This window comes from Oncorhynchus clarkii, chromosome 5, assembly GCF_045791955.1.
Source record: "Oncorhynchus clarkii lewisi isolate Uvic-CL-2024 chromosome 5, UVic_Ocla_1.0, whole genome shotgun sequence".
Lineage (NCBI taxonomy): Eukaryota > Metazoa > Chordata > Actinopteri > Salmoniformes > Salmonidae > Oncorhynchus > Oncorhynchus clarkii.
The window spans coordinates 27225375-27284941 of record NC_092151.1 but is presented as its reverse complement, the minus strand read 5'-3'; the positions used below and the strand labels follow the sequence as shown (position 1 = coordinate 27284941).

The 59567-nt window shown below is 42.7% G+C and overlaps 2 protein-coding genes across 5 annotated transcripts; one reads left to right on the top strand and one right to left on the bottom strand.

The window, feature by feature from the left end:
• Positions 1 to 13012: 13012 nt before the first annotated feature.
• LOC139408587 (mediator of RNA polymerase II transcription subunit 15-like) lies at positions 13013 to 36913 on the top strand. 4 transcript variants are annotated; one of them, XM_071152653.1, is made up of 19 exons: positions 13079 to 13110; positions 13877 to 13987; positions 14912 to 14999; positions 15141 to 15192; positions 15303 to 15329; positions 15441 to 15596; positions 27159 to 27481; positions 27670 to 27945; positions 28173 to 28283; positions 30695 to 30805; positions 32389 to 32513; positions 32642 to 32772; positions 34605 to 34739; positions 34826 to 34889; positions 34989 to 35055; positions 35270 to 35430; positions 35660 to 35826; positions 36103 to 36201; positions 36449 to 36902. In XM_071152653.1, exons 3-19 carry the CDS (start codon positions 14922 to 14924, stop codon positions 36583 to 36585), a joined length of 2220 nt encoding a protein of 739 aa, XP_071008754.1. In that variant the 5' UTR covers positions 13079 to 13110; positions 13877 to 13987; positions 14912 to 14921; the 3' UTR covers positions 36586 to 36902. The 4 variants fall into 4 exon arrangements, with proteins under 4 accessions (XP_071008752.1, XP_071008751.1, XP_071008753.1 ...); XM_071152651.1 differs by lacking the exon at positions 13877 to 13987 and having other exon boundaries at positions 13013 to 13110; positions 32645 to 32772; XM_071152650.1 differs by lacking the exon at positions 13877 to 13987 and having other exon boundaries at positions 13021 to 13110; positions 36449 to 36913.
• Positions 36914 to 36971: 58 nt separating this feature from the next.
• LOC139408584 (coiled-coil domain containing 74B) lies at positions 36972 to 43581 on the bottom strand. Its single transcript, XM_071152649.1, has 7 exons — positions 42155 to 43581; positions 41334 to 41381; positions 40996 to 41125; positions 40694 to 40910; positions 39194 to 39294; positions 39034 to 39084; positions 36972 to 38946 (listed from the first exon to the last, which is right to left on the bottom strand). The coding sequence occupies exons 1-7, from the start codon at positions 42438 to 42440 to the stop codon at positions 38811 to 38813; spliced, it is 969 nt and encodes a 322-aa protein (XP_071008750.1). The 5' UTR covers positions 42441 to 43581; the 3' UTR covers positions 36972 to 38810.
• Between the last annotated feature and the right edge of the window lie 15986 nt (positions 43582 to 59567).

The following is a 59567-nucleotide window of genomic DNA, read 5'->3' as shown; positions in this document are numbered from 1 at the left end:
GCATATTTCCCTATTTCAATTCCTGTTGATTCTCAACTTCCCCTCCATTCAAGCTTCTCTGAAGTGTCATCTGGCACAGAACCGTGACAGATCAACTTGGGCCTCCCCACATTCTAGAAAGGGACAGGCTGCATTTGAATTCAGGAAACATTGCCACCCAAGACCCCTCTTGCAAACCATAAAGCAAATGAGTTCATGCATGGTATTAGGACTAATATTAGCATGAGATGTTGTTTTGTAGACTTTATGAGGCAACCACATAGAACAGAGCAAAAAGTATAACATTGGGCCACATTGAGATTGTATCTTCCTCTCTTGGTTTGGAAATAGAAGAGTTGTCATGGTCCATACCTCTTGAGACTGCAGCTGGTTTGGTCTCATCACTGCAACACAGTCTGAATTTTAATAGATTTGCACCCACTGGTTCTTGCTAATGCCTGCCAATTCCCACATTCCCGCAAAGGCTCACTGGTGCAACAAATTGGATGAAAACAATCAGGAGTTTTTATGTGAATGTATAATATCTGCTGATTTCACCAGAGGTGGCTGGTCTGAGGAGCTATAGGACAGGCTCATTTTAATGGATGGAATGGAATAGATGGAATGGAATCAAACACATGGAAACAACGTTTCCAGCCATTATAATGAGCCCGTCCTCCTATATTTTCTCCTATAGCTCCTCTCACCAGCCTTCTCAGGATTACAGGTATAGGCCTAGGATGCTTTATACAAATTGCACATTGCATTTGTTCTCTTCACTGACCAAGATGGAAAATCCATAAAGATGCATTTACAGAATTTCTGCAAACCTACTGATTTATTTTTTAGTGTTTTTATGTATAATTTCTGCATTTCGGTTCTTTGAAAAATGCCTTCTAAGTTATTTGTTTCATTTTAATTTTCAATTAAGGAAGAATGTTCAGTGAATCTGTTTTTTATGATTGTGTTTTGCTTTCGTGTCTTGTCTTGTATAATAAAATGTATTTTAATGTGTATGGATGTGTAATTTAATGTGTATATTGCATTTTGATGTGTAATGTTATGCTAAACAGGGCTCATCTGGAAAAGAGACATTGGTCTCAGCATTGACTCCCTATCAAAAAATATTAAATTCCAGGAATGACCAACGATTCTGTAAAAACAATAAAACACACACACAAAAACAACTGCTACGGCAGTCATAAGTGTTGGTAAGGACAGACAAAAATGGATATACTGTAGGCCTATGCATATCAGAATCAGACCTGTTTCTTTGTCCCTTTGAAATACACTTCCCCTTTACGAATAACAAATCACCCATGCAATATACCGTGTAATTTATGTTAAAAATGGTAATGCCCAAATGTATGCATTTAGGCTATTTGGGAGATGCAATCTTTGTGTTTGTGTGACTCTGCTGAAATGCAAGACACCTGGTTTCCTCGATTTCAACACGCTCTAGTGGGTAATGGAAACCACCATGATCCTTAAGTTATTTATTTAGAACTTTCATTATTTCCACAGTGAGGTCACATGATGCTGAAATAGATTCTGAATAGACTGAGATCCCTGGAGGAGAGACTTGGATGAACATGGGTGAATATTAACACGAGTGAACATTTAAATCCTATATCACATTAACCCTATATATAGATTCCTCTCGCTTCTTATTTCTCGTGTTTTATTTATACATACACTGATTGTACAAAACATTAGGAACACCTGCTCTTTCCATGACAGACTGACCAGGTGAATCCAGGTGAAAGCTATGATCACTTATTTATGTAACCTGTTAAATCCACTTCAATCGGTGTAGGTGAAGGGGAGGAGACAGGTTAAAGATGGATATTTAATTATTGAGAAATGGATTGTGTATGTGTGACACTCAGAGGGTGAATGGGCAAGACAAAAGATTTAAGTGCCTTTGAACAAGGTATGGTAGTAGGTGGCAGTCACACTTGTTTGAGTGTGTCAAAAACTGCAATGCTGCTGGGTTTTTCACGCTCAACAGTTTACAGTGTGACTCAAGAATGGTCCACTACCCAAAGCATATCCAGCCAACTTGACACAACTGTTGGGAAACAGTGGCGTCCACGTGGTCCAGCATCCCTGTGGAATGCTTTCGACACCTTGTAGAGTCCATGCCTTGACAACTTGAGGCTATACTGAGGGCAAAAGGGGGTGCAACTTAATATTAGGAAGGTGTTCCTAATTTTCTATACAATCTGTGTGTGTGTGTGTGTGTGTGTGTGTGTGTGTGTGTGTGTGTGTGTGTGTGTGTGTGTGTGTGTGTGTGTGTGTGTGTGTGTGTGTGTGTGTGTGTGTATATATATATATACAGTTGAAGTGGGAAGTTTATATGCACCTTAGCCAAATACTATTAAACTCAGTTTTTCACAATTCCTGACATTTAATCCTAGTAAAAATGCCCAGTCTTAGGTCAAGTAGGATAACTACTTTATTTTAAGAATGTGAAACATTTCCAGTTTGTCAGAAGTTTACATACACTCGATTAGTATCGATAAAAGTGTTAAACAAACCAAAATATATATTATATTTGACATGCTTCAAAGTAGCCACCCTTTACCTTAATAACAGCTTTTCACACTCTTTGCATTCTCTCAACCAGCTTCACCTGGAATGCTTTTACAACAGTCTTGAAGGAGTTCCCCCATATGCTGAGCACTTGTTGGATGTTTTTCCTTCCCTCTGCAGTCCAACTCATCCCAAACCATCTCAATCTCTGCACTCCATCACTATCCATCTTGTTCAAATAGCCCTTACACAGACGTTGAGTGTGTTTGTTGGGTCATTGCCCTGTTGAAAAACAAATGATAGTCCCACTAAGTGCAAACCGGATGGGATGGCGTATTACTGCAGAATGCTGTGGTAGCCATGCTGGTTAAGTGTGCCTTGAATTCTTAATAAATCACAGACAGTGTCACCAGTAAAGCATCCCCACATCATCACACTTCCTCCTCCATGCTTCATGGTGTGAACTACGCATGCGGAGATCATCCGTTCACCTACTCTGCATCTCACAAAGACACAGCACTCATCAGACCAAAGCACAGATCTCCCCCTTTCTAAAGGCCATTGCTCGTGTTTCTTACCCCAACCAAGTTTCTTCTTTTTATTGGTGTCCTTTAGCAGTGGTTCTTTGCAGCAATTCGACAATGAAGGCCTGATTCACTAAGTATTCTCTGAATAGTTGATGTTGAGATGTGTCTGTTACTTGAACTATGTGAAGCATTTATTTGGGCTGCAATCTGAGGTGCAGTTAACTCTAATGAACTTATCCTCTACAGCAGAGGTAACTCTAGGTCTTCCATTCCTGTGGCGGTCCTCATGAGAGCCAGTTTCATCATGATGGTTTTTGTGATTGCACTTGAAGAAACTTTCAAAGTTCTTGACATTTTCCGGATTGACTGTAATTTCTCTTTGCTTATTTGAGCTATTCTTGTCACAATATGGACTTGGTCTTTTACCAAATAAGGCTATCTTCTGTATGCCACCCCTACCATGTCACAACACAACAGATTGGCTCAAACGCATTAAGAAGGAAAGAAATTCCACAAATGAACTTTTAACAAGGCGCACCTGGTAATTGAAATGCATTCCAGGTGACTACTACATGAAGCTGGTTGAGAGAATGCCAAGAGTGTGCAAAGCTGTCGTCAAGGAAAAGGGTGGCTACTTTGAAGAATCTCAAATATAAAATATATTTAAATTTGTTAAACACTTTTTTGGTTACTACATGATTCCATATGTGCTATTTCATAGGTTTGATGTCTTCACTTTTGTTTTATAATGTTGAAAATTGTAAAAATTAAGAAAACCCTTGAATGAGTTTTGACTGGTATATATATAGTGATACGTTGATGTGGATTTCTGGACTGTTCAGTAGAGCTTGCGAGTTAAGCATTTCACTGACAATAAATCTTGAACATAAACTATAGCTACTATTATAGATATTTCAGCATATAGTCTCATTCCAGTTGCATGGTGATGCTTTGAAGCTGGTACTGATAACCCATAAAAAACACATGGCACAGGGTGTATGTTTGTAAAACAATGCACATCTAATTCCTTGTCTCACAGTTACATCCTTAGAATAGAAGGCTTTGTAGACCCATGAAATTCATAGGCCAAGGCCAAAATGTAATCATTGAAGGGATTTGCCTGCCTACTGATTTAGATTGCCTTGATTTGAACCATTTCTATTTTGAGTACAAAAGTGCATCACTTCCCGTCAAGGATTTGCTGATCACTACTACAATCAACTTAATCAGAAATGTATTTGACAATTACAGTTACATTGTTGCATTTATTGAATGGATGGAAAACTTTAACTGTAAATAAGTATGTTATTCTGCGGTGGCGTTTAATGGTGGTTGGCATCCAATATGTTGCAGTAGCCCCTAACTGGACTATAGGAAATACAAAAAAACTTCCAAAGAACCGTACACTCAATAAAAACCCACTACCCCATTCCACTACTTTGACCCTATCTGCTTCTGCACCATGCCAATGGCCTGGGAGGACAGGACACCACCAGTCAACACACCCTGTAACTCTTCTGAAGTCTGACACCACAACATCTATTGTCTGTGATTTACGTTAAATTGCTATGAACGCTAAGAAGCCAACATTACTGATGCATATACCACTTGTTGGCGTATCCCTCTGTGCTGGCACAGATCTACTAATGCCTCAGCATACAACACCTTCTGCAATACTCTGACTCTGGCCACCTCAAACTGCTTCTCTCACACCGAACACTTCTGTTCTCCAGCACCATGTCCACTACTACAATTAGCACATACCAATTATTTCCCCAATACTACACATTCCTTTGTATCATGATTTTCTGCACACTTCTCACACATAGGAACTAACCTCCTACACACTGCTGCCACATGCCCATAAGCTTGATACCTGTAACAACGTAATGGGTTTGGCACAAAAACTCCTATTGGATAACTGAAATATCTAAACATCACTTTGTCAGTCAAAGAATCAACATCAAAACTCAAAACAACAGACAACAACTCCTCTGTCTCACCACACGCGCCATCGTGCCTACGTTGCACCAACTGAGCATCACAAACACTGGGAATCCTCCCATTCAGCTGGTCCGCCTTCACATTTACTGCTACCCCAATAATCACTCCTTTCAATGGTGCCCTGTTCCTAAGAGCAAAGCATTAAACCGATCTTGCCCTGAGTTGCATGACATGGAGCACCTGCTCCCTCTGGTTGGAAGAAACACACAAATATCACAAACCCGCTACGTGTTACTTTCACCGACTCAACTCCTTTTCCATCAAGCCTGAAACCACAAATGGATCCGCCAAAAGGTAAGGATCCACTTTCTCCAAAAATCTCACTCCTACTAGACCAGATTCTACTTTATCATTGATGCCAGGTTTGGGCTCCGACCTATTCACCACACCTTCCACTTCACTTATCTTGCCATCACTCACTTCCATTTCACCTCCAACACTCAACTTGGCATACTGCTCACTCTGTACTTGACACCAATCTTCTTCACCCCATCTCCCATTCTTCCGCAATCTTCATCAAATTCAACCTCTGCTTTCCTCATTCTCTTCGACGCCTTCTTCCTCTTTTTCCTCTTCCATTCCTCACAGCTAAAAACAGAATACTGTCTCCTGCAGCTTTGGTAGCGGTAGTAAATCCCCACACTCATAACAGATGTTCCTGTTGTTCCCGCTTTCCACTCTACTGTGCCCACAAAATCCATGCTCCTGGATCCGCCCCTGCTATGTAGTTAGCTAACGTTAGTTAATGGTAGTTAGCAAGATGCTAGCTACAACACAGACCCCAGTGACATTCCTGCTTGGCCTCACTTGGAATAAAATGCACTTTATCTGCCAGGAATGTAACGAATATCATTGGCATGTGTTGCTAGGAAAATACAGCAGGCAAAATCTATCTGAATCGCTTCTTTTTTTTAGTGAGTAGGAGATGAGAAAGGCTGGGACTGCCCACATGAAGTCCAGCAATGATATGGAGAATCATGTTTATGTCAAAGCCAAATCTTGTGTAAGTGAACATTTGAAATTACACACACACCTAGTAATCTCACACATCTCATCATGGATCATCAGACTACTCTGTAACATTGTATGAGTAACTGGAATTATTGGTAAATAATGATGACCATCTCTCATCTAATAAGTATGTTATTGTTTACTTCTGAAAAATAAGAATACTTGTTCCTGGTAGCAAGGTTGATATTCGTCCGAACCCCACATACCTTTTCTATCTGCTGTGTAGTTCTGGTTCACGTTCAGATCTTTCGAGACAGCTATTCTGTCAAGTCGAGTTACGCAATGGACTGTGTTTCGTTTTGCAGATAAAAAGGCGCAAGGAGGAGATCCTGGACCCTGTTTCAGAAAGCGGGTTTAGAGTTAGTTGACTCAGAGTTTAAGGAAACTTTTGGTTTTCGGTTCCACAAAGCCAGTTCAGCTTAACTCTGAGTCAGTTACTATGGCAAGAGCAAACCTGCTCACTGGCAGGTTTTCTTCAACTAACCCTGAGTTTATCCTCCTCTTTAGCTGAAGCCTGCAGACTGAAGGAGGTGTCATCTACTGAAGAAGGTTTCATCTACTCAGACATTGTGTGTCCTTTTCTTGAAGAGCCAGTTGATATTGAAGTACAAATACTCAGTCGGGAAGAGGGTGATTAGACCCCCTTGGATGTTTTATCATTCCCTGATGATTATCTGTTTGAGCGTTTCCGTTTTTCTGCCCAATTGATCATTCATCTGAACAATTTTCTCAGGCCTCATATTGTTCATGTGACACATCGTGAACATGCTCTCAGTTCAGAACAAATTCTTTGTGTTGCACTTAGTTTTTTTTGCCATGGGGGGTTTCTATATAACCACGGTGACGCTGAGCATATTTCCAAGGCAACCGTCTGTCGGGCTGTCAGAAATGTGACTCTTACACTGAAACGTTTACTGTACACTTTTGTGGTGTTCAAGTCACAGACCCACAAGAATTGCAGGTATCAGTCTAAGCAATAATTAATTAATTTAGTATGAAGCTTTGAAACTTGATGCACTAATCAGTTAATTTGATATATTTTAGGATTTCCAGGTGTGATTGGCTGCATAGATGGCATTCATATTCCTATCACAGCTCCTTCAGTAAAAGTCTTTCCACAGCATTAATGTGCAGGTAGGCTTAAATAGTAGCCTTTGGCATTCCAAATGAAAGTTACATCAGAATACAGCTACTGCAGCTAATTACTGTTCTGCACTGAAGATCATATGTGATGCAGCCCACATCAGCCACGTGGAAGAGGCATGTGGCAGGGTCTACAGTCAATCACGGACTACAGGAAGAAACCCAGCCCAGTCACGGACCAGGATGTCTTGCTCCCAGGCAGACTAAATAACTTTTTTGCCCGCTTTGAGGACAATACAGTGCCACTGACACGGCCTGCAACGAAAACATGCGGTCTCTCCTTCACTGCAGCCGAGGTGAGTAAGACATTTAAACGTGTTAACCCTCGCAAGGCTGCAGGCCCAGATGGCATCCCCAGCCGCGCCCTCAGAGCATGCGCAGACCAGCTGGCCGGTGTGTTTACGGACATATTCAATCAATCCCTATACCAGTCTGCTGTTCCCACATGCTTCAAGAGGGCCACCATTGTTCCTGTTCCCAAGAAAGCTAAGGTAACTGAGCTAAATGACTACCGCCCCGTAGCACTCACATCCGTCATCATGAAGTGCTTTGAGAGACTAGTCAAGGACCATATCACCTCCACCCTACCTGACACCCTAGACCCACTCCAATTTGCTTACCGCCCAAATAGGTCCACAGACGATGCAATCTCAACCACACTGCACACTGCCCTAACCCATCTGGACAAGAGGAATACCTATGTGAGAATGCTGTTCATCGACTACAGCTCGGCATTCAACACCATAGTACCCTCCAAGCTCGTCATCAAGCTCGAGACCCTGGGTCTCGACCCCGCCCTGTGCAACTGGGTACTGGACTTCCTGACGGGCCGCCCCCAGGTGGTGAGGGTAGGCAACAACATCTCCTCCCCGCTGATCCTCAACACTGGGGCCCCACAAGGTTGCGTTCTGAGCCCTCTCCTGTACTCCCTGTTCACCCACGACTGCGTGGCCACGCACGCCTCCAACTCAATCATCAAGTTTGCGGACGACACAACAGTGGTAGGCTTGATTACCAACAACGATGAGACGGCCTACAGGGAGGAGGTGAGGGCCCTCGGAGTGTGGTGTCAGGAAAACAACCTCACACTCAACGTCAACAAAACTAAGGAGATGATTGTGGACTTCAGGAAACAGCAGAGGGAACACCCCCCTATCCACATCGATGGAACAGTAGTGGAGAGGGTAGCAAGTTTTAAGTTCCTCGGCATACACATCACAGACAAACTGAATTGGTCCACTCACACAGACAGCATCGTGAAGAAGGCGCAGCAGCGCCTCTTCAACCTCAGGAGGCTGAAGAAATTCGGCTTGTCACCAAAAGCACTCACAAACTTCTACAGATGCACAATCGAGAGCATCCTGGCGGGCTGTATCACCGCCTGGTATGGCAACTGCACCGCCCTCAACCGTAAGGCTCTCCAGAGGGTAGTGAGGTCTGCACAACGCATCACCGGGGGCAAACTACCTGCCCTCCAGGACACCTACACCACCCGATGTCACAGGAAGGCCATAAAGATCATCAAGGACATCAACCACCCGAGCCACTGCCTGTTCACCCCGCTATCATCCAGAAGGCGAGGTCAGTACAGGTGCATCAAAGCTGGGACCGAGAGACTGAAAAACAGCTTCTATCTCAAGGCCATCAGACTGTTAAACAGCCACCACTAACACTGAGTGGCTGCTGCCAACACACTGACACTGACTCAACTCCAGCCACTTTAATAATGGGAATTGATGGGAAATGATGTAAATATATCACTAGCCACTTTAAACAATGCTACCTTATATAAATGTTACTTACCCTACATTATTCATCTCATACGCATACGTATATACTGTGCTCTATATCATCGACGGTATCCTTATGTAATACATGTATCACTAGCCACTTTATACTATACTATGCCACTTTGTTTACATACTCATCTCATTTGTACATACTGTACCCGATACCATCTACTGTATCTTGCCTATGCTGCTCTGTACCATCACTCATTCATATATCCTTATGTACATATTCTTTATCCCCTTACACTGTGTACAAGACAGTAGTTTGGAATTGTTAGTTAGATTACTTGTTATTACTGCATTGTCGGAACTAGAAGCACAAGCATTTCGCTACACTCGCATTAACATCTGCTAACCATGTGTATGTGACAAATAAAATTTGATTTGATTTGATTTGATTTGGAAGCAAAGTGGCCTGGGTCTGTGCATGACTTGCACATTTGTGTATACACTGAGCGCTAGATTTGCCTGTGGTGAGTTATATATATATAGCTATATCCAATTGTTTCCTCCTAATGCAACTGAGAATGTCGACTGTATCCTCTTATCATAGGAGAGTTCGATGGTTACCTGCTTGGTGACAGAGGGTACCCCTGCCAGCCCTATTTGCTGACCCCTTACCCTTACCCTGATCCTTAGCCCGGCTCGCAGCAACGTTATAACTTGGCTCACTGCAGGACACGAGCAAGGGTAGAGATGACCATTGGGATGCTCAAGGCCCGGTTCCAGCGCCTTCGTAGGCTCAGGGTCACCCCAGAAAGGGTATGTGTCATTATTGTGGCATGTGTGATTCTCCACAACATTGCCACAATTAGAGGAGATCAATGTCCTACTCAACCAGTGAACGATCCTGATAATGATCCTAACCACCCCGCTGACGCATGAGATGGAAGAGCAGTCAGAGACACAATATGCTACCATCATTTCTGATTGATCCATCACCTCCCCAGTGTCAAATAAAGACAATATGTCTTTCTTTTTATGAAGTCTTTATTTCCTGCAAGTACAAATGCAATACAGTAGTTCATATTTTTATGTTGTTCAAACAAGTAAAATCATCCACCTGTGGGCACCACACCCACCTTTAACTGATGTTCTAGCAGTTGTATTTCTATTTTTATCTTTTGCATCTGCAGCCTTATGTGGTCAATTTCTAAATGACATTTTTCAATTTGTTTCTGTAAGTACACCTTGTACAGCTGTTTCACAGGGAGCTATAGGAACACAAAAAAATGAACTTTGAATTTCACAGTGCCAGGTCTACTTAGTTTCATTGTAAGTCATGGGTCAATGCTGGTAAGTTGTGCTGTGGAGGTGGAGGGACCCTCTTCCTCATTGTAATTTCCAGCATTGCTCTGTTAGAAAAAAAGAAGGTGCAAGTTTTATTATGGTACAACACTATCATCAACTGTTAGATGTTATTTTTAAGGTGTAAACCTCAATAGGCCTCTCTGTATCTTCCCTCTCTTAATTTGGGTGTTCTACTCTAACCCATTATAAAATCTGTGGAGTATCAAGAGTACTTACAACTGCATGGATGTCTGTTATGGCAGAAGGCTCCACCAGACAGATGACACCATCAGTAACTGGTAGAAGATGAAGATAGACAGTTAAATTATAACTTTACCCAGAAAAGTTCCCCACCTAATATGAATTTTGTTTTTACAAGTGTGCTGGCCACATAAAAAAAACACACACATATATATATATATATATAAAACTCTGAGTCACCTTAAAATAGATTAGGATGTCTGAAGGACAATTAAGAATCTGAAAAAGTAACAGCAGACAATTATAAAGAATTGTACTGCTACAAGAAAATCAGTACAGCATGTAGTACAGCATGATAACCAACCTCATTCATTCAATGCAGTGCAGTAAATGGATGGCTTAGAGTTACAAATGCTTATGCAATACTATGCAGTCATACGTATTTTACAGTACATTACTGTAATGCTAAAATAGTCATTAGATAGTTGCATACCTGTTCTCATTTCTGAAGGTTCGAATTATGGACGCCACTGTAAATCGACTCAAGTTGGGCTGGACTCTCAGTCCAGCCTCTCACATGGTCAAACCGTGGTTGATCACATGATCAACAAGTGTTGCCCTAATCTCATCAGAGATGGCTCTCCTTCCTTCTCTTCTTTGCCCTCGTCCTCGTCCTCGTCCTCGTCCTCTTCTTCCTCTTTCTCTCTCTCTCTCCCCTCTCCTCTTGCTCTCTGTCCATTGTTGGCATCCATTGTTCAAAACAGGTAATCTGACCTTTTCCTATTTATAGGCCTATACTACAGTGAAGCAGTGATTGGTTAGTGATCAGTTAAGCTATTAGTGTTTGCACATGTGAGGAGTGTGTATGTGACCCTGTGAATAAGTGTAGCATTTTGATTGGTTGTGTTTGGAAAAGGAAAGCAAGTCACTTCCTGTTAGATTTTTGTGTTTTAGGTAGAGAATTGTGTGTAGTTTTTTGAAAAAAGTGTTTTATGCAATTGACAACTAAGTCAAATGCTGAGAAATAGCTTATGGGTTTGGATATTTGGTGTGTAGTTTTGCACTTTGAGTGAGAGGTTTCAAAAATCGTGTGATATGAAAATATTTTGTGTGTAAGCAGTTGGAAAAAACTGTAATTAATTTCCCAAACGCCACTTTACCACTCTATATTGCTATAGAATGTTCACAAATGTCTTACTATACGTCATTTACAAACATTCTATGAATTTATGAAAATGTGAACAGGGCACTGCTCAAAGGGGTGTTCAGTGGGTTAGCGTTGAGTGTAGAGGTGGCTCAAAGGAAAAATAACATTCCTGGTGTTTGTGACGCCCGCCGTTTGGTGATCCATAGACTCAGTGGCAATGGCGAGACTGAGAATAAACTGTCTGTTTTGTAGATTTTTGACACAGAGTTTCTATCTGATGAGGTCAGGTTAGGTTGTAGTTGCTATTCTGCTATGAAACCTCTACGGTGCTTTGGGTGTCAAGGATTCAGACATGTTGCAGCAATGTGTAGAAGGCAGACCCCAAGATGTGAGAGATGTGCAGGAGGACATAGAGGTAGTGTACAGTTGGGATAGAGAAAGCACTGTGTGTCAACTGTGGGTGCACCCATGCAGCTGGGGATCCGAAGTGCCCTGTGAGAAAGAGAGACAGGTTGAGACCGCCAGAGTTCGAGTGTGGCAGTAAGTTTCCTATGCTGAGGCATCGAAGAGAGTCGGCAGGGTAGCCTAGTGGTTAGAGTGTTGGACTAGTAACCGGAAGTTTGCAAGTTCAAACCCCTGAGCTGACAAGGTACAACTCTGTTGTTCTGCCCCTGAACAGGCAGTTAACCCACTGTTCCTAGGCTGTCATTAAAAATAAAAATTTGTTCTTAACTGACTTGCCTAGTTAAATACATTTTTTTTAAAAGAGTAGAAGATAGCCCAAGTGTGAGTGATTAGACTGGGAGCCCCCCCAGTGAGTAGGCCTGAAGAGTAAGGTTTAGTAAGGTTGGATTTCTTGTGTTTATAGCGATGGTGATCAACTGCACTGTACTGATGGAGTGGGAATCACAGGAGATAGCTGTGGTAGTTGCAGCAGCATAGTTTCCCCCTAATGGCCTTCCCTATGCCCTATATGAACTTGTTCTTTCCCTTTGTTATTATTCTGAAGAAGGCCATTGACGGCTGAAACGTCAATCTTTTATTAAACGTGTCTAATAAAACTATGTATTATTATGGTGAGCAAGGTTGCGCCATTTCCTCTCCAAGGTTGCAGCAGCAGATAAATATTTTGGGTGTGAGAGGTTTTAGTGCATAAGATCTACAGGAAGTTGAGAGAAGGGGTTCCACCATCCCAGGTCGACAGCCTGGCACGACCATTTAGGTCCAAGTATTGGGATGAGGTGGTGGGTTTTTGGGATAGTGTATAGGTGCAGGGTTAGATGGTAGAGAAATTTAAGATTTCCCGATTCCCCAGTGACCAAAATGTGCAATCCGCACTCCGACCTGCGAACGGCAGCAATACGCAACACAGCGTCTAGTCTCCCGGAAATTTACACGAAGAAGAAGACTCTGCAATGGAGGTCCCAGGACCAGATAGCGACTGGAGAAGCCCTGCATTCCGACAGAAAGTTGTTGCACAAATGTGAGACAATTATGTTTTATTAATATTGTTTGTAAACGTTGTGATATTTTAGTTACTCCGCTATTATCACTACAGTGGCTAGCTAGCTCACCACAACTTCAGTCAGCGCTAACGAGTTAGCAGCTAGCCGGGGCAGCCGCTAGTTGGCTTTATGGATCAGCCCATTGGCGGCTCCTCTGGTTACTAACCAGCTAGCTATGAAACATGCTTGTTATGAGGCCGTAAACCAAGCTTAATCAGGGTTGATGTAGTTAGCTACAAGTGTCCGTATTTGCCATAAAGACCTAGCTAATTAGAGTGTTTTTCCCGAGAAGTTTTGAGACGTTTAGCTATTTGGGCTTTCAGCTAATGGTTAGTTAAACTAGCTAGTTACTATAGTCTTCGCTGTCTTTGCTTCGCTTGCTATGTAACTTCTTCGGAGAGGTTTATCGGCGGTTGGCATCCAATTTATGTTGCATTACCCCCACCAACTAGATTGGGATATAAATCCATTATAATTTGATGCACAAAATGGGGGGGGGGGAATGAAAACCTACACTCATTAAAACCCACCACCCTATTACACGATTTAACCCTATCTGGACCTACCCCAGGACAATGGCCTGCGAGGACAGGACCTCAACACACCCTGTAACTCTCCTGAAGTCAAATCTCGTATTCACACATACTTCTCTGCTGTACAGTTGGTAACCATAGCTATGAACGCTAAGAATCCAAGCTTACTGAAGCATTTCACTCATTGACCTATCCCTCTGTGTTGGCACAGATCTACTATTAATTAGCAGGGATTGTCTCAGTATCCCTCACACTGGATCCATCTTCCTCTACATCTTTCACTGCCTCAGCATACGACACCCTCTGCACTACTCTAACCCTGGTAACCTCAACCCGCCTCTCTTGCACGGGACACTTCTGATCTCCGGCACCATGTCCACTCTTACAATTAGCACATACCAATTATTTTCCCAATACTACACATTCCTTTGTATCATGATTTTCTGCACACTTCTCACACCTAGGAACTAACCTCCTACACACTGCTGCCACTTGCCCATAAGTTTGACACCTGTAACAGTATAGTTGCGTGACGCGTAGTGCCTGCTCTCTCTGGTTGGAAGAAACGCACACAAATGTCTCAAGCCCACTCTGTGTTACCATCACTGACTCAAATCATTTCCCACCCAACCTGAAACCACAAATGGATCCACCAAAAGGACAAATCTCACTCCTACTGGACCAGATCATTCGTTTTCATGTCCATCGATGCAGACCTCGGGCTCCGACCACTACACCACACCTTCTACTTCACTTAACTCGCCATCACTCACTTCCATTTCACCTCCAGCCCTCGACTTGGCACCAGTCTTCTTCACCCCCTATCTCCTTTTCTATATCCATCTTCATCAAATTCAACCTCTGCTTTCCTCATTCTCTTGAACACCTTCCTCTTTTTCCTCTTCCATTCCTCACAGCTAAAAACAGAAGACTGTCTCCTGCAGCTTAGGTAGCGGCAGTAAATCCCCACACTCATAACATAAGTTCCTGTTGTTCCCACTTGTCTCTGTAGCCTTTTAACACTCAACTGCCATGCTCCTGGATCCTCCCCTACTATTTAGCCAGCTAACGTTAGTTAATGTTAGTTAGCAAGATGCTAGCTACAACACAGACCCCAGTGACATTCCTGCTTGGCCTCACTTGGAATAAAATGCACTTTATCTGCCAGGAATGTAACGAATATCATTGACATGTGTGCTAGCAAAATACAGCAGGCAATCTATCTGAATCGCTTCTTCTCTTTCAGTGAAGAGGCGATGAGGAAGGCTGGGACTGCACACACGAAGTCCAGCAATGATATGGAGAACCATGTCTATGTCAAAGCCAAATCTAGAGTGAGTGAACGGTTTAATTTACACACACCTAGTAACCTCATCATGGATCATCAAACTCTAACATTGTATATGAGTAACTGGAATTATTGGTAAATAATGGCCATCTCTCATCTAAGTGTGTTATTGTTTACTTCTGAACAGGAAGAATACTTGTCCCTGGTAGCAAGGTTGATCATTCATTTCAGAGACATTCGTACGTACCCCACATACTTTTTCTATCTACTATGTATGTCTAGCTCACATTCATATTTTTCGAGACGGCTAATCTGTCAAGTCAAGTAATGGACTTTTTTTGTTTTGCAGATAAAAAGGCGCAAGGAGGTGGTCCTGGTGTGTTATTATTTTGCAAAACATGTTCTCCGTTACTAAAATACATTCAGAATAATATCTACATATGCCACTGCACATGTGTAAATGTACACATTGCTTCCCCTCTTCCAGATCCCATGAATGCCCTGACAAATCTCCCAGGTGTTCCAGGGGTTCCAGGGGGCATCGGTATGGGGCCTCGGCCACCTGGTGCGCCCATGGGTGGAATGGGGCAGATGCAAATGAGTCAGCATGCCATGGCAGGAGTGGCTGGAAATCCTCAATCGAGTGAGTATCTCTGAAGCTATTTAATTTTCTCACTTTATTTCATGTTTATACCATGGTGTTGTTGAATACTCGTTTCTGATTGGCTTGAAGGGCATTCTAGAGCCTGCATTATCACTAACGTACGGTAGAATTCACATGTTCGAGCTGCTTTTGAAAGCAAAAGTTTAATTTAAAACATTGGTATTATTGAATTAGATTTTCATAATAGCAGGCTAGGACTGATGGTTTGGTTAGCTAAACTAGCAAGTCTGTTTGGTTGGCAAGGCAACTACTGTAGCTATCTAGTAAACTTGCTAGCTACTTCAGTGGATGTTGAACACATTTCTACCTGCAAATTAACATTTCTTTCCGCAAATGTGTTAAAGTGGAACTGACAGCATTTTAACTATATACTTTGCAGATATGAGACAAACAATCATAGTCAATAAAATTCCCAGTTTATGCTTCAAAACCAACTTTGAGGTTTTAAAAATAGGTTATATTTGACAAAAAATTCCATGACATACAGTAAGGCATTGTTGGCAGAATAGATGGATGCAGTTCAATACATGATTAATATAATTCACCAATACTTGGTAGTCCAAAAAATATTGCTATCAGGTTGTAAATCAGATGGCCTGGTACATTGTTTGCTGCCTCCACACAATCGGGGCTCACCGTTTGTTTCAATGACTCAATATTTTGAACAGAAATTGACAAATGTAACTACAATCACACTAGCAAGGGCAATGATCACAAGTCAGTCATAAGGTGGATAATAGGTTAGCTCACATGTGTAACAAACAAAGCCTGTGGGCCGACTAGGGCACACAAGCTAGTATAAAGGAGTCAACAGTTAAGTCATCTACTTTATGAAACTACAGGCTGATGTGCTTGCATCACTAAATTCAAATTCAACTGCGCTGCTTTCGTGTGTCCCATTTAGAGCCTACAGCGCAGGGAAACTGTACAGACAGACACATGACACAGTCCTAGCTAGGCTGCTAAAATGTTGCAGTCTGGTTTCGGTTTTTAAAGCTGGACAATGAATGACAAAACTAAACCTGCAACAAAATACCATGCAAAGGAGAAATATGCAGGCCTATTACAGCAACATATTAAGCAGTCGCCTAGTCTGGCTACACAACTACAATACATTTTAAGTGCACCATACAGCAATGCTGCCTTCAACCGCACCGGGGATTCATGCAGTACAAAAACATTGAAATCCATGTTAAGTTTAAATGTTGCAACAACCTATAGATGGGTTGTTATTTGGAGTAATTAAATATCTTTTGATTAGGGTCACAACATTATGAACACCTGCAGGCATAGCAGCAAAGCTGGACAAATATTATTTATCTTTTGTTTAAATAAGTCAAAATGCTATATACGGCATCCTATGTACATAACTGAACATTATAAAGGGCCATATTTTGGCCATTTGGGTCGAAGTTGCACGTAAAAAAATACAAAGAAGCTATGTCTAGCCCGCAAAGCGAACAGGCCGTTCGCTGATGGAGTTTGACACCCCTGGGCTACCATATTTATTTTTGTAGCTAGCTAAAAATCACAAAGCCTAACATTAGCTAGTTTCTAGGAGGATGTCATGTCATTGGAGGAGTGGGTGAGTGACTGACTCATTGTTTTGGGGTAGGTACAGCTAGAGATGCAGGTGGCATTTGGTTAGCTAGCAAGAAATGTGAATCGCTTTGCTAGCTATTTAAGCTGAACTTAGAACGACTTATCCACAGTGTCACGAACCGGCTCAAAGCACGTAACAAACAAGGAGACAACGTGGAGATAAGGAACAACAAAATATATGTATTTAAGTAAAGTAACCTAAATATAATTAACAATGGTGTGTGTAATCAGTAATCAGTAGTGTGAGTGGTTGCGTGCATAAATGTGATAATGAGGGGTGTTGAAAGGTGTAAACACCAAAAACAGCCACAAAAATACCACAGCCAAAATCTGTGTCTGCATGGCGAGAGTCTCAATGGATTGGGAAGAGGTGCATTTTTCCTGGGACACACCCGAGCCCAGGTGTCCCATTTCGTTGACGACCCTCCTGGCTCCGCCCACCGACATCCTATTAAGGAAAACAAAAGCAAAGAGAATTCGGCAGACAGTGGGAGGGTTATCCCCCCCACCCAATAAAACCGGGGTCCAACAGAGACCCCGGAACACCATACCAGTCACACAGCAAAGTAATCCAGCCTTTGCGTCCTTTTGCCCCAGCCAACCTCGTCCTCCCCAGACCTCAGCAACCTTTGGACAGGAAGTAACCTTTAAGAGGAAATAAACTGAGACCAAAAGGGAACAGACAGGAGCGACAGAACAGGACAATACCAGACACAAAATAAAACACTGTCAAGGGAGCGACCACAGTAGAGAAGTTCCAATAAAAACTACAATAATAACCACTTATTCCCGAGAAACGCATCAATTCCTTTTTAGTAGTTGGTGGTGGAAAAGCATCAATAGCTACCACTTTAGCCCAAACAGGACGCACTTCACCCTGCCCAACCACCTTGCCAAGGTATGTAACGGTCGCCTGAGCAAACTCACATTTAGCCAGATTGATCGTGAGGAGACCCGGAGCTTGAACAAGGCTTGAATAAGGGACAGATGTTCCTCCCAAGTATCTGCATATATCACTACATCGTCCAGATAAAGAGCGCACCCGGCCAGACCGGAGACAACCCTGTTCATAAGTCGCTGAAAAGTGGCAGGTGCATTACGCAGGCCGACACTCATAACTGAATACGAGTACAGACCAGAGGTTGTAATAAAGGCAGAGATTTCACGTGCCCTACTCGTCAGTGGCACCTGCCAATAGCCATTTAAGAGGTCAAATTTGCTCACAAACTTGGCTGCGCCGACTTGATTAAAGCAGTCCTCCATCTGAGGAAGAGGAAATTAATCTGGCTTAGTGACACTTTACCTTCCGGTAGTCCGTACAAAATCTGTTTGTCCCATCCGGTATACTGACCAAGATACAGGGAGAAGCCCAACTGGAGAAAGGCTCTGCCTTCTTACTCTCCAGCATGTACCTGACCTTAGCATCCAGACAACACAGTTTCTCTAAAGAAACTCTATAGAACCGCTGACGAATGGGGTCAGCATCTCCAATGTCAATATCATGTTCTATTAAGTTTGTATGGGTAGGTGTATCAGAAAACAAACATGGAAATCTCAGAATCAGACCAACCATCTCTTTCTGCCCATCAACAGGTAGATGAGCGAGAAGGCTGTCTAAAATATCCAGTGTCTCTGAATTTTTCAATCTACAAACGTCAGGACCAGGAACATCTTCCTCCTCATGCACGAACCTAGGGAAATAACGGTATCGGCCAAAATAACAGGTTTACTGTCCTGTTGACTCCCACTGTTCAGTCTGAGGAATGTGCATAATAGTTTTAACAAATTTACATGGCACAGTTGGTGTGCTTTTCTCCATTCTGGAGTGGCAACTAGATAGTTTTGCTCAGTGTACTGGCGCACCACCGTATATGGACCTTGAAACTTGGCTTGAAAAGAAGAACCAACAATTGGCAGCAGAGCAAGAACCTGGTCACCTGGACTAAAGTGACGAGGCTCAGTTCGCCGATCAAATATGCCCTTTATCCTCTCCTGTGAAGATGACAGCTTCTCTTTAGCCATTTCACTAGTGGCGTACAGGCGTCACCGGAAATCACACACATACAATAAACAGGGACTGAGGGGACTTCCAGTCATCCTGGAGAACAGATAGAAGTCCACGCACCTTATGTCCAAACACAAGGTAATTTGGACTGAAACCCGTGCTTTCCTGTGAAACCTACCTAGCGGCTAACAGTAACCAAGGCAACCCCTCCCAATCCTTATCCATCTCCGTACAATAAGCTCTCAACAAAGACTTAAGTGTTTGATGGAAACGTTCCAGTGCTCCTTGACTTTGCGCGTGATAGGCGTTAGACAAATTGTGTTTAATATGGAGCTGTTGGAGAACCTGACCAAACAGATTGGAGGTGAAATTCAAAGCTTTTAACACAGACTTAGTCGTGATACACCGGAGAGGATAGGCAGCAGGAAACCTAGTGGTCTGACATTACAGTGAACAGGTAACTACTACCCTTTTTAGAACGAGGCAGAGGACCAAACGTCAATAATCAGATACTCAAAAGGTTGGCTGAGTACAGGAATAGGAAACAGTGTTACCGGCTTGATTAGGTTTACCAGTTAATTGACAGGTGTGACAAGTTTTGATGAACTCCTAAACATCCCTCTTTAACCTAGGCCAAAAGAAATGTCTTAATATGCGATTGTAGGTTCTCCTCACACCCAAAAATAAAATAAATACCATTGGAGAAAATAGCCATGGGCGACATCTCCCAACTGTTCCACAGGCACAATTTGGTCACGCAACTCTTCTAATGTGGGGTCAATCCCATTGCGCATTCATTAGATCGGATAACGTCGATACCCTCAATAGGCAACAAAGAACAAACCCCCACAACAAGCTCACCTTTAACCAGTCCACAATCCAACATCAGTTCATGCAATGGAACTGACAGTGTTCAAACCTATTCCCCTAATTAGAACACTATTCCCCGAATCAGTTTCAGCAGAGAAGGGTAACACAGATTCCAACACAAACAATTCAGAGGCACCTGTGTCTCAGGATCTTCACTGGCACTAGGTTCTTACTTCCTGACAGACAAACCCCTCCGTAATGAAATGTAAATAGTCTGGGTCAATATGGACTTTCACATGCCCCTGGGCATGAGACGAGGTGTCAGGAATGAACTGATGTGGAACAGGCGCAGCTAATGCCGTAGGCTTAGATTTAACGTAATCACATGTACTGAATTTACCCCTAGCCCTGAGAACCGGACATTCATTTTTCCAATGACCTGAACCTTGACAGTAGTGACACTCTTGACCAAAGTCAGCTTTACCACGGGAGTCAGGCTCCTAGTTGAATGAAACTCTGCCCGTGAACCAAAGTATCTCGGTGAGTGAGGCCCAAATCGCTCCGAACGCTCCCACTCTCTCCAAATACGTGGCTCTGCAAAGACACTTGTGAGTCAAAACATACTCGTTCGGCAAAACCGCAGCTTCAGCAACAGTCTTTACTTTTCGTTCATTAATGTACGTGGCTATACGATCAGTGATTGTGTCCTTTAATTGCTCTAACATAATCAGATCACACAGCCCTTGGAAAGTCATAACTGCAGAGGTGGAACATCAGCGATAATACTCGTGCAAACTCAACATGAGTCTGTATCATCCCTTTTTAAAGTTCTAAATCGTTGGCTGTAAGCCTCAGGAACTAATTCGTAAATTAACCTTATCATAACTGACACTGTCGGCAACACTAAGAGCTGGATATTGCATCCTGCGCTTTACCAGTCAGTACACACTGCAACATTAAAGTGCGGTCAGAATCAGGCCAACTCCTAGCGTCAGCAACACGCTCAAACAACGAAAAGAATGTCTCAGGGTCCTTTTCATTAAATTGAGACAACAACCATAAGTTCCCAACAATATCAAATGTGTCCGGGGCACGACCAAAAGAGGAATGACCCCTAGGTAAATCTGGGTCACCTTCCCAGAGCAAACTCTCCCCTGAGAGCTTTCCTTCCCTAACCAACTCTAACCGCTCTTGTTGCAGCTTGAATTTAGCACGCTCCAAATCCGGTTTAAACACCAATTCCTTTTCATACTTTACACAATCATGCTCTAGCTTTTCACGATCATGCTCTAACTGTAACCGAAGCAGTTCAAAAAGAAGACTACTAGGACTAACCGATGGCGCGGTCATTGTAACGATACGGGGAGACAGCGAGTCCTCAGCAAAGGCTGCCCCAGTGGTAACTTCAATAATACCACTCCATCAGATTGGCCTTCAATATCAACCTAATAGAATTTGACGTTTATCACAACTTTCAACAGCTGTTCTTTAGTACATAATTCTAACAGTTCCTCTGATGGAAAGCGAATGAACTCGTCTACGTAAGACGCCATAGTCAACAGAAAATAAAAAAATTAAAAGATCTCGCTCTTCCCCTCTGCTGAGCACACCAGACCACAACCAGATGATAATCACACTGGGCACCACAGAAGAGAGAGGAGATATATATGGAGCTTCCCCAAAATCTACAGTAACTCAACCCTAGTCTTCGAGCGGATTTGCGGTTGGTAATTACGTACTGTAGCCCGCTGGCAAGGAAATAAACCACCCAGCACACTGGCAGATTCCCCCAAGCCACGGATGTGCCCCAGAGACAATTGTTCAGTCCACAGACACCACACAAAACAAAATAACCATGCCCAATGTATTCCAAAGTGAAACACGTCGCTAAGCCTAACAGAGGGGAGGGGGAGGACGAACGAACCAATGTACTTTCTCCAATGCAGCACACAACGAACTATCCACTGCAGTGGCAAGTTTACCAACCAACCAAACAAAGGCAACCAGTACTGGGCACCAAACATTTCAACTAAAACAAGATGTAACAAAAGATGCAAATTAAGCACCTACAGAGTTTAACATTAACACATTTTTCACCCAAACACAACACACATACTAGTAAGCCAAATTACACTAGTATTAGTCCTTCATAATGCAACAAAGTGCTATACACCAAAATGTCTAGGAACCAACCTTATGAAATCCCGGACAAGCCCCCACTTGTCACGAACCGGCTCAAAGCACGTAACAAACAAGGAGACAACTTGGAGATGGGCAATAACAAAATATATTTATGTAACTAAAGTGAACTAAATATAATTAACAATGGTGTGTGTAGTCAGTAGTGTAAGTGAGTGGTTTCTTGCATACGTGATAATGAGGGTTGTTGAAAGGTGCCAACGCAAACAGCCACAAAAATGCCACAACCAAAATCTGTGTCTGCATGGAGAGAGACTCTTCAATGAATGGGAAAGAGGCGCATTTATCCTGGGACACACCCGAGCCCAGGTGTGTCCCATTTCGCTGACGACCCTCCCGGCTCTGCCCACCGACATCCTATTAAGGAAAATAAAAAGTAAAGAGAAAGAATTCGGCAGACAGAGTGGGAGGGTCGTCACAACAGTAGGCATATCTCTTAGTTGTCAACCAAATGTATTTGGCATCAATCAAATGTATTTGGCATCGGTCAAATGGGTGGGCTGGCAAGTTCCCATTCAGTAGTCAAAATGTGGGTTGGGACAAGCTGCAGGACGAGCAGGCGACTATTCCAGGCTACTATTCCCCATCGTTTATCTGTGAAATTGACGGCCAACTAGCTGAAAACTTTTGAGAGGGTTTATCTAATATTCCCTCTAGATTTGAGCTAATCTCACTCTGGCTAGCATTAGTTGTTGATCTTGTTGATGTGCATAGGCAACTGAAGGAGAGAGCCTATTTTTTTCATGGTTGTTTGATCAATAGGACTGTGAAATCTATTCAGGTGTATGTTGTGTAGCTGTTGCTACTGCCTGTAAACACAGTCCATTTCAAAGTGAAAGATATTGGGCCCGTTTGGCAAATGGGTTATTTGCATATAGGCCTACTGTAGTTCAGTTTGGCTATAGCGCACCAGTTTGCTTAGTCAGATGTTTTTTAGGTTTTATTTTCTGCAGTGTCTATTAATTGCCCAAATGCACGGCCGCTTTACCACTCTATATTGCTATATCATTTTCACAAATGCTATACTTTGTTCCCAAACATTCTATGGATTTATGAAAATGAATATATCTAAATTCTCGCTTGTCTGAAAATGTAATATTCTTCCCAGGGGTGTATATGAACAGATTTTAACAAGATTTTGTGTTGCTAAAATGCTGCGAGTTCTACTTTAAATTATAGCCATGGTATAAAAGGGATAATCAACTCGGGGCACTTTGCGTTCTCTGGAAAATAATTCAACCCCGTGGAAGGTAACAGTGGTTCCTCAATTAACTTTCGAGATTATGCCGCGGGACTTAAAGGTAATTTGTGGTTTAGTACGTTACCCTGCGCCACTGCTTCATTGCTCCAGACCACCGCAAGTGGGAGATAGAGTGCTGATTATGCTTTTTGGTCCCAAGGCGCTAATGTGTGTCTACCTGAATGAATGCTGTCAATGATTTGGTGATATAAACCAAATTGAAACTGAATTGTGCATGACTTAAATTAAATTTGAATTAACTGAATGATGAGGATGAAGAAGAAGAGGGCGATTACATTTAGGACAATAGTGTAAGAATTGCTTTCTCTGTCCCCACACGCACACCTGAAAAAATACTCATTTTTTTGTCTCTACTTCATCAGAAGAAGCTGTAACTGGACTGTAGCATATTACTTCCTTGAACTGTTGTTAAACTAAGTGAAAATATCTGTTGACTGAATATAAGCAGCAAGTAATGTCTGCTAAATAAACAAGTTGATGGTGCAGTCATATAGCCTCGCCACATACAAACGACAACTACATCACACTTGCCCAGACCCACCTGCTCACATCCCCATCTCCAGCGCCTGTATCACTCTCCGCCACATGGCCTCAAACTGCACTATTTTGTTTCTCTCCATTGCCCACGCACTTTCAACATTTAAATAAAGCATTTAAAGGCGGACTTTGGTTGATTTTCAATTTGTAAGAATATTTTTTTTTCAAGATGATTGACGAGAAAAGTATCGTCCAACCCATAGGGTATCTGACTGCACTCTTATATCCCAGAAGAATGGCTTCAGAGGGAATGGCTGGTTGACAGAATTCCAAGAGTGCAAAGCTGTCATCAGGGTGAAGGGTGACTACTTTGAAGAATCTAAAATCTATTTTGATTTAACACTTTTTTTGGTTACTACATGAATACATATGTGTTATTTCATAGTTTTGATGCCTTCACTATTATTCTATAATGTAGAAAATAGTGAAAATACAACTTGAATGAGTAGGTGTACTGTATATCCACTAGGCTAATACATTATCACATTTTTCCTTTGGATTATTTAATGAACCTATATCATGTTATCCCTTTGGAGCACATGCAAAAGCGATTTGGAGTTGTTGAACGGAAGTGACAAAATGAATTACAATTGAATTTTAATGAGCTGATTGACGAGGATGATGAAGAGTGTTTGAATTCAGAACAATAGTGTAAGAATTGCTCTTCCTCTGTCCCACGCGCACATACAAAAAAAACAGTTTTTTTGTTTCTACTTTGTCAGAAAAAGCTGCAACTGGACCGTAGCTTATTACTTACTAAAACTGTTACACTGTACGGTTTTTATTCTAATAGAAATGGTCTTATATTCTTAAACTAGGTGTTTACTGAAATATACGCAAGTGATGTCTGCTAAATTAACAAGTTGATGGTGAAAACCAGAGCTATTAAATGTAGGTGTTATATTTATTACATTTACTTGTGGAATGTTACCGAATAGATAACAACAATAGAAAAAATATTCTGGTGGCATTGGTAGAGAGTCAGGTGGAGAATGGCGTGAAAGTGCACTGTACTGTAAGTATGTAATAACGTTGTGGGCCAGGTGTAAATGGTTTAGCAGCCTTTCCAATAAATTTGAATACATAAGAAGGCATCCACCCTTGATGGGCTATCAGCAGGACAATACTCTTGCCGAGTTTAGGGACTTTAAATGTATTAATGGATGTTTGCGAGGCATGTCACCTCACCCATCTCTTTGCATAGCCCACCACATGCACTGTTTTCTAACCACATCTGGATGGATCCATAACAAATTACTATGGGAATAAATCACTGAATGAGAGAAATAGTGGAATAAAGTAGGCTAATGCAATTGAAAGCAACAAATTGTTGCATACTGAAACACCCAAAGTTATCCAACTGTTATAATAGGATTTGAAGCAATAGCCTACCCACGTGTGGTCAACTATTTCCGCACCGTTTCACGCTGCTTTTAGACATGCATTGAGACTGGTCTTGATAAATCAATCATATCTCCGTTTGGATATTAGTTAGCCTACAATTAGACTGTGGAAATGTTAGGATTATTTTGCACTTCTCTTCCAGTCACTTAGTAGCCTAGACCTAGCCTAGACCTACTCTCGACCGGTCGTACAGCGCCATATTGTCCTAAAGGAAACCCTGAGGCCTACATAGGCTAATGTAAAATGCATTTTCGTTTTTCTTGGAATAGAAACACCATAATATTAATCAATTTAATTAAGCTACATTTCTAACAGTATAAACAACACATCAAATACAATAATACTTTACAACCAAATTCTAATCAATCCCATATAGTTAAAAATGTTTTAGTCTCTAGTATAGCCAATATTAAAAACAGTCAAATGCGATCGTGAATTCAATCGCTTTAGCCACATGTTGCGGTTTATTAATTGTTTAAATATTCAAGGGTCCCTTAGTTATTTAAGTACATGGATGACTTGTATGCTGTGTGATGACATGCAGGAATGATTGATTGATGTACTGTATATTGAAGTCGGCCTTTATGCCAATAAGTAAGTTACGCTAAAAACAGCTACAGTAAACAGGACTCTTAGGCTTACAGCTCCATGTCATTTCAATAACTTTATTTAATTAAAAACCTTAAACCCACCTGTCCCTGAATTTACTGAAATATGTGTATTTTACACTCAAGTAGTAGGCCTACATTAAGATAAATATCATAAAAGACAACTTACTGAGCATTTCATCAAAGTACCATGAAGGTCTGCTGTGCGCTATGCATATTAACAGTAGAATATCCAGGACTCGACAAGTAGCCTACCAATAGCTGCCAGTCTATAAATACATTTAAATACACAATCACAAAGGAATCCATTAATATTTTGTTTAAGGTCATTAAAAAAAACATAATACTAAGACAATTTATTTCAAAAGAACAGAATAGCATGTATTTCTCTGTGCTATAGTAGCTGAGGCTATGGTTGCTTCATGTCAACAAAATTCATTAACTTGTTATGCTCTTTCAGATAGGGTATAGCAATCAAAATGTCTGGCCTGCATGGACCTCTGTAGGATTATTTAGGAAAAAAAAGCAAGCGCCAACAAGCTTCATGAAGACGCCCTCAAAGATGCCCTCTGGTGGCTTCAACAAGCATTAAGGGCATTAACGGCAACAATGGCTGACAGTAAAATACTATGACGTCATGCACTGTAACATGCTGTACTATACCGAGGCATCCTGCAAGTGGTGCTGCAGTACGATGCAACTTTGAAATGAGGAACAGACCTTCCACGTCATTCAATATTTTTCCATAGAACGCCTCGTTGATTATCCCTTACTTATTTTAATTCTGTCTGTTAGCACACATAAACAATTGGATCAATAGCTTACCAGTCATGACATTTTGATTTTGTATCCAAACTCATATTTCTGTGTCCTCTGTGAGGCTCAGAGCATGTGAGCGGAGATGAGTGGGAGCTGGGCGGGCACAGTTTGACTGGAGCGTGGGAAAAGACGTGGAGCGCTCTGTGAGATGAACAGGGTGTCCAACTGCTCAACTCGGCTTACATGCACTGCTCCAGACTCTTATTTCTATGTGCTCAGGTGTAGGGCTTTTCCTCCAGGGCTTTCCCCAAGTTTTCAGCTGGAGGATGTCTGTTTTGTCCACATCCTCCCTGTAGTAGGAGGTCCAGGGCAGATGCAGATGCAGCAGATTGCCCAGCAGCAGGCCCAGCAGCAGGCCCAGCAGCAGTCCATCCAGTTCCAGCAGTTCCAGGCACAGCAGCAACAGACGGCCATGCAACAACAGCAACAGACGGCCATGCAGCAGCAGCAGCAGACAGCAATGCAACAACAGACAGCCATACAACAGCAGCAGTTTCAGGTCCAGCAGCAGATGAAGCTGCAACAATTACAGCAGCAACACCATCAGAACCAACAGCTCCAACAGCAGCACCAAAACCAGCAGCAGCAGCAGGCCCAAAACCAGCAACAACAGAACCAGGTATAAGCTTAAAAGCCCTGCCATGATAGCCTGCCTAGATGTACAATTAAAAGCAAACAGACATGCAAGAAGGCAGTTGAATTGGTTTATTTTTTGGTAAACAAGTATGACATGACGACAAAATATTTTTTGGGTTTAAAATAATCTGCATTATAAGTATTTACACACCCTCCCCCATCTGTCTTCAGATGCACCCATCAAGGCACCAGCAACAGCAGATTCAGTTACAACTCCAACAGCAGCATGCACAGTCCATCCAGCACATGGTCCAGCAACAACAGCAGCAACAGGTTCAGTCTCAGCCCCAGCCGACCCAGCTGCCCCCCCACTCCCAGCAGCAGCAGGGCATGGTGCCCCAGTCTCTGGCTGGGCAGATGGCCCCCACACAGCATGTGCCCATCAGCTCGCTCAGTCAGCAGCAGCAGCAGCAGCAACAGCAGCAGCTCAAGATCCAAGCCTTGCAGGTAAAGCAGAGGTGGTGTTATTGAAAAAGATTAACTTAAAGTTTAGTTAAATCTCTGTAGAATAGTGGTGACTCTTTGTTGTCCACTCTAAATTGATAATCTATAGTATCTGGGATAACACACATATTCCAGTAACTTGTTTACACACCCCTCTGCTTGCATGCTTCCCTATGTGTGTGTATGTGCCGTGTGTTCTTTGTATGTGTGTGTGCTTTGTGTGTGGCCAGGCTAGAGCATTGCAGCAGCAGCAGCAACAGCAGCAGCAGGCCCAGCAGGCAGCGCAGCAAGCCCAACAGGCGGCGGCTCAGGCCCAGCTAGCGGCAGCTGTACCTGGCCAGGTAAGAGCACTGCAAGCTGGTGTGGTGGAACTGATTGACTGCCACTGGTCACTGAGCCTGGCCTGGAGTGAGTGCATGCTTTCAGATTTACCTGTTTGGAGTGACGACAGGGTTGATTGAATTTTGGGTCACAAACTCTACGCTGCCCTACCAAGCAAAAAGGCATTAACTGCTCATAGTGTGGAACTGAGAAAAATGGCTTTTATTTACCTTGGTCTCACAGTAACTTTATGCAGTTACTGCTAACATGACCTCCATTATTTTCTCCAAAACACAATATAATAGAGGCAGGATATTTGTCCACATTATTAAGCATTTAATGTAGTAAAAATGACATTAACACATTTTTGACGAAATGAGCAGTTACTGCCTTTTTGCTTGGTTATGGCAGTACTGTTTTGACCATATTTAGTTTTCTGTGTTGCCTGTTGCCATACTTAAGCTGCTGCCATAGCCAGAAGGTAGTAGTAGTTGTTATATCACATAGCATTAGCTAGAGAGACTTAAGCTTGCATCGATTCATATAATGGCAAATTTTCTGCTTAATGGCTCAGGGGTTCTTTGGTTTGAACAGAATGATGAATCTCCTACGTAACTCAGGGAATCAATTTAGTTGGTTGTCATTTGCATGTACAGTGCCTTCAAAAGATTCACACCCCTTGTGTTTTCCACATTTTATTTTGGAATGGCTTGAATTTAAAATGGAATAAATTGATATTTTTATCACTGACCTACACGCAATACCCCATAATGTCAAACTGGAATTATGTTTATTGACATTTTTAAGAATTAATAGAAAATGAAAAGCTGAAATGTCTTGAGTCAATAAGTATACAACCCATTTGTTATGGCAAGCCTAAATACGTTCAAGACATAATAACATAATAAGTTGCATGGACTCACTCTGTGTGCAATAATATTCTTTAACATGATTTTTGAATGACTACCTCATCTCTACCCCACACATACAATTATCTGTATGTGTGTGGTAGTCGAGCAGTGAATTTCAAACACCGATTCAACCACAAAGGCCAGGGAGGTTTCCCAATGCCCCACAAAGAAGGGAACCTATTGGTAATTGGGTAAAAAATATAAAATACATTGAATATCCTTTGAGCATGGTACATTTATTCATTACACTTTAGATGGTGGATCAATGTTCCTGAGTGTTCCGAGTTACATTTTTACATTGTAATCTCTGCCAAAGCTGCTTATACAAAGTATTGACTCAGGTGTGAATACTTATTTATGTAAATTAGATATGTCGGTATAAAATGCTCAATACATTTGCTAAAATGTCTAAACATGTTTTCACTTTGTCATTATTGTGTGTAGAGTAATATATTTAATCTATTTAGAATTCAGGCTGTAATGTAACAAAATGTTGAATAAAGGGCATGATTACTTTCTGAAGGTACTGTATGGTGCTTTTTGAGAATTTCCTGATAGGCTTGGTACTCATCTTATCGCTTCCCGGCAAAGGAGTGATAGAGCTAGGATTCATTTCCACAGGACACTCCCCCATCCCTTCTTTCTCTACCAAACTAGAATTAATGGAGACCTCTTCACCCCAACGCTAATTCTCCTCCCTATTGAAGGTTTCTCAGAATGAAACCCATGGGTGGGCTGCTGAGAGAAATGAAAGTTTCTCTCCCAGAGGATGTCTCTTTATTATACCTCAGACCTACTTTAGAATGTGTTGTTCCCCCTTCATGCATGTGTGCTGTTCGTGCAATGAATGCTATAACTGCATGCCTACTCTGTCCTGCAAACCAAATATATCCTTTAACTCAGCTGCTACATCTACTAGCGCTACTCTTAGATGCAAAGACATGGCATCATCAATTATTGAAGGACCCCCACCATCTCATCCAATTGACCAATAGACACGGTTGGGAAATCACTGCCAAACCTCTTACTGGGGGGAACAATGGGGTTCCACCATTGGCGGTCATTTAAAATACTTAAAGCTAGTTATACTAGATTACCAAAAATGATTGTTATTTGTAGTCATTTGACAGATGTTTACCTTCTGTACTTCACTAATCAATTTAAATAATTGTCAAACACACTGCATAGTTTGGCCTTGTGAATAAAGAGGGAGCATGTTCCCACTGGCTGTGGAAGGCCTCATCACTGTTGTCATGGTAACAATGCCTGGCTGTGTGTCTCACACCAGGGTTAAAGATATGACTAACTGTTACTGTGTGATGTGTGTCAATGAGTGTGCGTGCATGTGTGTGTACGTGTATATGTTTGTTCTTGTGTACCTTACAGGTGTTGTTCCTGGGAGCTTGCTTGCATATGCGTGTGCAAATGCGTTGTGCATGCATGCGCCTCATCTCCGCTGATGCATTGCATTTCTTGTTTTGCTTGTGATATGTCTGTTGTCCCCTCTGTCCTCCTCCAAGATGATGATGCCCCGCCTTGGGATGCAAATTCCGCCCCGGTTGCCCCGCGCTGCCTCGAACCCCGCCATACCTCCAAACTCTGCTGCCGTGGGAGGACAGCAGTTACCACAGGTATTTACGCAAAGGTAGAGTGACCAGGCAGTACTCTGACCCTGACCTCTATGGTGACCACCTCTCCTAAAACCATGTCCCTCTGGTGTGCTTCCTTATGCCAACTCTTACCCTTCAGTGCAGCCCTCTAATCTCCTCCCCACTTTACCCAAACCACCTCTCCTGCTCCTTACACAGACCATTGGAATTAGATCTGATAGTGAATGTCTGTTCTCATGCTCAGTATGTAGTTGATTCATGAAAAGAGAGTTGTACCTTCTACAATCAGGTTCTGATTTGGAACCCATGAAGGGTAGGCCTTAGAGCTGGGACAATAAACCCAAAATTACAGACACCGACATTGCCTTCCTCTTACTGAAGCATTTTGTGTACCTCTGTAATTTTTTGTGATTTTGCTACACAACGTTCCTGTAGATGGCTCTGAAACAATTTTTTCCCACAGTAATAGCCTATGCATTATCTGCTATGAAAGTATCTGCCTGTCCCTGTTTTGCTGTTGGCTGCTGTGAGCGAGCCACTCCCTCTCCCCACTGTGTGCACGGAGGAGGGAGAGATGCATTCTGAGAAGCACAAGTATATGACCGTTTCTCAAAATGCAATTGCGGGAAAAATACAGTTTTCAAAGCAACTACTGTTCCAGTTCCAGGGAGGAGTGTCACAGCTTTCTGTGAGTATATCATTTATTTCTCACCTCTTAATACTGAGTTCATGGCACCACTTTATAACTGGAGTAGGCTGTAAGCCTAGTATGGTTTCGATGCGCCCGAAGAGTGGAGCGCGCAATTTGCAGTGTATAGGCCTACATCAAGTAGCCTAGGCCTAGCGCTGGAAAGTTTTTGTAGATCATTAGCCTACATTTACTGATAGATTCATTAATTAGTCGACATGGCAACAATATCATATTTAGCCTGTAGTCCGATGTGCACAAAGAGGCCAAATTAAATCTGATAGGCTAATCCTAGGCTGGATTCTATTTTGACAGGTTGCATATCAAAATAACAATCATGCATTCCCTGGATATGTTAGATGAAATAGCTTATTTTTTTAATCATAAGCTACCATCTATTGTCTTACTGGGTACTGGAAGAAATGTGTCTAGAGTCCTACCGCTAATGTAAAGTAATTGTCCATGACATCTTTTTTTTAATAGTTGTATTTATTATTATCCAACAAAATAGTTACATTTATCACAATGACTTTTTGTACATATCGCCAACTCTAGCACCTCCCCACAAAATAATAATTTAGTAATGATTTATCAATATCGCAAACAACTGGTCAATTTATCGCAATATGTATTTTTGTCCATATTGCCCAGCTCTAGTAAGCCTATAGATTTTGTTGGAAATGTAGTGTATTATTTTGCTAAGTATTCATTGTTGTGTTTGGTAAGTACCAATAAGACACTCAATTATATTTTCTTCCTCAGTAGGCACTCAGGCCCTGATCGGCGTAATGGCTTGAAGCAGGTTTTTCCCCCTGCTATTAAGGTTGGATGGTAATGTGATGCAGCTTCCAACCAGCTGAACAGTTGCTTGGGTTCCTCTGATGTGAGCTCTCTTTTCTTTTCACCTCCTCCAAAGGTGCAGCAGCACCAGATGCTGTCATCGCCCTCGCCGGTACAGGTGCAGACACCCCAGTCCATGCCCCCCCCTCCCCAGCCACAGCCATCGCCACAGCCCCCATCCTCCCAGCCAAACTCAGTCAGGTGAGCAAAGTTGGCATGCTCACTCTCTTATTGACTGGAATATGGCATTTGAAAGTTTTATTTCAGGTGTAATCTTGAAATGAAATTCTCTGGTGTCAACTATGACCCTGTATTGTGTTTCTTCACAGCAGTTCTGGTCCCACACCGTCGCCGGGGGGCTTCCAGCCTAGCCCGTCCCCCCAGCCCTCACATAGCCCAGCCACCGCACGCACCCCGCAGAACTATGGTGTCCCCTCCCCAGGACCTCTCAACACTCCAGGTACTGTCCCAACTCCTCACTGGAGAAGAGGTGCGGTTCTAAGCCCGTAAGCCTCATACCTCACCTATGATTGTTTTCCTTACTAAAGTTGACATTCTTAATTATCTTTATGTAAGATGTTGATTTGTATGGAGCTTCTTTAGTTTCCCATTTGCCTGTTATGCCAAATATTGGAAGCCCAATCAAACCCATTCTCAGTGCCCCTGTATATGTATACACATATTGAATGTACAGTTGAAGTCGGAAGTTTACATACACTTATGTTGGAGTCATTAAAACTCGTTTTTCAACCACTCCACAAATTTCTTGTTAACAAACTATAGTTTTGGCAAGTCGGTTAGGACATCTACTTTGTGCATGACACAAGTCATTTTCCCAACAATTGTTTAGACAGATTATTTCACTTATAATTCACTGTATCACAAATTCAGTGGGTCAGAAGTTTACATACACTAAGTTGACTGTGCCTTTAAACAGCTTGGAATATTCCAGAAAATGATGTCATGGCTTTAGAAGCTTCTGATAGGCTAATTGACATAATTTGAGTCAATTGGAAGTGTACCTGTCGATGTATTTCAAGGCCTACCTTCAAACTCAGTGCCTCTATGCTTGACATCATGGGAGAATCAAAAAAAAAATGTAGACCTGGTTAATCCTTGGGAGCAATTTCCAAACGCCTGAAGGTACCACGTTAATCTGTACAAACAATAGTACGCGAGTATAAACACCATGGGAACACGCAACTGTCATACCACTCAGTAAGGAGACGCGTTCCATCTCCTAGAGATTAACATACTTTGGTGCGAAAAGTGCAAATCAATCTCAGAACAACAGCAAAGGAACTTGTGAAGATGCTGGAGGAAACATGTACAAAAGTATCTATATGCACAGTAAAACGAGTCCTATATCGACATAACCTGAAAGGCCGCTCAGCAAGGAAGAAGCCACTGCTCCAAAACCACCATAAAAAAGCCAGACAACGGTTTGCAACTGCACATGGGGACATGTCCTCTGGTCTGATGAAACAAAAATGGAACTGTTTGGCCATAATGACCATCGTTATGTTTGGAGGAAAAAGGGTGAGACTTGCAAGCCGAAGAACACCATCCCAATCGTGAAGCACGGGGGTAGCAGCATCATGTTGTGGGGGTGCTTTGCTGCAGGAGGGACTGGTTTAATTCACAAAATAGATGGCATCATGAGGTAGGAAAATGATGTGGCTATATTGAAGCAACATCTGAAGACATCAGTCAGGAAGTTAAAGCTTGGTCGCAAATGTGTCTTCCAAACGGACAATGACCCCAAGTATACTTCCAAAGTTGCGGCAAAATGGCTTAAGGACAACAAAGTCAAGGTATTGGAGTGGCCGTCACAAAGCCCTGACCTCGATCCTATAGAAAATTTGTGGGCAAAACTGAAAAGACGTGCGAGCAAGGAGGCCTACAAACCTGACTGAGTTACACCAGCTCTGTCAGGAGGAATGGGCCAAAACTCACCCAACTTATTGTGGGAAGCTTGTGGAAGGCTACTCAAAACATTTGACCCAAGTTAAACAATTTTAAAGGCAATGCTACCAAATACTAATTGAGTGTATGTAAACTTCTGACCCACTTGGAATGTGATGAAAGAAATAGAAGCTGAAAAAAACACTTTCTCTGCTATTATTCTGACATTTCACATCCCTGAAGACAGGGAATTTTTACTAGGATTAAATGTCAGGAATTGTGAAACTGAGTTTAAATGTATTTGGCTAAGGTGTATGTTAACTTCAGACTTCACCTGTATATGAGTATTCTGATTGTTGTCCCATGTGGTTGTCTGGTGATGTGTAGGGAACCCCAGTTCAGTGATAAGTCCAGTCGGTGCCTCTCAACTGGAGGACCAACAGTACATGGAGAAACTCAAACAGCTTTCCAAATACATTGAGCCGCTGCGCAGGATGATCAACAAGATAGACAAAAACGAAGGTATACACTCATGCCATGCTCTTTCTTACTTTTATGTCCATTCTCGGCTGTTCCCACTCACTAAAGGGAGTTTGTGTTCCCAACAGATAGGAAAAAGGACCTGAGTAAGATGAAGAGCCTGCTGAACATTCTCACTGACCCCAGCACAAGGTAAAATAATACAAGTGTGTTGCTTATGAGTGTGTCAGTGCCTATCCATGTTGGTCATAACAATGGTTATAGAATGTATCTCCTCTCCCTGACTTGCAGGTGTCCTCTCAGGACCTTACAGAAGTGTGAGATAGCACTGGAGAAACTGAAAAATGATATGGCTGTGGTAAGCGTGAGACCCCGTTTTTCAATCATGGTGAAAATCTTTGTGCTGTTATATTGCTCTTTGGCTCTCAAAATGTCTTTCTGTTGTGATTTCATAAAGGTTACCCATTGAAAGTGAATCATTAGTTGTAAAGAACCTAAAACCCTAGCAACTATTTAACTAAATGTTTCCCTATTTAGCTTATTAATAAGACATTATTCTAAACTTGTTCTAGCCGACACCACCCCCTCCACCTGTGCCCTGCACCAAGCAGCAGTACCTGTGCCAGCCCCTCTTGGATGCCGTCATGGCAAACATCCGCTCTCCTGTTTTCAACCATTCCCTGTACCGTACCTTTGCCCCAGCCATGACAGCCATCCACGGGCCTCCAATCACGTGAGTTTACCCTAACCACGCCTTCATGTCCAGAAACCCTACAGGGTGGACACATTTTCAGCTGATATCTTGGTGCGACCCTGCTTTAGATCTGTCCATGTCTCTATCATTGATACAAGACCATCATTTCCCTACAGTGCATTTAGAAAGTGTGTGAAAGAGTACAGTAGCAGTGGGATCAGGCCGTCATCTGACACCCATCTCTATTTTCTCCCACTCCACTCCACAGAGGCCCCACCATCGTGGCCCGGAAGAGGAAACACGAGGAGGATGACCGCCAGACCATCCCCAACATCCTGCAGGGGGAGGTGGCCCGCCTCAACGCCAAGTTCCTGGTTAACCTGGACCCCTCATTCTGCAGTAACAACGGCACGGTACATCTAATCTGTAAACTAGGTGAGTTTAGGGCAGAGGTTGGCAACTAGATCCAGCCACGGTTGCATTGAGACACGACCACGTCTCTCTTTTTTATTAGTGGGAACAGATTTCCTAAATTAAACTAATTTCTAGCTGAATTCCTGATTTTTACAAGACTAAAATCCTTACGGGGCCGCCTGTTGCCGACCCCTGGTTTAGGGCGTTAAGAAATTAAGGCTGGGGGAAATCACATTATCCTCCCTCAAAGATAAAATTAATTGATGTCTGATGCTATTCTCTGCTTTTCTCTTCCAGACGACAAGAACCTGCCAAGTGTGCCACCTCTCCAGCTCAGCATCCCTGCAGACTACCCAGACCAAAGCCCTCAGTGGGCAGACGATGGGCAAGTGTATGGTAAGACACACTGGCTCTCTCTGTACCCATACTCAACTATGTAGCCTGTTTTAGTCAAATTGACTTTAACTTTGGTTGTAATGAAATGTTGCCCAATATTACCTACAGTTTAAAATGTATAACAAATTAAATGTTCAGCAAAATAACAATTATAATTTTTTAACCATACTGCCATGTCAGTAGCTAGTCTTTTCAGGTTTCATGCATTTTCTAGTTGATTAATGCATCACTTTGTTTTTCTCTCCAGGTGCCAACCCCTTCCTAAAGAACGTTCACAGAAACATGACCTCCAAACTCCTACAGCTCCCAGACAAGCACTCTGTGACTGCACTGCTCAATACTTGGGCCCAGAGTGTCAGACAAGCCTGTCTTTCCGCAGCGTAGACAAGAGGCTCACCTCTTCATCAAACCTCTGCTGGAGACAACATAACTTATCACAGACTGTGCAAACTGAAAAGGGTGGGCTACCTCACCCTGGAACGCCAGCTCTCCCCTACCACCACTAGGGTGTGCTGTTGAGGCTTCAACACGAAATGGTATAATGAGAAAGTCCATTTGGGGTGTGTTCTGTAAAGAATTCTAGGGTGAGAATATGTATAACCAATAACTAAACACTTTTCTGTGTAAAGCTTTGAAGTGTGTATATGTGCTCGTAAGGGAATTTGTCTTTTTGTTATCAAGAATAAATACTTTTCTGCTCACCTGTTTTCATTAACCAGATCCATCCCCATAAGACGAAATTCAACTGACTTGACCAACCTAACAACAACGGCACACCAAAATAAGTTTAATAGGGAGAAATATTAACTTTATATACAGTACCAGTCAAAAGCTTACACATTCTCTACTCATTCCAGGGCTTTTCTTTATTTTTAGTATTTTTATATTGTAGAATAATAGTGAAGACATGAAATAACACATGTGTTAAACAAATCAAAACATATTTGAGATTCTTCAAAGTAGCCACCTTGATGACAGATTTGCATTCTGTCAACCAGCTTCATTAGGAATTGTATTTTTTTTTATTTTACCTTTATTTAACTAGGCAAGTCAGTTGAGAACAAATTCTTATTTTCAGTAACAGCCTAGGAACAGTGGGTTAACTGCCTTGTCCAGGGGCAGAACGACAGATTTTTAACCTTGTCAGCTCGGGGATTCGATCTTGCAACTTTTCGGTTACTAGTCCAACGCCCTAACCACTTGGCTACCTGCCACCCCAATGCTTTTCCAACAGTCTTGAAGGTGTTCCCACATATGCTGAGCACTTGTTGGTTGCTTTCCCTTCACTCTGTGGTCCAACTCATCCCAAACCATCTCAATTGGGTTGAGGTCGGGTGATCACTCTCCTCCTTGGTTCACCTACTCTGTCTCACTAAGACATGGTGGTTAGAACCAAAAATCTCACATTTGGACTCATCAGCCCAAAGGACAGATCTCCAATGTCCATTGCTCATGTTTCTTGGCCCAAGCAAGTGTTTTCTTTTTATTGGTGTCCTTTAGTAGTGGTTCTTTGCAGTAATTCAACCACGAAGGCCTGATTTCACACAGTCTCCTCTGAAGAGATGTTGATTTTTCTGTTACTTGAACCCTGAAGCTTTTATTTGGGCTGCAATCTGAGGTGCAGTTAATTCTAACATCCTCTGCAGCAGAGGTAATTCTGGGTCTTCCTTTCCTGTGGTGGTCAACATGAGAGCCAGTTTCATCATGGCGCTTGATGGTTTTAGCGACTGTACTTGAAGAAAGTTTCAAAGTTCTTAATTTTCCAGATTGACTGACCTTCATGTCTTAAAGTAATGATGGAGTGTTGTTTCTCTTTGCTTATTTGTGCTGTTCTTGCCAAAATATGGACTTGGTCTTTTACCAAATAGGGCTATATTCTGCATACCACCCCTACCTTGTTGTGACAACTGATTGGCTGAAACGCATTAAGAATGAAAGAAATTCCACAAATTAACTTTTAACAAGGCACACCTGTTAATTGAAATGCATTCCAGGTGACTAGCTCATGAAGCTGGTTAAGAGAATGCCAAAAGTGTGCAAAGCTGTCAAGATAAATGGTTGGCTATTTTGAAGAATCTCAAATAAAATATATTTTGATTTGTTTAACACTTTTTTTGGTTACTACATGATTCCATATGCAGGTAGCCTAGTGGTTAGTGTTGGGCCAGTAACTGGAAAGTTGCTGGATTGAATCCCCGAGCTGACAAGGTAAAAATCAGTCGTTCTGCCCGAGCAAGGCAGTAAACCCACTGTTCCCCGGGCGCCGAAGACGTGGATGTCAATTAAGGTAGCTCCTCTGATTCAGAGGGGTTGGGTTAAATGCGGAAGACACATTTCGGTTGAATACATTCAGTTGGACAACTGACTACGTATCCCCTTTTCCCTTCACTATTTTCTACAATATAGATGTATTTCTACAATGTAGAAAATAGTAAAAATAAAGAAACCCTGGAATTAGTAGGTGTGTCCAAACTTTTGACAGGTACTGTTAACATTCATTCAGTGGTAATTTAAGTCCTTCAATGGCCATAATAGGAGCTGGTCCTGATCTTATTTAAAGAGGCTTTGGTTCTGCGGTGCTGGCTGGCCTGCTGTACTGTTTGCCCCTCTCAATGCACTGTTCTCCTCAGCCTGCTCCTCTGTACAGCCTGGGTCCTTTTCTGCCTCTCTGCGATGCTGGAGCTCAGGTGCTGTTTGAGGGCTGGGAGGATCACCCTCTCTGTCACCCCTGCCTGGTTCCCAGACCTGGAAAGGGTACAGGGACATGGAGGATAGCTGTTCCATTACCAAGGTTAATGTTTCTGTATAAGAGATTAGGAAAGATTCACTTACATTCTCTTGGGAAGTGGTTGAAGTGCTAGTTGGGGAAACTTCTCTGCCTTGCTGAGAGGGAAATTAAATGTATTGTACAATTTACCTGTATTTTTTTATATATTTTTTTATATAAATGACTTATTCAGGTGGACAAGATGCCTACTAAACTGCTGTTTACCTGGTGCTGTCAGCAAGGTAGGCCTTTGTCATGATGTAGTTCTCAGGAGTGATTTTCTTGTTGAACACAATGTCTCGGAGGACAGCCTTCACACGTATAATCTATATGAAACAAACCATCAGGGAGAGCGATACTTCACTGAAAAAACACTGTCAGTTCTCCATGTAAACTTTACATTGAGTTATGGAGAACATGGTCAGAAAACAACTAGCTATTGGGCAAATGACAAATCATGCATGCCTTTGTAAATGTAAGACATATTTATGTAGTTTATGGTTTTACAATGTGACAATCTATTTTAATTGTCTGCTGCACAAAATGACCGGTTTTAGTAGAATCATTCTAAACCAGTGGTTGCCAACCGGTCGATCGCGATCTTCAAGGCATTCCTAGTCGATCACCAAATATTTCTGTAGAAAAGCCAACGAACAATAAAGGCTTGCGTTCCTTTAAAAAAAATTGTGTTGAGCTGTTACTGGCAGGTGCACTTGATTCAAAAGTCCTGCGCACCGGGTAAGCAAAGTGTTCCCATGAGACAAACTCTGCCTACCTGGCGGACCGACTAAATCGAGTGCACCTACTGCGCTGCCCAGTCGGATAGCTCAAATCACTGTGGTTACAGAGCTTCCAAGACCCTGGCCACAGCCAAGTTTAATAGGCTACTAGCCTACGTAAGATTGAATAACTTTTAAAACCATGACCACGGAGAGACTGTCAACAAATACAGCCAAGAGCTGCTGTTTTTATGAGTGATTTTAAGTATATATTCAACACTATTATAAAACACGATTCTTCAGGCTGCAACTGCAATGAATGAGTAGCCAAATATCGATAACCCTGCATTTTTTTATTATTATTAGCAACTCGACGTGACAAATTTAATATTAAGGGATATTTAACTTTCTCTGGTCATAGGAACAACATGAATTTGTGCATGAGGCAGATGCGGTGCGACTTGAGTTTTGCCATCAGGTGGAAGACTGTGTCTCCTCTCTCTGGTCAGTCTTACCGGAGGAAAGGAAGGAGAGAGCAGGGACCGTGAGAGGCGGTTGGGAAAAATAGTTTTGAACGGTCATCGTCCTGATTTGACCTGGTTGACCATCAGATGCAGGTACCATCAGCCCGGTAAATTAAAAAAGCGAATTATTTCAATTCATGCTCCACAGTGCCTCACAAGTGCTAAACCAATGATATATTTTATTATCAAAGCTTGAGTTTTGAAATATAATATGGTCTGATTAACAATATTGGCAGGCCAATCATATAGCCAATATGCTGTGATAATGTTTTAGGCCTACTGCCCAAACCGTATTCCTACAAAACTGTATGAGGTTAATGTAAAAAAGCTAAATCTGAGCAGTAGATCGCCACTTGCTTTTTGACTGCGAAAGTGATCTTGACTCAGAAAAGATTGGTTACTACTGTTCTAAACCATAGTTATGTTGGCCAATGCTAAGGGACTGTGCAATAGCATCGATGTGTCAGAGGATGACATCTGACCTCCTGAGACTGCAGGCTGTTGGCGTTGTAGAGCTGCTGTATGATAACCTCACATTCCTGAAGGGTGGGGGGTCGGGGGGGATGGGATGGGCTGCTGTGGATCCGGAGGGGTTGTAGAGAGGTGATGAGGCCTCCCCTCAACTCTGACTCGTGTTCAAGCTTTGCCACTCCAGTGGTCTCAGTGTAGGCGTGAGCCACACCACCGTCCCCCGCTATACTGCTTCCGTGGGGGTCAAACAAGTGTTTTTAGACGAGACACTTTTGGAGAAGATGAACTAGGGGGTAGAGGTATGGATGCTTACCTGAGCCATGGGTCTTGAGATGGGCGTGTGTCTTGTAAAGGTTGCTCCAGGTAGATCACTCTCTCTGTCTGGGCCTCACTGCCCTGTGTCGGTGGCCTTGTGCTCCAGTGGCTTGATCCTAAAGAAATACCTTCCCCCAATAGGTAGGCATATGTGCCACACAAGCTTACACAATCATTGTTCATTGATTTCTATTATGGGAAACTTAAAGAGATGTTGTGAAAAGTAATATCTAACGACCACAGATCTGAAAGTCCAAGAGCCAATGCTTTCTTGGTCCCAATAGACCTAGCCCACTTGTTCCAGCAAAGATGATTGAAGAGATGATTGAAGCCTACCTTTTCTGCAAGACTTTGAAGGCTCCATGATCAGCTTATACTGCAGCTCTGTAACATCAAAGTCAAAGAGACGTCATGTAGAAGACATGACACAGAACAGAAGTAGACATGACAGGTGGCAGCAACAGCATACCTCAACTGCCGTGCTGTTTATAAGCTCTTCTAACAAGGTCCTTTGAGCAACCTTGGCACTATGTGTCTCACTGCTCTGACAGAGTGAAGACAGAGGACCCATGTGATTCTTTTTAACTGGATTTAAATATCTCTTTGTGGGGGGATAGGATGCGGAGGCGATATAGAGAAGCTTGTCTGTTCTGTAAAATGATACTGCATTCCACCGCCTCCCACGGTGAGATACTCACCATCCTTTCATTTTCCTCATTCAATAACTGTATCACTATGCAACCACTAGCGCTAGGCTATAGTGTGTCACCTCTGTCAGCAGTGCCTCATCCTCAGATCCCTGTGTGATTATCATGCTAAAAAACGTGCAAACAAACATGTATTACAGATACAGATTTCCACTAAAGAACTTTATTATATACAAATTATTGCTGGCTAGTGGCTACCCATAAAATCTAGGCCTATTAGGCTGTATGGAAAGAAAGGCAGTAGTCTAGCTTAAATTGTGGCATTGGTATAGTTAAGGGGAAAGGCCATACATTTGATATGCTATTTTAACTTAGTAACATGATGTATAACGTTACTGTGCAAAGATGAAAATTATGGTGCTCAAACCATGACAAACAAATCTGCTGCCTATGATGACGCTTTTGGAAATCAAAAACATCAGCAAAGACACGAGGACAGGTTTGACTCACCTTTATTTTCCCGTCTGAGGTCATCTATTTCACCGTGTAGCTTCTGAAGAGTGTCCTTGTGCTGTAGTTGCAGGAACTGAATATTCCTCTGAAGCGATGCAACGCGAGTATCCATGTCCCGGTGAGATGAGACCTCTCCCCCTCTGTCCCCTCGGGGTGAATCGGACAGCGGTTCAAGGTGGTTAAACGGGAAAGGACGTGGTTGTGGAAAGCAAGGCTTGTCAAGACATCCAACGCGGGACCAGTGGGGTAGATTTCGCACAGGCGGAAGACTGTTGCCTGACATAGCTAAACTATACGGTTAGCTAGCAACACGACAGTTTTTTTTAAACTGGCTGGCTAACTTAGTCTAGCTAGCTACTATGTAGCTAACAAATAACAACAGGTCATTCTATCCGCATGCATAATCGTGCAGCCATTACCCCTTATCGTAAACGTTCCCGGTTAAATGGATTGTTCACCTCCACAATATGCAAAGTTTAGAAACAATTTAACGAGACAGCTAGGAAAAATAAAAATACACCGATTACCCACAGCCACTACCGACAACGATTTATTTCCCCTTTCACTCTCCTTAGTGGACATGCACTACTACCATACAACGTTGCCATGACAACCATACTGTGTTGCTCCGGTGGCGGGAAATATAAACGTATCTGAACATTCGACCATTCGAACGCAGCATTGTGTCACTGTAAATGTCTGTCTCGTCTTTGCAAGAACACATATAGACAAGCATACAGAACGATAAAGGCAAATAATTTTATTTTCAGTTCAATTTATTACTTTATTTCTTAGAAATTAAGTGCGGGTCTGGACCGGTTCCGACTGACATTTTGGTGTACAAAGCACCCTGTGAATACCATATGGTTCTATGTGAAGCAGTTTCCAAACCCAGAGGAGCAACATCGTGAGACTGGGGGTGCTAAAGATGGCGGCGAGTGCAGACGAGATTTCAGCTTGCTCTGAGTAACCTTACATTTAAGTACGTTTGAGAGGGATAAAAGTTAACAGAACTTGGCTTATAGTAAACACAATAGAGAACAAAGCTTAGTTGACTGCTAATTTGATCTGAAACTTTGAGAAATGGAAGAAAAAATGTTTTCTAGCTGAGCACTCATACATTGGAGAAAAAACGCCATCTGACTCCTCGGGAGAAGAAATGGAGGATTCTGGACATTCGGTTGATTCTGAAAATCCAGTCAATAGTCCTGCACCCAAAAAGAGAAATAAATAATTGTCTTTGCGTGAACTACAGGTCAACATAGTTGATGCTGTCTCTGCAAAGATAAACGAAAGAGCCGATGGTCTGGAGAAAATGATACGCGAAAACATCAAAAATAGTTGACCTCGAGACCTCTCTGAGTCATGCATACAAGAGTATCGAAGAGCATAAACTTGCAAAAACGGCTACTTCTGATGAATGCACTGCACAGGAGAAGACCATCACAGACAGTCAAGAGTGCTTATCGGAAGCAGAGCGATACCGGAGAAGGTGGGGGCTTGTTGATGAATAGATACATGAGAAACAAGACCAAGTTGAGACTCTGGACAAGGCGGATAAGGTATAGTAAAGGCTGTTTATTCAAGAGTAATGATATCTGGCAAAGCGTGCTGCACGGCCCCGTTCGTCTAGCTCTTAGGGAACTATCGGAAGAAGAGACCTGAAACATGATGTGCAGTTCATTTTATACATTGAAATGACGTAGGTAGATTCTGGTAGTCCTGGCTTCTGGTAGGTTGCTTGTAGGTGATAGACAGTCCCCTCCAGCCTGGTGTCAGTATCCCATTGGTTCTCGACAGAGTTCTTTGTCTTTGGAGCCCATCCCGAAGGGGGTTTGAGTGTGTGTGTTTATAAGTTTCAGTGTGTATGTTATCTTAGTCAGCCACCTGTGCGGGGGGTTTCCAGTGCAGTTAGTATCTACTGGAAAACAGGGAGAGGGGGAGGTTATGACACAGAGTGCAAGCTATAATTGCATGGTTAGGCCACAGGCAGACAACAGTCAGTGAATGCGTTATTACATGTGTTAATATGTTATTACAAATCCCCCTCTTCACATCTGAATAGACGTGACAAACTAAAAGTAAGAAAAATAGGACAGGAAAATTGTAGTCCCCCTCTTCACGTCTCCAAAGAGACGTGAAAACTACTCATATGTGCATATTTCAAACTCCACCGGAGGATCCTCCTGTTGTAGGAGGGGGAACATCAGTGCAGGGTCATTATTTGGTGCAATAGCAGAAGTAATAACTTGAGAAAGCAGGGAGCGGGCACATGGGATGCAACAACAGCCACAGAGGGTTAATATAGCAGCAAACACAGAGATAGAGACCAGAATAGAAGAGACCAGGACCTTATATTTACCAAATGCATCCATCCAGGAGTCCCACATGCTGGTATCAACCCCAGAGTGGGATTTCATTTTACCATTAAGGGTACGCAGGCCTTCTAACGCCACAGTGAGGCTGCCATCAGAGGCTGTGTTATTGGAGATAAATGTGCAACATTGCTCCTGTTAGTGTTCAAATACTGGAGAGTTGAGACCAAATCACGGACGCTGGACAGAGTGGATTTCAGTTGTAACAAAAGACAGTTTTAATGAGTCAGAGATATCTTGTCCCGCAGTTTTACGTGCACGGACCTAGTTCACATAACTCGGCAAGGAGCCAGGTGAAAAAGAGGCCTATACAATGGTTACATACATTTTTATACATAGAATAAAGTAGGTGGAGTCTTGTCGTTTCGGTCTTCTTGACTGGTCGGAGGGTTGGAAGCGGGCCTTGCTCTAGCCAGAGCGGGCCCCATTGGTGCACAGCAAAAGTTCTTTGCTCTTGGGACCGGCCAGTTAGAGGGAGATGAGATGTGTGTTTATATAAGGAAGAGGGGGTCAGTCTTATGGCTGGGTGTATGTGTTCTTACGACGGAATGTCTTTGTTTATATGAGCTATGTGTATGAATATTTATATAACAAATCCCCCTCTTCACGTCTATTAGACGTGAAAACTATAGCAGAAAGGTGGCGGTTGCAATCGTGGGTATACATAAGGTGGTGCTCCTAACCTTGTCTGGTTTGCATGGTGGGTCTGTAGGTGTAGTGCTACGTTTGGGACGGGAGTGATTGGAGGGAGTGATATCAGGAAAGGAGTTAGGGACATGTGTAGGGGTTGGTGTATGTGATGTGGCAGGGTGAAATAGTTGTTCAATTAACCATGTGAAAGTCCTAGGGTTACTCCAAATATCAGTAGGAATATCACAAATAAGGGACCAGATATCCCCAGCCTCACCCAGAGAGGGAGAAATTTCCCTCTAACTGGGCGAGGTTCCCTTCTCAGGGGAGGCGGAGTTTGATGCCGCATCACCTGAGGAAGGAGTGACTTCATTTGGAATCAAATTTAGGCCGCTCAAATCAGCTCTGACTTCAGTCAGTGTTCTAGAAGGAATTGGGGCTGGGGTGCAATGTGTAAGGCGGTGCCAAGGTGTGCCTGATTTACCTTTGACCTGGACTGAGTGTGAAGTAACCTCCTTCACTTCGTACGGTCCAGTCCACCTGGGTTCCAGCCACTTTCTCTTGTGGACTGTAACCCACACCCCGTCACCAACCTTTACCTTCAGTAGTGGCGTGTCCCCCGGCAGCTCCCCCTCCTGGACCTTGTGAACCTGGGTAGAGAGTGCTGCAGAGAGAACCGTCAGTTTTTTCACATAATTAGACATTACAATTTGTTGTACATCAAGGGCGGGCATATGACCTCCCTCCCTTGGTGGACCATGCATGACTCTACCAGTCATTATCCCATGAGGCACATACTTTAGCTATCTTAGCTTTTGCTTTTGGTTTGACGTTCCACCAGATTTTGGGATTGGGGCCTGTACACAGATCCAAATCTGTGGGTTATGCCAAATCTTTCTTCCACCTGTCTCAGGTGTTTGTTAAATGTAAGCCATTTGTCAAATTTGATTTGTCTTGGGATGCCATACCTGGGTATTAGTTTGGTTTGTAGCCACTTAAAGACTGACCTAGCATCCTCCCCTTTTGTTATTATTGCCTCTACCCATTTGGAGAACCTATCTACTATGACTAGGAGATAGAGTTTGCCTTTAGATAAATTTTCGGGGCCCATGTCGGTGTAGTCTATACTAATATCCTGAAAACATGCATTAGGTATTACGTATGAGCCCATTGGTGTTTGATATGGTTTCTTTGGGTTGTGTCTGTCACAACCATTGCATTCGTCACAAAATAAATCATCGTCATAAATAAGTCAGTCATATTTTTTATGTGAGGGTGCCACCAGATGTGCGAGGCCTTTTTGGAGGGTCTTTAGTTTGCCTTCGTGTGTGGGGCCATGTGTTTCTCATAAAAGTTCTGGGTCCATCAGTGTGGCCTGCTTCATGGGCATGGGCTGAGTCTGTATAGATATTCAGTCTTTCCTTTTCCTCTGATGAGGACCTGCGTCAATCCGATGATTTCAGCTAATTTGGCCGATGCTGGTTGAGGGATGATGGCTGATTGAAGGGTGACATCACGAGGTGAGCTGTTTTTTCAATAGCTTTTGCTACTGCAGCAACGTATCTGGAGCATGTTGACTGTCCTACCTCAATGTGGTCAAGTTTGAAGAGTAGTACATCAAGACCCTTCTCTCCCCCTCTTGTTTCTGGAATAGGACGGATGAGGTGAATCCTTCCCTTCCAGAAACATCCAAATGGAACTTGTTCTTGTAGTCAGGTGCAGTCAGAGCTGCTGCCGCTGATAGATCTGTTTTCAGGAGTGCTATGGCTGTTGATGCTTCAGCCGTCCAGGCCAGGGGTGCATGGAGGTTCCTTGATCGTAGGATGACCGGTGCTGCCACCCCCTCTGGGCCACACCCAATGGTACAACACCTGATAGGTGGGGTCAGGTGCATCATGTCTTCGTCCCAGTCTGCAGTGTAGAGGCAGTCATCAGTTTCTGTTGCATTGAGTGTGCAATGGATCTCAGCTTGGGGAGTCTTATATGGGTGCAGAGTGTAGATTTGAGCTTTCAGTTGGTTGAACTTAAACTGGATGTGAGGGGTGGCAGGCCCTGTGGGTAGGCATTTTAGCCAGTACACTTCTTGGGCTTCAGACAGTGTGGTCATCGGCAGGAGTGGCATCCTCATCATTCTTGCTGGGTGATCAGGTGTTGAAGTGGGAGGGTTGGTTGTAATCTTGCTGCTCCTGCTGCATGTGTCTAGGAGAGGGTCCTCTTCCTCTTCCTGGTGCCCCTCCACGTCCTCTTTCTCTCCATTGCTGTTGCTGCGGGGAGAGTGGTTTCGTGCAATATCTGGCATAGTGACCGGGAATTCCGCAGTTATACCACTGGTAGTTTCCCCCTCTGTATGGTCCAGTGTAGGGGCCTCGTTGAGCCCGTTGCCGTTGCAGGATATACCGCTGTGGGGGAGGGTAATGGGGTGGTGGGGCTGCCTGCTGTTGGATCATCTGAGAGACAGTCTGTGCCACGATCTGAGTGTTATCTGGCTGCTCCCCTTGGTCTTGAGTTTCTACTGCAATCATTTGTTTGGGCGTGATGGCTGCAGACATTTTATCTAAGTCGTCTGATAATGTGTATAATGCGTTATTTAGGTATATTCAATCCTTACTATGTGGTGTTTATTTCTATCGTTGTATGCTTAGCCTGTCCCTGGTCGAGACAAAGGGGGTTATCAGTATGTGACGCCCGCCACGTGTGTATTTCACCGGTATTTTATTTGAATTTGTTCAGCGATTCGTTTAGGTATTTTCTATAAATGATTCTGCGATTTCCTTTTGGAACAATATATCAGTGAATATATGCGGTTCTATAACAATTTTCAGAGTAATTCTAGCTCTTTAGGAAATATAGATAGAATTTCTAGACAACTAAGAGTTGTTCAGTGAATTATTTAAATACTTTCTGTAAACAATTCAGTAAATTCCTTTATGAACTTATATCAGTAAATTCGAGCGATTCTATAGCAATTGTCAGAATAATTATATATCTTTAGGAAATATGGATAGAATAGAAAAACCCAAAAATCAGTGTGTAGCTTTTAGCGTCTGTCAAACAAAGTCTGTACTAAGCTCGGCGGCTTATTTAAATACTTTCTAGAAACAATTCAGTAAGTTCCTTTATGAACTTATATCAGTAAATTCCAGCGATTCTATAGCAGTTGTCAGAATAATTTTAAACTTTAGGCAATATCAACAGGAATGAAAAAAACGAAAATCAGTATTCCAGCCCGGCTGCTGTCAATCAAAATTGCACGGCCATTCGATACTAAGGTGGCTTTGTCTACCAGCACGTGTGCCTAATAGCCCAGTTACGTATCCCAACCTACTCCGCGACAAACGTTTCTTTCAATTTAATTTCCCCCATCTCCAAATCATGGAATGTCAACTCTGGTTCATATTATGTTTATTGTTTGATGTGCAATAGCCACCTCATTCCCGATCTCTGTCTTGTGGAACGCCAAACTTACATATCCTGTATCTACTCGACTACACCTCTTACAAAACCTATTAAATAATACACAGCTTTTTTAATAGGGCATTTTTCATGCAGATTCATTCAATCCAACCACACCTCCACAAGACCTATTCGATGTTATATGTATCAACAGGAGATTTTACTTGCAGATCCGGTTCATCCATAATTCAACTATAACCACACCTCCACAAGACCTTATTCGATAGTATAGAACGTATCAAAAATAGGACATTTTTACTTGCAGATTCGGTTCATCTATAACCAACTATAACCACACCTCCACAAGACCTTATTCGATAGTATAGAACGTATCAAAAATAGGACATTTTTACTTGCAGATTCGGTTCATCAATAACCACACCTCCACAAGACCTTATTCGATAGTACAGAACATTTTTACTTGCAGATTCGGTTCATCTATAACCACACCTCCACAAGACCTTATTCGATAGTACAGAACATTTTTACTTGCAGATTCGGTTAATCTATAACCACACCTCCACAAGACCTTATTCGATAGTACAGAACATTTTTACTTGCAGATTCGGTTCATCTATCATTCATTCATTCGTATGAAATTCTCATTGAATTTCCAACATCCATAATTGTGTCCTTTACGTGTTAAAACACAGCCACTATTTAACGTCACCTCTATACACAACCCAATACATATATAATTAGGACAGTTTTCTATGCAGATTTCAGAACAAATAGGGTCCCTGGAGGAATTTAACACATTGGTCAATCACAATTCACACATTCCTATTAAAATAACTGAGTATAGGCCCATTAATAAGAATATATATATATATTTTTTTACAAAACAAGATATCTTTAATCAATGTCTTAGGTTCTTATGTAAAAAATTTGGGCACCGATTCATACTCACGCCCAGTACTTTCTGATCAAAATTTGGTTTAGGCTATAATACAATATGCAGATTTCGATATAACGGGCTCTGCTCACCTTTATATAGAGCGCTCCGATCAGATTTCCTGAGGCAAGATGAATGGCTGGGGAAGTCACTCTTCCGTCTGATTTTTTAGCCGTGATCAGTCTCGTCCTCTCACACTAACTTATAATAGATCGAATTCAAGAACAACCAAACTCTGCTACCAAGTTCTGTTAGTGTTCAAAAACTGGAGAGTTGAGACCAAATCACGGACGCTGGACAGAGTGGATTTCAGTTGTAACAAAAGACAGTTTTAATGAGTCAGAGATATCTTGTCCCGCAGTTTTACGTGCACGGACCTAGTTCACATAACTCGGCAAGGAGCCAGGTGAAAAAGAGGCCTATACAATGGTTACATACATTTTTATACATAGAATAAAGTAGGTGGAGTCTTGTCGTTTCGGTCTTCTTGACTGGTCGGAGGGTTGGAGGCGGGCCTTGCTCTAGCCAGAGCGGGCCCCATTGGTGCACAGCAAAAGTTCTTTGCTCTTGGGACCGGCCAGTTAGAGGGAGATGAGATGTGTGTTTATATAAGGAAGAGGGGGTCAGTCTTATGGCTGGGTGTATGTGTTCTTACGACGGAATGTCTTTGTTTATATGAGCTATGTGTATGAATATTTATATAACAAATCCCCCTCTTCACATCTATTAGACGTGAAAACTATAGCAGAAAGGTGGCGGTTGCAATCGTGGGTATACATAAGGTGGTGCTCCTAACCTTGTCTGGTTTGCATGGTGGGTCTGTAGGTGTAGTGCTACGTTTGGGACGGGAGTGATTGGAGGGAGTGATATCAGGAAAGGAGTTAGGGACATGTGTAGGGGTTGGTGTATGTGATGTGGCAGGGTGAAATAGTTGTTCAATTAACCATGTGAAAGTCCTAGGGTTACTCCAAATATCAGTAGGAATATCACAAATAAGGGACCAGATATCCCCAGCCTCACCCAGAGAGGGAGAAATTTCCCTCTAACTGGGCGAGGTTCCCTTCTCAGGGGAGGCGGAGTTTGATGCCGCATCACCTGAGGAAGGAGTGTCTTCATTTGGAATCGAATTTAGGCCGCTCAAATCAGCTCTGACTTCAGTCAGTGTTCTAGAAGGAATTGGGGCTGGGGTGCAATGTGTAAGGCGGTGCCAAGGTGTGCCTGATTTACCTTTGACCTGGACTGAGTGTGAAGTAACCTCCTTCACTTCGTACGGTCCAGTCCACCTGGGTTCCAGCCACTTTCTCTTGTGGACTGTAACCCACACCCCGTCACCAACCTTTACCTTCAGTAGTGGCGTGTCCCCCGGCAGCTCCCCCTCCTGGACCTTGTGAACCTGGGTAGAGAGTGCTGCAGAGAGAACCGTCAGTTTTTTCACATAATTAGACATTACAATTTGTTGTACATCAAGGGCGGGCATATGACCTCCCTCCCTTGGTGGACCATGCATGACTCTACCAGTCATTATCCCATGAGGCACATACTTTAGCTATCTTAGCTTTTGCTTTTGGTTTGACGTTCCACCAGATTTTGGGATTGGGGCCTGTACACAGATCCAAATCTGTGGGTTATGCCAAATCTTTCTTCCACCTGTCTCAGGTGTTTGTTAAATGTAAGCCATTTGTCAAATTTGATTTGTCTTGGGATGCCATACCTGGGTATTAGTTTGGTTTGTAGCCACTTAAAGACTGACCTAGCATCCTCCCCTTTTGTTATTATTGCCTCTACCCATTTGGAGAACCTATCTACTATGACTAGGAGATAGAGTTTGCCTTTAGATAAATTTTCGGGGCCCATGTCGGTGTAGTCTATACTAATATCCTGAAAACATGCATTAGGTATTACGTATGAGCCCATTGGTGTTTGATATGGTTTCTTTGGGTTGTGTCTGTCACAACCATTGCATTCGTCACAAAATAAATCATCGTCATAAATAAGTCAGTCATATTTTTTATGTGAGGGTGCCACCAGATGTGCGAGGCCTTTTTGGAGGGTCTTTAGTTTGCCTTCGTGTGTGGGGCCATGTGTTTCTCATAAAAGTTCTGGGTCCATCAGTGTGGCCTGCTTCATGGGCATGGGCTGAGTCTGTATAGATATTCAGTCTTTCCTTTTCCTCTGATGAGGACCTGCGTCAATCCGATGATTTCAGCTAATTTGGCCGATGCTGGTTGAGGGATGATGGCTGATTGAAGGGTGACATCACGAGGTGAGCTGTTTTTTCAATAGCTTTTGCTACTGCAGCAACGTATCTGGAGCATGTTGACTGTCCTACCTCAATGTGGTCAAGTTTGAAGAGTAGTACATCAAGACCCTTCTCTCCCCCTCTTGTTTCTGGAATAGGACGGATGAGGTGAATCCTTCCCTTCCAGAAACATCCAAATGGAACTTGTTCTTGTAGTCAGGTGCAGTCAGAGCTGCTGCCGCTGATAGATCTGTTTTCAGGAGTGCTATGGCTGTTGATGCTTCAGCCGTCCAGGCCAGGGGTGCATGGAGGTTCCTTGATCGTAGGATGACCGGTGCTGCCACCCCCTCTGGGCCACACCCAATGGTACAACACCTGATAGGTGGGGTCAGGTGCATCATGTCTTCGTCCCAGTCTGCAGTGTAGAGGCAGTCATCAGTTTCTGTTGCATTGAGTGTGCAATGGATCTCAGCTTGGGGAGTCTTATATGGGTGCAGAGTGTAGATTTGAGCTTTCAGTTGGTTGAACTTAAACTGGATGTGAGGGGTGGCAGGCCCTGTGGGTAGGCATTTTAGCCAGTACACTTCTTGGGCTTCAGACAGTGTGGTCATCGGCAGGAGTGGCATCCTCATCATTCTTGCTGGGTGATCAGGTGTTGAAGTGGGAGGGTTGGTTGTAATCTTGCTGCTCCTGCTGCATGTGTCTAGGAGAGGGTCCTCTTCCTCTTCCTGGTGCCCCTCCACGTCCTCTTTCTCTCCATTGCTGTTGCTGCGGGGAGAGTGGTTTCGTGCAATATCTGGCATAGTGACCGGGAATTCCGCAGTTATACCACTGGTAGTTTCCCCCTCTGTATGGTCCAGTGTAGGGGCCTCGTTGAGCCCGTTGCCGTTGCAGGATATACCGCTGTGGGGGAGGGTAATGGGGTGGTGGGGCTGCCTGCTGTTGGATCATCTGAGAGACAGTCTGTGCCACGATCTGAGTGTTATCTGGCTGCTCCCCTTGGTCTTGAGTTTCTACTGCAATCATTTGTTTGGGCGTGATGGCTGCAGACATTTTATCTAAGTCGTCTGATAATGTGTATAATGCGTTATTTAGGTATATTCAATCCTTACTATGTGGTGTTTATTTCTATCGTTGTATGCTTAGCCTGTCCCTGGTCGAGACAAAGGGGGTTATCAGTATGTGACGCCCGCCACGTGTGTATTTCACCGGTATTTTATTTGAATTTGTTCAGCGATTCGTTTAGGTATTTTCTATAAATGATTCTGCGATTTCCTTTTGGAACAATATATCAGTGAATATATGCGGTTCTATAACAATTTTCAGAGTAATTCTAGCTCTTTAGGAAATATAGATAGAATTTCTAGACAACTAAGAGTTGTTCAGTGAATTATTTAAATACTTTCTGTAAACAATTCAGTAAATTCCTTTATGAACTTATATCAGTAAATTCGAGCGATTCTATAGCAATTGTCAGAATAATTATATATCTTTAGGAAATATGGATAGAATAGAAAAACCCAAAAATCAGTGTGTAGCTTTTAGCGTCTGTCAAACAAAGTCTGTACTAAGCTCGGCGGCTTATTTAAATACTTTCTAGAAACAATTCAGTAAGTTCCTTTATGAACTTATATCAGTAAATTCCAGCGATTCTATAGCAGTTGTCAGAATAATTTTAAACTTTAGGCAATATCAACAGGAATGAAAAAAACGAAAATCAGTATTCCAGCCCGGCTGCTGTCAATCAAAATTGCACGGCCATTCGATACTAAGGTGGCTTTGTCTACCAGCACGTGTGCCTAATAGCCCAGTTACGTATCCCAACCTACTCCGCGACAAACGTTTCTTTCAATTTAATTTCCCCCATCTCCAAATCATGGAATGTCAACTCTGGTTCATATTATGTTTATTGTTTGATGTGCAATAGCCACCTCATTCCCGATCTCTGTCTTGTGGAACGCCAAACTTACATATCCTGTATCTACTCGACTACACCTCTTACAAAACCTATTAAATAATACACAGCTTTTTTAATAGGGCATTTTTCATGCAGATTCATTCAATCCAACCACACCTCCACAAGACCTATTCGATGTTATATGTATCAACAGGAGATTTTACTTGCAGATCCGGTTCATCCATAATTCAACTATAACCACACCTCCACAAGACCTTATTCGATAGTATAGAACGTATCAAAAATAGGACATTTTTACTTGCAGATTCGGTTCATCTATAACCAACTATAACCACACCTCCACAAGACCTTATTCGATAGTATAGAACGTATCAAAAATAGGACATTTTTACTTGCAGATTCGGTTCATCTATAACCACACCTCCACAAGACCTTATTCGATAGTACAGAACATTTTTACTTGCAGATTCGGTTCATCTATAACCACACCTCCACAAGACCTTATTCGATAGTACAGAACATTTTTACTTGCAGATTCGGTTCATCTATAACCACACCTCCACAAGACCTTATTCGATAGTACAGAACATTTTTACTTGCAGATTCGGTTCATCTATCATTCATTCATTCGTATGAAATTCTCATTGAATTTCCAACATCCATAATTGTGTCCTTTACGTGTTAAAACACAGCCACTATTTAACGTCACCTCTATACACAACCCAATACATATATAATTAGGACAGTTTTCTATGCAGATTTCAGAACAAATAGGGTCCCTGGAGGAATTTAACACATTGGTCAATCACAATTCACACATTCCTATTAAAATAACTGAGTATAGGCCCATTAATAAGAATATATATATATATTTTTTTACAAAACAAGATATCTTTAATCAATGTCTTAGGTTCTTATGTAAAAAATTTGGGCACCGATTCATACTCACGCCCAGTACTTTCTGATCAAAATTTGGTTTAGGCTATAATACAATATGCAGATTTCGATATAACGGGCTCTGCTCACCTTTATATAGAGCGCTCCGATCAGATTTCCTGAGGCAAGATGAATGGCTGGGGAAGTCACTCTTCCGTCTGATTTTTTAGCCGTGATCAGTCTCGTCCTCTCACACTAACTTATAATAGATCGAATTCAAGAACAACCAAACTCTGCTACCAAGTTCTGTTAGTGTTCAAAAACTGGAGAGTTGAGACCAAATCACGGACGCTGGACAGAGTGGATTTCAGTTGTAACAAAAGACAGTTTTAATGAGTCAGAGATATCTTGTCCCGCAGTTTTACGTGCACGGACCTAGTTCACATAACTCGGCAAGGAGCCAGGTGAAAAAGAGGCCTATACAATGGTTACATACATTTTTATACATAGAATAAAGTAGGTGGAGTCTTGTCGTTTCGGTCTTCTTGACTGGTCGGAGGGTTGGAGGCGGGCCTTGCTCTAGCCAGAGCGGGCCACATTGGTGCACAGCAAAAGTTCTTTGCTCTTGGGACCGGCCAGTTAGAGGGAGATGAGATGTGTGTTTATATAAGGAAGAGGGGGTCAGTCTTATGGCTGGGTGTATGTGTTCTTACGACGGAATGTCTTTGTTTATATGAGCTATGTGTATGAATATTTATATAACAAATCCCCCTCTTCACATCTATTAGACGTGAAAACTATAGCAGAAAGGTGGCGGTTGCAATCGTGGGTATACATAAGGTGGTGCTCCTAACCTTGTCTGGTTTGCATGGTGGGTCTGTAGGTGTAGTGCTACGTTTGGGACGGGAGTGATTGGAGGGAGTGATATCAGGAAAGGAGTTAGGGACATGTGTAGGGGTTGGTGTATGTGATGTGGCAGGGTGAAATAGTTGTTCAATTAACCATGTGAAAGTCCTAGGGTTACTCCAAATATCAGTAGGAATATCACAAATAAGGGACCAGATATCCCCAGCCTCACCCAGAGAGGGAGAAATTTCCCTCTAACTGGGCGAGGTTCCCTTCTCAGGGGAGGCGGAGTTTGATGCCGCATCACCTGAGGAAGGAGTGTCTTCATTTGGAATCGAATTTAGGCCGCTCAAATCAGCTCTGACTTCAGTCAGTGTTCTAGAAGGAATTGGGGCTGGGGTGCAATGTGTAAGGCGGTGCCAAGGTGTGCCTGATTTACCTTTGACCTGGACTGAGTGTGAAGTAACCTCCTTCACTTCGTACGGTCCAGTCCACCTGGGTTCCAGCCACTTTCTCTTGTGGACTGTAACCCACACCCCGTCACCAACCTTTACCTTCAGTAGTGGCGTGTCCCCCGGCAGCTCCCCCTCCTGGACCTTGTGAACCTGGGTAGAGAGTGCTGCAGAGAGAACCGTCAGTTTTTTCACATAATTAGACATTACAATTTGTTGTACATCAAGGGCGGGCATATGACCTCCCTCCCTTGGTGGACCATGCATGACTCTACCAGTCATTATCCCATGAGGCACATACTTTAGCTATCTTAGCTTTTGCTTTTGGTTTGACGTTCCACCAGATTTTGGGATTGGGGCCTGTACACAGATCCAAATCTGTGGGTTATGCCAAATCTTTCTTCCACCTGTCTCAGGTGTTTGTTAAATGTAAGCCATTTGTCAAATTTGATTTGTCTTGGGATGCCATACCTGGGTATTAGTTTGGTTTGTAGCCACTTAAAGACTGACCTAGCATCCTCCCCTTTTGTTATTATTGCCTCTACCCATTTGGAGAACCTATCTACTATGACTAGGAGATAGAGTTTGCCTTTAGATAAATTTTCGGGGCCCATGTCGGTGTAGTCTATACTAATATCCTGAAAACATGCATTAGGTATTACGTATGAGCCCATTGGTGTTTGATATGGTTTCTTTGGGTTGTGTCTGTCACAACCATTGCATTCGTCACAAAATAAATCATCGTCATAAATAAGTCAGTCATATTTTTTATGTGAGGGTGCCACCAGATGTGCGAGGCCTTTTTGGAGGGTCTTTAGTTTGCCTTCGTGTGTGGGGCCATGTGTTTCTCATAAAAGTTCTGGGTCCATCAGTGTGGCCTGCTTCATGGGCATGGGCTGAGTCTGTATAGATATTCAGTCTTTCCTTTTCCTCTGATGAGGACCTGCGTCAATCCGATGATTTCAGCTAATTTGGCCGATGCTGGTTGAGGGATGATGGCTGATTGAAGGGTGACATCACGAGGTGAGCTGTTTTTTCAATAGCTTTTGCTACTGCAGCAACGTATCTGGAGCATGTTGACTGTCCTACCTCAATGTGGTCAAGTTTGAAGAGTAGTACATCAAGACCCTTCTCTCCCCCTCTTGTTTCTGGAATAGGACGGATGAGGTGAATCCTTCCCTTCCAGAAACATCCAAATGGAACTTGTTCTTGTAGTCAGGTGCAGTCAGAGCTGCTGCCGCTGATAGATCTGTTTTCAGGAGTGCTATGGCTGTTGATGCTTCAGCCGTCCAGGCCAGGGGTGCATGGAGGTTCCTTGATCGTAGGATGACCGGTGCTGCCACCCCCTCTGGGCCACACCCAATGGTACAACACCTGATAGGTGGGGTCAGGTGCATCATGTCTTCGTCCCAGTCTGCAGTGTAGAGGCAGTCATCAGTTTCTGTTGCATTGAGTGTGCAATGGATCTCAGCTTGGGGAGTCTTATATGGGTGCAGAGTGTAGATTTGAGCTTTCAGTTGGTTGAACTTAAACTGGATGTGAGGGGTGGCAGGCCCTGTGGGTAGGCATTTTAGCCAGTACACTTCTTGGGCTTCAGACAGTGTGGTCATCGGCAGGAGTGGCATCCTCATCATTCTTGCTGGGTGATCAGGTGTTGAAGTGGGAGGGTTGGTTGTAATCTTGCTGCTCCTGCTGCATGTGTCTAGGAGAGGGTCCTCTTCCTCTTCCTGGTGCCCCTCCACGTCCTCTTTCTCTCCATTGCTGTTGCTGCGGGGAGAGTGGTTTCGTGCAATATCTGGCATAGTGACCGGGAATTCCGCAGTTATACCACTGGTAGTTTCCCCCTCTGTATGGTCCAGTGTAGGGGCCTCGTTGAGCCCGTTGCCGTTGCAGGATATACCGCTGTGGGGGAGGGTAATGGGGTGGTGGGGCTGCCTGCTGTTGGATCATCTGAGAGACAGTCTGTGCCACGATCTGAGTGTTATCTGGCTGCTCCCCTTGGTCTTGAGTTTCTACTGCAATCATTTGTTTGGGCGTGATGGCTGCAGACATTTTATCTAAGTCGTCTGATAATGTGTATAATGCGTTATTTAGGTATATTCAATCCTTACTATGTGGTGTTTATTTCTATCGTTGTATGCTTAGCCTGTCCCTGGTCGAGACAAAGGGGGTTATCAGTATGTGACGCCCGCCACGTGTGTATTTCACCGGTATTTTATTTGAATTTGTTCAGCGATTCGTTTAGGTATTTTCTATAAATGATTCTGCGATTTCCTTTTGGAACAATATATCAGTGAATATATGCGGTTCTATAACAATTTTCAGAGTAATTCTAGCTCTTTAGGAAATATAGATAGAATTTCTAGACAACTAAGAGTTGTTCAGTGAATTATTTAAATACTTTCTGTAAACAATTCAGTAAATTCCTTTATGAACTTATATCAGTAAATTCGAGCGATTCTATAGCAATTGTCAGAATAATTATATATCTTTAGGAAATATGGATAGAATAGAAAAACCCAAAAATCAGTGTGTAGCTTTTAGCGTCTGTCAAACAAAGTCTGTACTAAGCTCGGCGGCTTATTTAAATACTTTCTAGAAACAATTCAGTAAGTTCCTTTATGAACTTATATCAGTAAATTCCAGCGATTCTATAGCAGTTGTCAGAATAATTTTAAACTTTAGGCAATATCAACAGGAATGAAAAAAACGAAAATCAGTATTCCAGCCCGGCTGCTGTCAATCAAAATTGCACGGCCATTCGATACTAAGGTGGCTTTGTCTACCAGCACGTGTGCCTAATAGCCCAGTTACGTATCCCAACCTACTCCGCGACAAACGTTTCTTTCAATTTAATTTCCCCCATCTCCAAATCATGGAATGTCAACTCTGGTTCATATTATGTTTATTGTTTGATGTGCAATAGCCACCTCATTCCCGATCTCTGTCTTGTGGAACGCCAAACTTACATATCCTGTATCTACTCGACTACACCTCTTACAAAACCTATTAAATAATACACAGCTTTTTTAATAGGGCATTTTTCATGCAGATTCATTCAATCCAACCACACCTCCACAAGACCTATTCGATGTTATATGTATCAACAGGAGATTTTACTTGCAGATCCGGTTCATCCATAATTCAACTATAACCACACCTCCACAAGACCTTATTCGATAGTATAGAACGTATCAAAAATAGGACATTTTTACTTGCAGATTCGGTTCATCTATAACCAACTATAACCACACCTCCACAAGACCTTATTCGATAGTATAGAACGTATCAAAAATAGGACATTTTTACTTGCAGATTCGGTTCATCTATAACCACACCTCCACAAGACCTTATTCGATAGTACAGAACATTTTTACTTGCAGATTCGGTTCATCTATAACCACACCTCCACAAGACCTTATTCGATAGTACAGAACATTTTTACTTGCAGATTCGGTTCATCTATAACCACACCTCCACAAGACCTTATTCGATAGTACAGAACATTTTTACTTGCAGATTCGGTTCATCTATCATTCATTCATTCGTATGAAATTCTCATTGAATTTCCAACATCCATAATTGTGTCCTTTACGTGTTAAAACACAGCCACTATTTAACGTCACCTCTATACACAACCCAATACATATATAATTAGGACAGTTTTCTATGCAGATTTCAGAACAAATAGGGTCCCTGGAGGAATTTAACACATTGGTCAATCAC

What these genes read in the sequence shown, in the direction of transcription:
- LOC139408587 (XM_071152650.1), top strand. Translation starts at nt 13,043, where the DNA reads ATGGAGGTCCCAGGACCAGATAGCGACTGGAGAAGCCCTGCATTCCGA. An exon ending in CATTCATTTCAGAGACATTC is followed by an intron (nt 15,193 to 15,302) that starts GTACGTACCCCA and finishes TTTGTTTTGCAG; the next exon opens with ATAAAAAGGCGCAAGGAGGT. An exon ending in TCAAGATCCAAGCCTTGCAG is followed by an intron (nt 27,946 to 28,172) that starts GTAAAGCAGAGG and finishes GTGTGTGGCCAG; the next exon opens with GCTAGAGCATTGCAGCAGCA.
- LOC139408584 (XM_071152649.1), bottom strand. Translation starts at nt 42,440, where the DNA reads ATGTCAGGCAACAGTCTTCCGCCTGTGCGAAATCTACCCCACTGGTCC. An exon ending in TTCAAAGTCTTGCAGAAAAG is followed by an intron (nt 41,126 to 41,333) that starts GTAGGCTTCAAT and finishes TATTGGGGGAAG; the next exon opens with GTATTTCTTTAGGATCAAGC. An exon ending in TACCTTGCTGACAGCACCAG is followed by an intron (nt 39,085 to 39,193) that starts GTAAACAGCAGT and finishes TTTCCCTCTCAG; the next exon opens with CAAGGCAGAGAAGTTTCCCC.